Raw genomic sequence first — 72,089 nt, forward strand, 5'->3', positions numbered from 1 at the left:
CTGTAGAGAGAAGAGGACTGTAGGGATGAGAGGACTGTACAGAGGACTGTAGAGAGGAGAGGACTGTACAGGAAGGACTGTACAGAGAAGAGGACTGTAGAGAGAAGAGGACTGTACAGGGAGGACTGTAGAGAGCAGAAGACTGTAGAGAGCAAAGGACTGTAGAGAGGAGAGGGCTGTAGAGAGAAGAGGACTGTATATAGGACTGTAGAGATGAGAGAACTTTACATGGAGGACTGAAGAGGACTGTAGAGAGAAGCGGACTGTACAGGGGACTGTAGTGAGAAGAGGACTGTAGAGAGATGAGGACTGTAGGGAGGAGAGGACTGTAGAGGGAAGAGGACTGTAGAGAGGAGAGGACTGTACAGAGGACTGTAGAAAGGAGAGGACTGTACAGAGGACTAGTGTGGTGAGGAATTTACAGAGGAGAGGACTGTACAGAGGACAGTAGATAGAAGAGGACTGTAGAGAGAAGATGACTGTACAGGGATGACTAGGGAGAACATGACTGTAGAGAGATGAGGACTGTAGGGAGGAGAGGACTGTAGAGGGAAGAGGACTTTAGAGAGGAGAGGACTGTAGAGTGAAGAGGACTGTAGAAAGGAGAGGACTGTACAGAGGACTGTAGTGTGGTGAGGAATTTACAGAGGAGAGGACTGTACAGAGGACAGTAGATAGAAGAGGACTGTAGAGAGAAGATTACTGTACAGGGATAACTGTAGGGAGAACATGACTGTACAGGGAGGACTGTAGAGAGAAGAGGACTGTATAGGGAGGACTGTAGAGAGGAGAGGACTGTACAGGAAGGACTGTAGAGAGAAGAGGACTGTACAGGGAGGGCTGTAGAGAGGAGAAGACTGTAGAGAGGAGAAGATTGTAGAGAGCCAAGGACTGTACAGAGAACTGTAGAGAGCAGAGGACTGTAGAGAGGAGATGACTGCACAGAGTACTGTGGAGAGGAAAGGACTGTAGAGAGGAGAGGACTGTAGAGAGAAGAGGACTGTAGAGAGGAGAGAACTTTACAGGGAGGACTGAAGAGAGAAGAGGACTGTAGATAGGACTGTACAGGGGACTGTAGTTAGAAGAAGACTGTAGAGAGATGAGGACTGTAGGGAGGAGAGGACTGTACAGAGGACTGTAGAGGGAAGAGGACTGTAGAGAGGAGAGGACTGTAGAGAGAAGGGGATTGTACTGGGGACTGTAGAGAGAAGAGGACTGTACAAAGGACTGTAGAGAGAAGAGGACTGTACAGAGGACTGTAGAGAGAAGGGGATTGTATGGGGGACTGTAGAGACAGGAGGACTGTAAAGAGAAGAGGACTGTACAAAGAACTGTAGAAAGAATAGGAATGTAGAGAGGAGAGGACTGTAGAGAGAAGAGTACTGTACAGAGGACTGTAGAGAGAAGAGGACTGTACATAGGACTGTAGAGAGAATTGGATTGTACGGGGGACTGTAGAGAGAAGAGTACTGTACAGAGGGCTGTAGAGAGAAGAGGACTGTACAAAGGAATCTAGAAAGAAGAGTACTGTACACAGAGGACTGTACAGGGAGGACTGTAGAGAGGAGAGGACTGTACAGGGAGGACTGTAGAGAGGAGAAGACTGTAGAGAGCAAAGGACTGTACAGAGAACTGTAGAGAGCAGAAGACTGTAGAGAGGACTGTACAGAGGAGAGGGCTGTAGAGAGAAGAGGACTGTACATAGGACTGTAGAGAAGAGAGAACTTTAAAGGGAGGACTGAAGAGAGAATAAGACTGTACAGAGGACTGTAGAGAGAAGAGGACTGTAGATAGGACTGTACAGGGGACTGTAGTGAGAAGAGGACTAGAGAGATGAGGACTGTAGGGAGGAGAAGACTGTACAGAGGACTGTAGAGGGAAGAGGACTGTAGAGAGGAGAGGACTGTACAGAGGACTGTAGAGAGAAGAGGACTGTACAGAGGACTGTAGAGAGAATTGGATTGTACGGGGGACTGTAGAGAGAAGAGTACTGTACAGAGGGCTGTAGAGAGAAGAGGACTGTACAAAGGACTCTAGAAAGAAGAGTACTGTACAGAGAGGACTGTACAGGGAGGACTGTAGAGAGGAGAGGACTGTACAGGGAGGACTGTAGAGAGGAGAAGACTGTAGAGAGCAAATACAGAGAACTGTAGAGAGCAGAAGACTGTAGAGAGGACTGTAGAGAGGAGAGGGCTGTAGAGAGAAGAGGACTGTATATAGGACTGTAGAGAGGAGAGAACTTTACAGGGAGGACTGAAGAGAGAATAAGACTGTACAGAGGACTGTAGAGAGAAGAGGACTGTAGATAGGACTGTACAGGGGACTGTAGTGAGAAGAGGACTGTATAGAGATGAGGACTGTAGGGAGGAGAGGACTGTACAGGGGACTAGAGGGAAGAGGACTGTAGAGAGGAGAGGACTGTAGAGAGAAGAGGACTGTAGAAAGGAGAGGACTGTAGATAGAAGAGGACTGTAGAGAGAAGATGAATGTACAGGGAGGACTGTAGAGAGGAGAGGACGGTACAGAGGACTGTAGAGAGAAGGGGACTGTACGGAGGACTGTAGAGAGAAGAGAACTGTACAGAGGACTGTAAAGAGAAGAGGACTGTACAAAGGATTGTAGAAAGAAGAGGACTGTACAGAGAAGAGGACTGTACAGAGGACTGTACAAAGGAGAGTACTGTACAGAGGACTGTAGAGAGGAGAGGACTGTACAGGGAGGACTATAGAGAGGAGAGGACTGTACAGAGGACTGTAGAGAGAAGGGGACTGTACGGAGGACTAGAGAGAAGAAGACTGTACAGAGGACTGTAGAAAGAAGAGGACTGTACAGAGAAGAGGACTGTACAGAGGACTGTAGAGAGGAGAGTACTGTACAGAGGAATGTAGAGAGGAGAGGACTGTACAGGGAGGACTATAGAGAGTAGAGGATTGTACAGGGAGTACTGTAGAGAGGAGAGGACTGTATGGAGGAGAGGACTGTAGAGTGAAGAGGACTGTAGAGATGAGAGGACTGTACAGAGGAGAGGACTGTACAGGAAGGACTGTAGAGAGAAGAGGACTGTAGAGAGGAGAGGACTGTAGAGGAAAGGACTGTAGAGAGGAGAGGACTGTAGAGAGAAGAGGACTGTACATAGGACTGTAGAAAGGAGAGAACTTTACAGGGAGGACTGAAGAGAGAATAAGACTGTACAGAGGACTGTAGAGAGAAGAGGACTGTAGATAGGACTGTACAGGGGATGAGGACTGTATGGAGGAGATTACTACAGAGGACTGTAGAGGAAAGAGGACTGTAGAGAGGAGAGGACTGTATAGAGGACTGTAGAGAGAAGAGTACTGTAGAAAGGAGAGGACTGTACAGAGGACTGTAGAGAGGTGAGGAATTTACAGAGGAGAGGACTGTACAGAGGACAGTAGATAGAAGAGGACTGTAGAGAGAAGATGACTGTACAGGGAGGACTGTAGGGAGAACATAACTGTACAGGGAGCACTGTAGAGAGAAGAGGACTGTATAGGGAGGACTGTAGAGAGGAGAGGACTGTACAGAGGAGAGGACTGTAGAGAGAAGAGGACTGTACAGGGAGGACTGTACAGGGAGGACTGTAGAGAGGAGAGGACTGTAGAGAGGAGAAGACTGTAGAGAGCAAAGGACTGTACAGAGAACTGTAGAGAGAGGACTGTAAAGAGGAGAGGACTGTAGAGAGACGAGGACTGTAGATAGGACTGTACAGGGGACTGTAGAAAGAAGAGGACTGTACAGAGGACTGTAGGGAGAAGAGGACTGTACAGAGGTTTGTAGAGAGGAGAGGACTGTAGAAAGGAGAGGACTGTACAGAGGAGAGGACTATACAGAGGACGGTAGATAGAAGAGGACTGTAGAGAGAAGATGACTGTACAGTGAGGACTATAGGGAGAAGATGACTGTACAGGGAGGACTGTAGAGAGAAGAGGACTGTACAGGGAGGACTGTAGAGAGAAGAGGACTGTACAGAACACTGGAGAGGTCTGTACAGAGAGGACTGTAGAGAGGAGAGGACTGTAGAGAGGAGATGACTGTACAGGGAGAACTGTAGTGAGGAGAGGACTGTACAGAGTAGGACTGTTGAGAGAAGAGGACTGTACAGGGAGGACTGTAGAGAGGAGGACTGTACAGAGGACTGTAGAGAGAAGAGGACTGTACAGGGAGGACTGTAGAGGGAAGAGTACTGTACAGGGAGGACTAGAGAGAAGAGGACTGTACAGAGGACTGTAGAGAGAAGAGTACTGTACAGGGAGGACTGTAGAGAGAAGAGGAAAGTACAGAGGACTGTAGAGAGGAGATAACTGTAGAGAGAAGAGTACAGTATAGAGGACTGTAGAGAGAAGAGGACTGTAGAGAGGAGAGGACTGTAGAGAGAAGAGGACTGTAGAGGGAAGAGAGGACAGTACAGAGGAGAGGACTGTAGAGAGAAGAGGACTGTACAGAGGACTGTAGAGAGAAGAGTACTGTAGAGAGGAGAGGACTGTAGAGAGAAGAGTACTGTAAGAGGAGAGGACTGTAGAGAGGAGAGGACTGTAGAGAGAACTGTAGGGAGAAGAGGACTGTAGAGAGAAGAGGACTATACAGAGGACTGTAGAGAGGAGACGACTGTAGAGAGGACTGTAGAGAGAAGACTAGAGAGAAGAGGACTGTAGAGAGGAGAGAACTGTACAGAAAGGATTGTAGAGAGGAGAGGGCTGTACAGGGGAGAGCAGAAGAGCAGAGTTCTGTACAGAGGAGAGGACTGTACAGAGGACTGTAGAGAGAAGATTAGAGAGAAGTGGACAGTACAGAGGACTGTAGAGAGGAGAGGACTGTAGAGAGAAGAGGACTGTACAGAGGACTTTAGAAAGAAGAGGACTGTACAGAGGAGAGGACTGTAGAGAGAAGAGGACTATACAGGGAGGACTGTAGACAGAAGCGGACTGTACAGGGAGGACTGTATAGAGAAGAGTACTGTACCGAGGACTGTGGAGAGAAGAGGACTACAGAGCACTGTAGAGAGGAGAGGACTGTACAGGGGAGGACTGTAGTGAAGAAGACTGTACAGGGGAGACTGTAGGGAAGGACTGTAGACGGTAGAACTGTAAAACAGAAGATTGTAGAGGAGAGGACTGTATAGGAGGGAACAGTAGAGCGGTAGACTGTAAATCGGTATACTGTAGAGAATATGACTGTAAACGAGGGGTGGACTGAAGATAAGCGCCTTACTGGACACAGGAAGAATATTGTAGAGCCGAGAATGACATCCTTCATGCTCGATGGTCATATTATTATCATCGAGGAATTATCTGCTGATTACACTTCTGTGTCGATGCCCGCGGTTAATCAGTCTGCATCTGCTCCTAGGTCTGATAGAGTGACTCGATCTGCTACCACTCAGGCTGGTAGGCTGAGGAGTGGGAAAACCTATCACAGCCTGGCCAGACGGTTCTAGCTCCCGCCCCGGTCTATTTATACCTACATTTCCAGCTCTTCTTTTGCCTGTGATTCTGTCTGGTTTCCTGGCTCTGCTGTTCCAGCTATTACTATTGACCTCTGCTTCTATTTGACCCTGGATTTACTGACTACGCTCCTGCTCTGCGTTTGGTACCTCATACAATCTTGGTTTAACTCGGCTCGTTCACTACTCTTGTTGCTCACGGAGTTGCCGTGGGCAACTGCCCCATTGCCCTTAGCTTCTGTGTACACTTGTCTGCTTGTTTGTCATGCACTTATTGAGCGTAGGGACCGTCGCCCAGTTGTACGCAGTTGCCTAGGACGCGCCGTGCAAGCAGGCAGGGACTGAGTGGCGGGTAGATTAGGGCTCACCTGTCTGTCTCCCTACCCCGACATTACAGTAATATAATATTATCCCCAACATATTATTATAATTACTAATGTTATAATATCATAGCAAGATCATTATCATCTCTTCATAGCGGGATCACTATCATCTCCTCATAGCGGGATCATTATCATCTCCTCATAGCGGGATCATTATCATCTCCTCATAGCGGGGGTCATTATTATCTCCTCATAGCAGGATCACTATCATCTCCTCATAGCGGGATCATTATCATCTCCTCATAGCGGGATCATTATTATCTCCTCATAGCGGGATCATTATCATCTCCTCATAGCGGGATCATTATCATCTCATAGCGGGATCATTATTATCTCCTCATAGCCGGATCATTATTATCTCCTCATAGCGGGATCATTATCATCTCCTCATAGCGGGATCATTATCATCTCATAGCGGGATTATTATCATCTCCTCATAGCGGGATCATTATTATCTCCTCATAGCGGGATCATTATCTTCTCATAGCGGGATCATTATCATCTCCTCATATCGGGATCATTATCTTCTCCTCATAGCGGGATCATTATCTTCTCCTCATAGCGGGATCATTATCATCTCCTCATAGTGGGATCATTATCATCTCCTCATAGCGGGATCATTATCATCTCCTCATAGCGGGATCATTATTATCTCATAGCGGGATCATTATCATCTTATAGCGGGATCATTATCATCTCCTCATAGCGGAATCATTATCATCTCCTCATAGCAGATCATTATTATCTCCTCATAGCGGATCATTATTATCTCCTCATAGCGGGATCATTATCATCATCTCATAGCGGGATCATTATCATCTCCTCATAGCGGGATCATTATCATCTCCTCATAGCGGGATCATTATCATCTCCTCATAGCGGGATCATTATCATCTCCTCATAGCGGGATCGTTATCATCTCATGGCGGAATCATCATCTCCTCATAGCGGGATCATTATCATCTCCTCATAGTGGGATCATTATCATCTCCTCATAGCGGGATCATTATCATCTCCTCATACCGGGATCATTATTATCTTATAGCGGGATCATTATCATCTCATAGCGGGATCATTATCATCTCCTCATAGCGGAATCATTATCATCTCCTCATAGCGAGATCATTATCATCTCCTCATAGCGGGATCATTATCATCTCCTCATAGCGGATCATTATTATCTCCTCATAGCGGGATCATTATCATCATCTCATAGCGGGATCATTATCAACTCCTCATAGCGGGATCATTATCATCTCCTCATAGCGGGATCATTATCATCTCCTCATAGCGGGATCATTATCATCTCCTCATAGCGGGATCGTTATCATCTCATGGCGGAATCATCATCTCATAGCGGGATCATTATCATCTCATAGCGGGATCATTATCATCTTCTCATAGCGGGATCATTATCATCTCCTCATAGCAGGATCACTATCATCTCCTCATAGCGGGATCATTATCATCTCCTCATAGCGGGATCATTATCATCTCCTCATAGCGGGATCATTATTATCTCCTCATAGCAGGATCACTATCATCTCCTCATAGCGGGATCATTATCATCTCCTCATAGCGGGATCATTATCATCTCCTCATAGCGGGATCATTATCATCTCCTCATAGCGAGATCATTATCATCTCCTCATAGCGGGATCATTATCATCTCCTCATAGCGGATCATTATTATCTCCTCATAGCGGGATCATTATCATCATCTCATAGCGGGATCATTATCAACTCCTCATAGCGGGATCATTATCATCTCCTCATAGCGGGATCATTATCATCTCCTCATAGCGGGATCATTATCATCTCCTCATAGCGGGATCATTATTATCTCCTCATAGCAGGATCACTATCATCTCCTCATAGCGGGATCATTATCATCTCCTCATAGCGGGATCATTATCATCTCCTCATAGCGGGATCATTATCATCTCCTCATAGCGAGATCATTATCATCTCCTCATAGCGGGATCATTATCATCTCCTCATAGCGGATCATTATTATCTCCTCATAGCGGGATCATTATCATCATCTCATAGCGGGATCATTATCAACTCCTCATAGCGGGATCATTATCATCTCCTCATAGCGGGATCATTATCATCTCCTCGTAGCGGGATCATTATCATCTCCTCATAGCGGGATCGTTATCATCTCATGGCGGAATCATCATCTCCTCATAGCGGGATCATTATCATCTCATAGCGGGATCATTATCATCTTCTCATAGCGGGATCATTATCATCTCCTCATAGCAGGATCACTATCATCTCCTCATAGCGGGATCATTATCATCTCCTCATAGCGGGATCATTATCATCTCCTCATAGCGGGATCATTATTATCTCCTCATAGCAGGATCACTATCATCTCCTCATAGCGGGATCATTATCATCTCCTCATAGCGGGATCATTATCATCTCCTCATAGCGGGATCATTATCATCTCCTCATAGCGGGATCATTATCATCTCCTCATAGTGGGATCATTATCATCTCCTCTTAGTGGGATCATTATCATCTCCTCATAGCGGGATCATTATCATCTCCTCATAGCGGGATCATTATTATCTCCTCATAGCGGGATCATTATTATCTCCTCATAGCGGGATCATTATCTTCTCATAGCGGGATCATTATCATCTCCTCATATCGGGATCATTATCATCTCCTCATAGCGGGATCATTATCATCTCCTCATAGCGGGGGTCATTATTATCTCCTCATAGCAGGATCACTATCATCTCCTCATAGCGGGATCATTATCATCTCCTCATAGCGGGATCATTATTATCTCCTCATAGCGGGATCATTATCATCTCCTCATAGCGGGGGTCATTATTATCTCCTCATAGCAGGATCACTATCATCTCCTCATAGCGGGATCATTATCATCTCCTCATAGCGGGATCATTATCATCTCCTCATAGCGGGATCATTATTATCTCCTCATAGCGGGATCATTATCATCTCCTCATAGCGGGATCATTATCATCTCCTCATAGCGGGATCATTATTATCTTCTCATAGCGGGATCATTATTATCTCCTCATAGCGGGATCATTATCATCTCCTCATAGCGGGATCATTATCATCTCTTCATAGTTGGATCATTATCATCTCATAGCGGGATTATTATCATCTCATAGCGGGATCATTATCTTCTCATAGCGGGATCATTATTATCTCCTCATAGCGGGATCATTATCTTCTCATAGCGGGATCATTATCATCTCCTCATATCGGGATCATTATCTTCTCCTCATAGCGGGATCATTATCATCTCATAGTGGGATCATTATCATCTCATAGCGGGATCATTATCATCTCCTCATAGCGGGATCATTATTATCTCATAGCGGGATCATTATCATCTCATAGCGGGATCATTATCATCTCCTCATAGCGAGATCATTATCATCTCCTCATAGCGGGATCATTATCATCTCCTCATAGCGGATCATTATTATCTCCTCATAGCGGGATCATTATCATCATCTCATAGCGGGATCATTATCATCTCATAGCGGGATCATTATCATCTCCTCATAGCGGGATCATTAACATCTCCTCATAGCGGGATCATTATCATCTCCTCATAGCGGGATCGTTATCATCTTCTCATAGCGGGATCATTATCATCTCCTCATAGCAGGATCACTATCATCTCCTCATAGCGGGATCATTATCATCTCCTCATAGCGGGATCATTATCATCTCCTCATAGCGGGATCATTATCATCTCCTCATAGCAGGATCACTATCATCTCCTCATAGCGGGATCATTATCATCTCCTCATAGCGGGATCATTATCATCTCCTCATAGCGGGATCATTAGCATCTCCTCATAGCGGGATCATTATCATCTCCTCATAGCGGGATCATTATCATCTCCTCTTAGTGGGATCATTATCATCTCATAGCGGGATTATTATCATCTCCTCATAGCGGGATCATTATTATCTCCTCATAGCGGGATCATTATTATCTCCTCATAGCGGGATCATTATCTTCTCATAGCGGGATCATTATCATCTCCTCATATCGGGATCATTATCTTCTCCTCATAGCGGGATCATTATCATCTCCTCATAGCGGGATCATTATTATCTCCTTATAGTGGGATCATTATCATCTCATAGCGGGATCATTATCATCTCCTCAAATCGGGATCATTATTATCTCCTCATAGCGGGATCATTATCATCACATAGCGGGATCATTATCATCTCATAGTGGGATCATTATCATCTCATAGCGGGATCATTATCATCTCATAGCGGGATCATTATCATCTCATAGCGGGATCATTATCATCTCCTCATAGCGGGATCATTATTATCTCCTCATAGCGGGATCACTATCATCTCCTCATAGCGGGATCATTATCATCTCATAGCGGGATCATTATTATCTCCTCATAGCAGGATCATTATCATCTCCTCATAGCAGGATCATTATCATCTCCTCATAGCGGGATCATTATAATCTCCTCATAGCGGGATCATTATTATCTCCTCATAGCGGGATCATTATCTTCTCATAGCGGGATCATTATCATCTCCTCATATCGGGATCATTATCTTCTCCTCATAGCGGGATCATTATCATCTCCTCATAGTGGGATCATTATCATCTCCTCATAGCGGGATCATTATCATCTCCTCATAGCGGGATCATTATTATTTATCTCATAGCGGGATCATTATCATCTCATAGCGGGATCATTATCATCTCCTCATAGCGGAATCATTATCATCTCCTCATAGCGAGATCATTATCATCTCCTCATAGCGGGATCATTATCATCTCCTCATAGCGGATCATTATTATCTCCTCATAGCGGGATCATTATCATCATCTCATAGCGGGATCATTATCATCTCCTCATAGCGGGATCATTATCATCTCCTCATAGCGGGATCATTATCATCTCCTCATAGCGGGATCATTATCATCTCCTCATAGCGGGATCGTTATCATCTCATAGCGGAATCATCATCTCCTCATAGCGGGATCATTATCATCTCCTCATAGCGGGATCATTGTCATCTTCTCATAGCGGGATCATTATCATCTCCTCATAGCAGGATCACTATCATCTCCTCATAGCGGGATCATTATCATCTCCTCATAGCGGGATCATTATCATCTCCTCATAGCGGGATCATTATTATCTCCTCATAGCAGGATCACTATCATCTCCTCATAGCGGGATCATTATCTCCTCATAGCGGGATCATTATCATCTCCTCATAGCGGGATCATTATCTTCTCCTCATAGCGGGATCATTATCATCTCCTCATAGCGGGATCATTATCATCTCCTCTTAGTGGGATCATTATCATCTCATAGCGGGATCATTATCATCTCCTCATAGCGGGATCATTATCTTCTCCTCATAGCGGGATCATTATCATCTCCTCATAGTGGGATCATTATCATCTCCTCATAGCGGGATCATTATCATCTCCTCATAGCGGGATCATTATTATCTCCTTATAGTGGGATCATTATCATCTCATAGCGGGATCATTATCATCTCCTCATATCGGGATCATTATTATCTCCTCATAGCGGGATCATTATCATCTCATAGCGGGATCATTATCATCTCATAGTGTGATCATTATCATCTCATAGCGGGATCATTATCATCTCCTCATAGCGGGATCATTATCATCTCATAGCGGGATCATTATCATCTCCTCATAGCGGGATCATTATTATCTCCTCATAGCGGGATCACTATCATCTCCTCATAGCGGGATCTTTATCATCTCCTCATAGTGGGATCATTATTATCTCCTCATAGCAGTATCATTATCATCTCCTCATAGCAGGATCATTATCATCTCCTCATAGTGGGATCATTATCATCTCCTCATAGCGGGATCATTATCATCTCCTCATAGCGGGATCATTATCATCTCCTCATAGCGGGATCATTATCATCTCCTCATAGCGGGATCATTATCATCTCCTCATAGCGGGATCATTATCATCTCCTCATAGCGGGATCTTTATCATCTCCTCATAGCGGGATCATTATCATCTCCTCATAGCGGGATCATTATCATCTCCCCATAGCGGGATCTTTATCATCTCATAGCGGGATCATTATCATCTCCTCATAGCGGGATCATTATCATCTTCTCATAGCGGGATCATTATCATCTCCTCATAGCGGGATCATTATCTCATAGCGGGATCATTATCATCTCCTCATAGCGGGATCATTATCATCTCTTCATAGCGGGATCATTATCATCTCCTCATAGTGGGATCATTATTATCTCATAGCGGGATCATTATCATCTCCTCATAGCGGGATCATTATTATCTCATAGCGGGATCATTATTATCTCCTCATAGCGGGATCATTATCTTCTCATAGCGGGATCATTATCATCTCCTCATATCGGGATCATTATCTTTTCCTCATAGCGGGATCATTATCATCTCCTCATAGCGGGATCATTATCATCTCCTCATAGCGGGATCATTATCATCTCCTCATAGCGGGATCATTATCATCTCCTCATAGCGGGATCATTATCATCTCCTCATAGCGGGATCATTATCATCTCCTCATAGCCAGATCATTATCATCTCCTCATAGCGGTATCATTATCATCTCCTCATAGCGGGATCATTATCATCTCCTCATAGCGGGATCATTATCTTCCCCTTATAGCGGGATCATTATCATCTCCTCATAGCGGGGTCATTATCATCTCCTCATAGCGGGATCATTATCATCTCCTCATAGTGGGATCATTATCATCTCATAGCGGGATTATTATCATCTCCTCAAAGCGGGATCATTATTATCTCCTCATAGCGGGATCATTATTATCTCTTCATAGCGGGATCATTATCTTCTCATAGCGGGATCATTATCATCTCCTCATAGCGGGATCACTATCATCTCCTCATAGCGGAATCATTATCATCTCCTCATAGCGTGATCATTATCATCTACTCATAGCAGGATCATTATCATCTCCTCATAGCGGGATCATTAACATCTCCTCATAGCGGGATCATTATTATCTCCTCATAGCGGGATCATTATCTTCTCATAGCGGGATCATTATCATCTCCTCATATCGGGATCATTATCTTTTCCTCATAGCGGGATCATTATCATCTCCTCATAGCGGGATCATTATCATCTCCTCATAGCGGGATCATTATCATCTCCTCATAGCGGGATCATTATCATCTCCTCATAGCGGGATCATTATCATCTCCTCATAGCGGGATCATTATCATCTCCTCATAGCCAGATCATTATCATCTCCTCATAGCGGTATCATTATCATCTCCTCATAGCGGGATCATTATCATCTCCTCATAGCGGGATCATTATCTTCCCCTTATAGCGGGATCATTATCATCTCCTCATAGCGGGGTCATTATCATCTCCTCATAGCGGGATCATTATCATCTCCTCATAGTGGGATCATTATCATCTCATAGCGGGATTATTATCATCTCCTCAAAGCGGGATCATTATTATCTCCTCATAGCGGGATCATTATTATCTCTTCATAGCGGGATCATTATCTTCTCATAGCGGGATCATTATCATCTCCTCATAGCGGGATCACTATCATCTCCTCATAGCGGAATCATTATCATCTCCTCATAGCGTGATCATTATCATCTACTCATAGCAGGATCATTATCATCTCCACATAGCGGGATCATTAACATCTCCTCATAGCGGGATCATTATTATCTCCCCATAGCGGGATTATTATTATCTCCTCATAGCGGGATCATTATCATCTCCTCATAGCGGGATCATTATCATCTCCTCATAGCGGGATCATTATCATCTCCTCATAGCGGGATCATTATCATCTCCTCATAGCGGGATCATTATCATCTCCTCATAGCGGGATCATTATTATCTCCTCATAGCGGGATCATTATTATCTCCTCATAGCGGGATCATTATCATCTTCTCATAGCGGGATCATTATCATCTCCTCATAGCGGGATCATTATCATCTCATAGCGGGATCATTATCATCTCCTCATAGCGGGATCATTATCATCTCCTCATAGCGGGATCATTATCATCTCCTCATAGTGGGATCATTATCATCTCATAGCGGGATTATTATCATCTCCTCATAGCGGGATCATTATTATCTCCTCATAGCGGGATCATTATTATCTCCTCATAGCGGGATCATTATCTTCTCATAGCGGGATCATTATCATCTCCTCATATCGGGATCATTATCTTTTCCTCATAGCGGGATCATTATCATCTCCTCATAGCGGGATCATTATCATCTCATAGCGGGATCATTATCATCTCCTCATAGCGGGATCATTATCATCTCCTCATAGCGGGATCATTATCATCTCCTCATAGCGAGATCATTATCATCTCCTCATAGCGGTATCATTATCATCTCCTCATAGCAGGATCATTATCATCTCCTCATAGCGGGATCATTATCTTCTCCTCATAGCGGGATCATTATCATCTCCACATAGTGGGATCATTATCATCTCCTCATAGCGGGATGATTATCATCTCCTCATAGCGGGATCATTATTATCTCCTTATAGCGGGATCATTATCATCTCATAGCGGGATCATTATCATCTCCTCATAGCGGGATCATTATTATCTCCTCATAGCGGGATCACTATCATCTCATAGCGGGATCATTATCATCTCATAGCGGGATCATTATCATCTCCTCATAGCGGGATCATTATCATCTCCTCATAGCGGGATCATTATCATCTCCTCATAGTGGGATCATTATTATCTCCTCATAGCGGGATCATTATCATCTCATAGCGGGATCATTATCATCTCCTCATAGCGGGATCATTATCATCTATTCATAGCGGGATCATTATCATCTCCTCATAGCGGGATCATTATCATCTTATCATAGCGGGATCTTTATCATCTCCTCATAGCGGAATCATTATCATCTCATAGCGGGATCATTATCATCTCCTCATAGCGGGATCATTATTATCTCCTCATAGCGGGATCATTATCTTCTCATAGCGGGATCATTATCATCTCCTCATAGCGGGATCATTATCTTCTCCTCATAGCGGGATCATTATCATCTCATAGCGAGATCATTATCATCTCCTCATAGTGGGATCATTATCTTCTCATAGCGGGATTATTATCATCTCCTCAAAGCGGGATCATTATTATCTCCTCATAGCGGGATCATTATTATCTCTTCATAGCGGGATCATTATCTTCTCATAGCGGGATCATTATCATCTCCTCATATCGGGATCATTATCTTCTCCTCATAGCGGGATCATTATCATCTCCTCATAGCAGGATCATTATTATCTCCTTATAGCGGGATCATTATCATCTCATAGCGGGATCATTATCATCTCCTCATAGCGGGATGATTATCATCTCCTCATAGTGGGATCATTATCATCTACTCATAGCGGGATGATTATCATCTCCTCATAGCGGGATCATTATTATCTCTTTATAGCGGGATCATTATCATCTCATAGCGGGATCATTATTATCTCCTCATAGCGGGATCACTATCATCTCATAGCGGGATCATTATCATCTCATAGCGGGATCATTATCATCTCATAGCGGGATCATTATCATCTCCTCATAGCGGGATCATTATCATCTCCTCATAGCGGGATCATTATCATCTCCTCATAGTGGGATCATTATTATCTCCTCATAGCGGGATCATTATCATCTCATAGCGTGATCATTATCATCTCCTCATAGCGGGATCATTATCATCTCCTCATAGCGGGATCATTATCATCTCCTCATAGCGGGATCATTATCATCTCCTCATAGCGGGATCTTTATCATCTCCTCGTAGCGGAATCATTATCATCTCCTCATAGCGGGATCATTATCATCTCCTCATAGCGGGATCATTATTATCTCCTCATAGCGGGATCATTATCTTCTCATAGCGGGATCATTATCATCTCCTCATAGCGGGATGATTATCTTCTCCTCATAGCGGGATCATTATCATCTCATAGCGGGATCATTATCATCTCCTCATAGTGGGATCATTATCATCTCATAGCGGGATTATTATCATCTCCTCAAAGCGGGATCATTATTATCTCCTCATAGCGGGATCATTATCATCTCCTCATATCGGGATCATTATCTTCTCCTCATAGCGGGATCATTATCATCTCCTCATAGCAGGATCATTATTATCTCCTTATAGCGGGATCATTATCATCTCATAGCGGGATTCCTATCATCTCCTCATAGCGGGATCATTATTATCTCCTCATAACGGGATCATTATCATCTCATAGCGGGATCATTATCATCTCATAGCGGGATCATTATCATCTCATAACGGGATCATTATCATCTCCTCATAGCGGGATCATTATCATCTCCTCATAGTGGGATCATTATCATCTCCTCATAGTGGGATCATTATTATCTCCTCATAGCGGGATCATTATCATCTCATAGCGGGATCATTATCATCTCATCATAGCGGGATCATTATCATCTCCTCATAGCGGGATCATTATCATCTCCTCATAGCGGGATCATTATCATCTCCTCATAGCGGGATCTTTATCATCTCCTCATAGCGGAATCATTATCATCTCCTCATAGCGGGATCATTATCATCTCCTCATAGCGGGATCATTATTATCTCCTCATAGCGGGATCATTATCATCTCCTCATAGTGGGATCATTATTATCTCCTCATAGCGGGATCATTATCATCTCATAGCGGGATCATTATCATCTCCTCATAGCGGGATCATTATCATCTCCTCATAGCGGGATCATTATCATCTCCTCATAGTGGGATCATTATTATCTCCTCATAGCGGGATCATTATCATCTCATAGCGGGATCATTATCATCTCCTCATAGCGGGATCATTATCATATCCTCATAGCGGGATCATTATCATCTCCTCATAGCGGGATCATTATCATCTCCTCATAGCGGGATCATTATCATCTCCTCATAGCGGGATCTTTATCATCTCCTCATAGCGGAATCATTATCATCTCCTCATAGCGGGATCATTATCATCTCCTCATAGCGGGATCATTATCTTCTCCTCATAGCGGGATCATTATCATCTCCTCATAGCGGGATCATTATCATCTCCTCATAGTGGGATCATTATCATCTCATAGCGGGATTATTATCATCTCCTTAAAGCGGGATCATTATTATCTCCTCATAGCGGGATCATTATTATCTCTTCATAGCGGGATCATTATCTTCTCATAGCGGGATCATTATCATCTCCTCATATCGGGATCATTATCTTCTCCTCATAGCGGGATCATTATCATCTCCTCATAGTGGGATCATTATCATCTCCTCATAGCGGGATCATTATTATCTCCTTATAGCGGGATCATTATCATCTCATAGCGGGATCATTATCATCTCCTCATAGCGGGATCATTATTATCTCCTTATAGCGGGATCATTATAATCTCATAGCGGGATCATTATCATCTCATAGCGGGATCATTATCATCTCATAGCGGGATCATTATCATCTCCTCATAGCGGGATCATTATCATCTGCTCATAGCGGGATCATTATCATCTCCTCATAGTGGGATCATTATTATCTCCTCATAGCGGGATCATTATCATCTCATAGCGGGATCATTATCATCTCAACATAGCGGGATCATTATCATCTCCTCATAGCGGGATCATTATCATCTCCTCATAGCGGGATCATTATCATCTCCTCATAGCGGGATCATTATCATCTCCTCATAGCGGGATCATTATCATCTCCTCATAGCGGGATCATTATCATCTCCTTATAGCGGGATCATTATCATCTCCTCATAGCGGGATCTTTATCATCTCCTCATAGCGGAATCATTATCATCTCCTCATATCGGGATCATTATCATCTCGTCATAGCGGGATCATTATTATCTCCTCATAGCGGGATCATTATATTCTCATAGCGGGATCATTATCATCTTCTCATAGCGGGATCTTTATCATCTCCTCATAGCGGAATCATTATCATCTCCTCATAGCGGGATCATTATCATCTCATAGCGGGATCATTATTATCTCCTCATAGCGGGATCATTATCTTCTCATAGCGGGATCATTATCATCTCCTCATAGCGGGATCATTATCTTCTCCTCATAGCGGGATCATTATCATCTCATAGCGGGATCATTATCATCTCCTCATAGTGGGATCATTATCTTCTCATAGTGGGATTATTATCATCTCCTCAAAGCGGGATCATTATTATCTCCTCATAGCGGGATCATTATTATCTCTTCATAGCGGGATCATTATCTTCTCATAGCGGGATCATTATCATCTCCTCATATCGGGATCATTATCTTCTCCTCATAGCGGGATCATTATCATCTCCTCATAGCAGGATCATTATTATCTCCTTATAGCGGGATCATTATCATCTCATAGCGGGATCATTATCATCTCCTCATAGCGGGATGATTATCATCTCCTCATAGTGGGATCATTATCATCTCCTCATAGCGGGATGATTATCATCTCCTCATAGCGGGATCATTATTATCTCTTTATAGCGGGATCATTATCATCTCATAGCGGGATCATTATTATCTCCTCATAGCGGGATCACTATCATCTCATAGCGGGATCATTATCATCTCATAGCGGGATCATTATCATCTCATAGCGGGATCATTATCATCTCCTCATAGCGGGATCATTATCATCTCCTCATAGCGGGATCATTATCATCTCCTCATAGTGGGATCATTATTATCTCCTCATAGCGGGATCATTATCATCTCATAGCGTGATCATTATCATCTCCTCATAGCGGGATCATTATCATCTCCTCATAGCGGGATCATTATCATCTCCTCATAGCGGGATCATTATCATCTCCTCATAGCGGGATCTTTATCATCTCCTCATAGCGGAATCATTATCATCTCCTCATAGCGGGATCATTATCATCTCCTCATAGCGGGATCATTATTATCTCCTCATAGCGGGATCATTATCTTCTCATAGCGGGATCATTATCATCTCCTCATAGCGGGATCATTATCTTCTCCTCATAGCGGGATCATTATCATCTCATAGCGGGATCATTATCATCTCCTCATAGTGGGATCATTATCATCTCATAGCGGGATTATTATCATCTCCTCAAAGCGGGATCATTATTATCTCCTCATAGCGGGATCATTATCATCTCCTCATATCGGGATCATTATCTTCTCCTCATAGCGGGATCATTATCATCTCCTCATAGCAGGATCATTATTATCTCCTTATAGCGGGATCATTATCATCTCATAGCGGGATCATTATCATCTCCTCATAGCGGGATCATTATTATCTCCTCATAACGGGATCATTATCATCTCATAGCGGGATCATTATCATCTCATAGCGGGATCATTATCATCTCATAACGGGATCATTATCATCTCCTCATAGCGGGATCATTATCATCTCCTCATAGTGGGATCATTATCATCTCCTCATAGTGGGATCATTATTATCTCCTCATAGCGGGATCATTATCATCTCATAGCGGGATCATTATCATCTCATCATAGCGGGATCATTATCATCTCCTCATAGCGGGATCATTATCATCTCCTCATAGCGGGATCATTATCATCTCCTCATAGCGGGATCTTTATCATCTCCTCATAGCGGAATCATTATCATCTCCTCATAGCGGGATCATTATCATCTCCTCATAGCGGGATCATTATTATCTCCTCATAGCGGGATCATTATCATCTCCTCATAGTGGGATCATTATTATCTCCTCATAGCGGGATCATTATCATCTCATAGCGGGATCATTATCATCTCCTCATAGCGGGATCATTATCATCTCCTCATAGCGGGATCATTATCATCTCCTCATAGTGGGATCATTATTATCTCCTCATAGCGGGATCATTATCATCTCATAGCGGGATCATTATCATCTCCTCATAGCGGGATCATTATCATCTCCTCATAGCGGGATCATTATCATCTCCTCATAGCGGGATCATTATCATCTCCTCATAGCGGGATCATTATCATCTCCTCATAGCGGGATCTTTATCATCTCCTCATAGCGGAATCATTATCATCTCCTCATAGCGGGATCATTATCATCTCCTCATAGCGGGATCATTATCTTCTCCTCATAGCGGGATCATTATCATCTCCTCATAGCGGGATCATTATCATCTCCTCATAGTGGGATCATTATCATCTCATAGCGGGATTATTATCATCTCCTTAAAGCGGGATCATTATTATCTCCTCATAGCGGGATCATTATTATCTCTTCATAGCGGGATCATTATCTTCTCATAGCGGGATCATTATCATCTCCTCATATCGGGATCATTATCTTCTCCTCATAGCGGGATCATTATCATCTCCTCATAGTGGGATCATTATCATCTCCTCATAGCGGGATCATTATTATCTCCTTATAGCGGGATCATTATCATCTCATAGCGGGATCATTATCATCTCCTCATAGCGGGATCATTATTATCTCCTTATAGCGGGATCATTATAATCTCATAGCGGGATCATTATCATCTCATAGCGGGATCATTATCATCTCATAGCGGGATCATTATCATCTCCTCATAGCGGGATCATTATCATCTGCTCATAGCGGGATCATTATCATCTCCTCATAGTGGGATCATTATTATCTCCTCATAGCGGGATCATTATCATCTCATAGCGGGATCATTATCATCTCAACATAGCGGGATCATTATCATCTCCTCATAGCGGGATCATTATCATCTCCTCATAGCGGGATCATTATCATCTCCTCATAGCGGGATCATTATCATCTCCTCATAGCGGGATCATTATCATCTCCTCATAGCGGGATCATTATCATCTCCTTATAGCGGGATCATTATCATCTCCTCATAGCGGGATCTTTATCATCTCCTCATAGCGGAATCATTATCATCTCCTCATATCGGGATCATTATCATCTCGTCATAGCGGGATCATTATTATCTCCTCATAGCGGGATCATTATCTTCTCATAGCGGGATCATTATCATCTTCTCATAGCGGGATCTTTATCATCTCCTCATAGCGGAATCATTATCATCTCCTCATAGCGGGATCATTATCATCTCATAGCGGGATCATTATTATCTCCTCATAGCGGGATCATTATCTTCTCATAGCGGGATCATTATCATCTCCTCATAGCGGGATCATTATCTTCTCCTCATAGCGGGATCATTATCATCTCATAGCGGGATCATTATCATCTCCTCATAGTGGGATCATTATCATCTCATAGCGGGATTATTATCATCTCCTTAAAGTGGGATCATTATTATCTCCTCATAGCGGGATCATTATTATCTCTTCATAGCGGGATCATTATCTTCTCATAGCGGGATCATTATCATCTCCTCATATCGGGATCATTATCTTCTCCTCATAGCGGGATCATTATCATCTCCTCATAGCGGGATCATTATTATCTCTTCATAGCGGGATCATTATCATCTCATAGCGGGATCATTATCATCTCATAGCGGGATCATTATCATCTCCTCATAGCGGGATCATTATCATCTGCTCATAGCGGGATCATTATCATCTCCTCATAGTGGGATCATTATTATCTCCTCATAGCGGGATCATTATCATCTCATAGCGGGATCATTATCATCTCAACATAGCGGGATCATTATCATCTCCTCATAGCGGGATCATTATCATCTCCTCATAGCGGGATCATTATCATCTCCTCATAGCGGGATCATTATCATCTCCTCATAGCGGGATCATTATCATCTCCTCATAGCGGGATCATTATCATCTCCTTATAGCGGGATCATTATCATCTCCTCATAGCGGGATCTTTATCATCTCCTCATAGCGGAATCATTATCATCTCCTCATATTGGGATCATTATCATCTCGTCATAGCGGGATCATTATTATCTCCTCATAGCGGGATCATTATCTTCTCATAGCGGGATCATTATCATCTTCTCATAGCGGGATCTTTATCATCTCCTCATAGCGGAATCATTATCATCTCCTCATAGCGGGATCATTATCATCTCATAGCGGGATCATTATTATCTCCTCATAGCGGGATCATTATCTTCTCATAGCGGGATCATTATCATCTCCTCATAGCGGGATCATTATCTTCTCCTCATAGCGGGATCATTATCATCTCATAGCGGGATCATTATCATCTCCTCATAGTGGGATCATTATCATCTCATAGCGGGATTATTATCATCTCCTTAAAGTGGGATCATTATTATCTCCTCATAGCGGGATCATTATTATCTCTTCATAGCGGGATCATTATCTTCTCATAGCGGGATCATTATCATCTCCTCATATCGGGATCATTATCTTCTCCTCATAGCGGGATCATTATCATCTCCTCATAGTGGGATCATTATCATCTCCTCATAGCGGGATCATTATTATCTCCTTATAGCGGGATCATTATCATCTCATAGCGGGATCATTATCATCTCCTCATAGCGGGATCATTATTATCTCCTTATAGCGGGATCATTATAATCTCATAGCGGGATCATTATCATCTCATAGCGGGATCATTATCATCTCATAGCGGGATCATTATCATCTCCTCATAGCGGGATCATTATCATCTGCTCATAGCGGGATCATTATCATCTCCTCATAGTGGGATCATTATTATCTCCTCATAGCGGGATCATTATCATCTCATAGCGGGATCATTATCATCTCAACATAGCGGGATCATTATCATCTCCTCATAGCGGGATCATTATCATCTCCTCATAGCGGGATCATTATCATCTCCTCATAGCGGGATCATTATCATCTCCTCATAGCGGGATCATTATCATCTCCTCATAGCGGGATCATTATCATCTCCTTATAGCGGGATCATTATCATCTCCTCATAGCGGGATCTTTATCATCTCCTCATAGCGGAATCATTATCATCTCCTCATATCGGGATCATTATCATCTCGTCATAGCGGGATCATTATTATCTCCTCATAGCGGGATCATTATCATCTCATAGCGGGATCATTATCATCTCCTCATAGTGGGATCATTATCATCTCATAGCGGGATTATTATCATCTCCTCAAAGCGGGATCATTATTATCTCCTCATAGCGGGATCATTATTATCTCTTCATAGCGGGATCATTATCTTCTCATAGCGGGATCATTATCATCTCCTCATATCGGGATCATTATCTTCTCCTCATAGCGGGATCATTATCATCTCCTCATAGCAGGATCATTATTATCTCCTTATAGCGGGATCATTATCATCTCATAGCGGGATCATTATCATCTCCTCATAGCGGGATCATTATTATCTCCTCATAACGGGATCATTATCATCTCATAGCGGGATCATTATCATCTCATAGCGGGATCATTATCATCTCCTCATAGCGGGATCATTATCATCTCCTCATAGCGGGATCATTATCATCTCCTCATAGCGGGATCATTATCATCTCATAGCGGGATCTTTATCATCTCCTCATAGCGGAATCATTATCATCTCCTCATAGCGGGATCATTATCATCTCCTCATAGCGGGAATTTTATTATCTCCTCATAGTGGGATCATTATCATCTCCTCATAGTGGGATCATTATTATCTCCTCATAGCGGGATCATTATCATCTCATAGCGGGATCATTATCATCTCTTCTTAGCGGGATCATTATCATCTCCTCATAGCGGGATCATTATCATCTCCTCTTAGCGGGATCATTATCATCTCCTCATAGCGGGATCTTTATCATCTCCTCATAGCGGAATCATTATCATCTCCTCATATCGGGATCATTATCATCTCGTCATAGCGGGATCATTATTATCTCCTCATAGCGGGATCATTATCATCTCATAGCGGGATCATTATCATCTCTTCTTAGCGGGATCATTATCATCTCCTCATAGCGGGATCATTATCATCTCCTCATAGCGGGATCATTATCATCTCCTCATAGCGGGATCATTATTATCTCCTCATAGCGGGATCATTATATTCTCATAGCGGGATCATTATCATCTCCTCATAGCGGGATCATTATCTTCTCCTCATAGCGGGATCATTATCATCTCATAGCGGGATCATTATCATCTCCTCATAGTGGGATCATTATCATCTCATAGCGGGATTATTATCATCTCCTCAAAGCGGGATCATTATTATCTCCTCATAGCGGGATCATTATTATCTCTTCATAGCGGGATCATTATCTTCTCATAGCGGGATCATTATCATCTCCTCATATCGGGATCATTATCTTCTCCTCATAGCGGGATCATTATCATCTCCTCATAGTGGGATCATTATCATCTCCTCATAGCGGGATCATTATTATCTCCTTATAGCGGGATCATTATCATCTCATAGCGGGATCATTATCATCTCAACATAGCGGGATCATTATCATCTCCTCATAGCGGGATCATTATCATCTCCTCATAGCGGGATCATTATCATCTCCTCATAGCGGGATCATTATCATCTCCTCATAGCGGGATCATTATCATCTCCTCATAGCGGGATCATTATCATCTCCTTATAGCGGGATCATTATCATCTCCTCATAGCGGGATCTTTATCATCACCTCATAGCGGAATCATTATCATCTCCTCATATCGGGATCATTATCATCTCGTCATAGCGGGATCATTATTATCTCCTCATAGCGGGATCATTATCTTCTCATAGCGGGATCATTATCATCTTCTCATAGCGGGATCATTATCATCTCCTCATAGCGGAATCATTATCATCTCCTCATAGCGGGATCATTATCATCTCATAGCGGGATCATTATTATCTCCTCATAGCGGGATCATTATCTTCTCATAGCGGGATCATTATCATCTCCTCATAGCGGGATCATTATCTTCTCCTCATAGCGGGATCATTATCATCTCATAGCGGGATCATTATCATCTCCTCATAGTGGGATCATTATCATCTCATAGCGGGATTATTATCATCTCCTCAAAGCGGGATCATTATTATCTCCTCATAGCGGGATCATTATTATCTCTTCATAGCGGGATCATTATCTTCTCATAGCGGGATCATTATCATCTCCTCATATCGGGATCATTATCTTCTCCTCATAGCGGGATCATTATCATCTCCTCATAGCAGGATCATTATTATCTCCTTATAGCGGGATCATTATCATCTCATAGCGGGATCATTATCATCTCCTCATAGCGGGATCATTATTATCTCCTCATAACGGGATCATTATCATCTCATAGCGGGATCATTATCATCTCATAGCGGGATCATTATCATCTCCTCATAGCGGGATCATTATCATCTCCTCATAGCGGGATCATTATCATCTCCTCATAGCGGGATCATTATCATCTCATAGCGGGATCTTTATCATCTCCTCATAGCGGAATCATTATCATCTCCTCATAGCGGGATCATTATCATCTCCTCATAGCGGGAATTTTATTATCTCTTCATAGTGGGATCATTATCATCTCCTCATAGTGGGATCATTATTATCTCCTCATAGCGGGATCATTATCATCTCATAGCGGGATCATTATCATCTCTTCTTAGCGGGATCATTATCATCTCCTCATAGCGGGATCATTATCATCTCCTCTTAGCGGGATCATTATCATCTCCTCATAGCGGGATCTTTATCATCTCCTCATAGCGGAATCATTATCATCTCCTCATAGCGGGATCATTATCATCTCATAGCGGGATCATTATCATCTCAACATAGCGGGATCATTATCATCTCCTCATAGCGGGATCATTATCATCTCCTCATAGCGGGATCATTATCATCTCCTCATAGCGGGATCATTATCATCTCCTCATAGCGGGATCATTATCATCTCCTCATAGCGGGATCATTATCATCTCCTTATAGCGGGATCATTATCATCTCCTCATAGCGGGATCTTTATCATCTCCTCATAGCGGAATCATTATCATCTCCTCATATCGGGATCATTATCATCTCGTCATAGCGGGATCATTATTATCTCCTCATAGCGGGATCATTATCATCTCATAGCGGGATCATTATCATCTCCTCATAGTGGGATCATTATCATCTCATAGCGGGATTATTATCATCTCCTCAAAGCGGGATCATTATTATCTCCTCATAGCGGGATCATTATTATCTCTTCATAGCGGGATCATTATCTTCTCATAGCGGGATCATTATCATCTCCTCATATCGGGATCATTATCTTCTCCTCATAGCGGGATCATTATCATCTCCTCATAGCAGGATCATTATTATCTCCTTATAGCGGGATCATTATCATCTCATAGCGGGATCATTATCATCTCCTCATAGCGGGATCATTATTATCTCCTCATAACGGGATCATTATCATCTCATAGCGGGATCATTATCATCTCATAGCGGGATCATTATCATCTCCTCATAGCGGGATCATTATCATCTCCTCATAGCGGGATCATTATCATCTCCTCATAGCGGGATCATTATCATCTCATAGCGGGATCTTTATCATCTCCTCATAGCGGAATCATTATCATCTCCTCATAGCGGGATCATTATCATCTCCTCATAGCGGGAATTTTATTATCTCCTCATAGTGGGATCATTATCATCTCCTCATAGTGGGATCATTATTATCTCCTCATAGCGGGATCATTATCATCTCATAGCGGGATCATTATCATCTCTTCTTAGCGGGATCATTATCATCTCCTCATAGCGGGATCATTATCATCTCCTCTTAGCGGGATCATTATCATCTCCTCATAGCGGGATCTTTATCATCTCCTCATAGCGGAATCATTATCATCTCCTCATATCGGGATCATTATCATCTCGTCATAGCGGGATCATTATTATCTCCTCATAGCGGGATCATTATCATCTCATAGCGGGATCATTATCATCTCTTCTTAGCGGGATCATTATCATCTCCTCATAGCGGGATCATTATCATCTCCTCATAGCGGGATCATTATCATCTCCTCATAGCGGGATCATTATTATCTCCTCATAGCGGGATCATTATATTCTCATAGCGGGATCATTATCATCTCCTCATAGCGGGATCATTATCTTCTCCTCATAGCGGGATCATTATCATCTCATAGCGGGATCATTATCATCTCCTCATAGTGGGATCATTATCATCTCATAGCGGGATTATTATCATCTCCTCAAAGCGGGATCATTATTATCTCCTCATAGCGGGATCATTATTATCTCTTCATAGCGGGATCATTATCTTCTCATAGCGGGATCATTATCATCTCCTCATATCGGGATCATTATCTTCTCCTCATAGCGGGATCATTATCATCTCCTCATAGTGGGATCATTATCATCTCCTCATAGCGGGATCATTATTATCTCCTTATAGCGGGATCATTATCATCTCATAGCGGGATCATTATCATCTCAACATAGCGGGATCATTATCATCTCCTCATAGCGGGATCATTATCATCTCCTCATAGCGGGATCATTATCATCTCCTCATAGCGGGATCATTATCATCTCCTCATAGCGGGATCATTATCATCTCCTCATAGCGGGATCATTATCATCTCCTTATAGCGGGATCATTATCATCTCCTCATAGCGGGATCTTTATCATCACCTCATAGCGGAATCATTATCATCTCCTCATATCGGGATCATTATCATCTCGTCATAGCGGGATCATTATTATCTCCTCATAGCGGGATCATTATCTTCTCATAGCGGGATCATTATCATCTTCTCATAGCGGGATCATTATCATCTCCTCATAGCGGAATCATTATCATCTCCTCATAGCGGGATCATTATCATCTCATAGCGGGATCATTATTATCTCCTCATAGCGGGATCATTATCTTCTCATAGCGGGATCATTATCATCTCCTCATAGCGGGATCATTATCTTCTCCTCATAGCGGGATCATTATCATCTCATAGCGGGATCATTATCATCTCCTCATAGTGGGATCATTATCATCTCATAGCGGGATTATTATCATCTCCTCAAAGCGGGATCATTATTATCTCCTCATAGCGGGATCATTATTATCTCTTCATAGCGGGATCATTATCTTCTCATAGCGGGATCATTATCATCTCCTCATATCGGGATCATTATCTTCTCCTCATAGCGGGATCATTATCATCTCCTCATAGCAGGATCATTATTATCTCCTTATAGCGGGATCATTATCATCTCATAGCGGGATCATTATCATCTCCTCATAGCGGGATCATTATTATCTCCTCATAACGGGATCATTATCATCTCATAGCGGGATCATTATCATCTCATAGCGGGATCATTATCATCTCCTCATAGCGGGATCATTATCATCTCCTCATAGCGGGATCATTATCATCTCCTCATAGCGGGATCATTATCATCTCATAGCGGGATCTTTATCATCTCCTCATAGCGGAATCATTATCATCTCCTCATAGCGGGATCATTATCATCTCCTCATAGCGGGAATTTTATTATCTCTTCATAGTGGGATCATTATCATCTCCTCATAGTGGGATCATTATTATCTCCTCATAGCGGGATCATTATCATCTCATAGCGGGATCATTATCATCTCTTCTTAGCGGGATCATTATCATCTCCTCATAGCGGGATCATTATCATCTCCTCTTAGCGGGATCATTATCATCTCCTCATAGCGGGATCTTTATCATCTCCTCATAGCGGAATCATTATCATCTCCTCATATCGGGATCATTATCATCTCGTCATAGCGGGATCATTATTATCTCCTCATAGCGGGATCATTATCATCTCATAGCGGGATCATTATCATCTCTTCTTAGCGGGATCATTATCATCTCCTCATAGCGGGATCATTAACATCTCCTCATAGCGGGATCATTATCATCTCCTCATAGCGGGATCATTATTATCTCCTCATAGCGGGATCATTATATTCTCATAGCGGGATCATTATCATCTCCTCATAGCGGGATCATTATCTTCTCCTCAAAGCGGGATCATTATTATCTCCTCATAGCGGGATCATTATTATCTCTTCATAGCGGGATCATTATCTTCTCATAGCGGGATCATTATCATCTCATATCGGGATCATTATCTTCTCCTCATAGCGGGATCATTATCATCTCCTCATAGTGGGATCATTATCATCTCCTCATAGCGGGATCATTATTATCTCCTTATAGCGGGATCATTATCATCTCATAGCGGGATCATTATCTCCTCATAGCGGGATCATTATTATCTCCTTATAGCGGGATCATTATCATCTCATAGCGGGATCATTATGATCTCATAGCGGGATCATTATCATCTCATAGCGGGATCATTATCATCTCCTCATAGCGGGATCATTATCATCTCATAGCGGGATCATTATCATCTCCTCATAGTGGGATCATTATTATCTCATAGCGGGATCATTATCATCTCATAGCGGGATCATTATTATCTCCTCATAGCGGGATCATTATCATCTCATAGCGGGATCATTATCATCTCATAGCGGGATCATTATCATCTCCTCATAGCGGGATCATTATCATCTCCTCATAGCGGGATCATTATCATCTCCTCATAGCGTGATCATTATCATCTCTTCATAGCGGAATCATTATCATCTCCTCATAGCGGGATCATTATCATCTCCTCATAGCGGGATCATTATCATCTCCTCATAGCGGGATCATTATCATCTCCTCATAGCGGGATCATTATCATCTCCTTATAGCGGGATCATTATCATCTCCTCATATCGGGATCATTATCATCTCCTCATAGCGGGATCATTATCATCTCCTCATAGCGGGATCATTATCATCTCCTCATAGCGGGATCATTATCATCTCCTCATAGCGGGATCATTATCATCTCCTCATAGCAGGATCACTATCATCTCCTCATAGCGGGATCATTATCATCTCCTCATAGCCGGATCACTATCATCTCATAGCCGGATCACTATCATCTCCTCATAGCGGAATCATTATCATCTCCTCATAGCGGGATCATTATCATCTCCTCATAGCGTGATCATTATCATCTCCTCATAGCGGGATCATTATCATCTCCTCATAGCGGGATCATTATCATCTTCTCATAGCGGGATCTTTATCATCTCCTCATAGCGGAATCATTATCATCTCCTCATAGCGGGATCATTATCATCTCATAGCGGGATCATTATTATCTCCTCATAGCGGGATCATTATCTTCTCATAGCGGGATCATTATCATCTCCTCATAGCGGGATCATTATCTTCTCCTCATAGCGGGATCATTATCATCTCATAGCGGGATCATTATCATCTCCTCATAGTGGGATCATTATCATCTCATAGCGGAATTATTATCATCTCCTCAAAGCGGGATCATTATTATCTCCTCATAGCGGGATCATTATTATCTCTTCATAGCGGGATCATTATCTTCTCATAGCGGGATCATTATCATCTCCTCATATCGGGATCATTATCTTCTCCTCATAGCGGGATCATTATCATCTCCTCATAGCAGGATCATTATTATCTCCTTATAGCGGGATCATTATCATCTCATAGCGGGATCATTATCATCTTCTCATAGCGGGATCATTATTATCTCCTCATAACGGGATCATTATCATCTCATAGCGGGATCATTATCATCTCCTCATAGCGGGATCATTATCATCTCCTCATAGCGGGATCATTATCATCTCCTCATAGCGGGATCATTATCATCTCATAGCGGGATCTTTATCATCTCCTCATAGCGGAATCATTATCATCTCCTCATAGCGGGATCATTATCATCTCCTCATAGCGGGAATTTTATTATCTCCTCATAGTGGGATCATTATCATCTCCTCATAGTGGGATCATTATTATCTCCTCATAGCGGGATCATTATCATCTCATAGCGGGATCATTATCATCTCTTCTTAGCGGGATCATTATCATCTCCTCATAGCGGGATCATTATCATCTCCTCTTAGCGGGATCATTATCATCTCCTCATAGCGGGATCTTTATCATCTCCTCATAGCGGAATCATTATCATCTCCTCATATCGGGATCATTATCATCTCGTCATAGCGGGATCATTATTATCTCCTCATAGCGGGATCATTATCATCTCATAGCGGGATCATTATCATCTCTTCTTAGCGGGATCATTATCATCTCCTCATAGCGGGATCATTATCATCTCCTCATAGCGGGATCATTATCATCTCCTCATAGCGGGATCATTATTATCTCCTCATAGCGGGATCATTATATTCTCATAGCGGGATCATTATCATCTCCTCATAGCGGGATCATTATCTTCTCCTCATAGCGGGATCATTATCATCTCCTCATAGCGGGATCATTATCATCTCGTCATAGTGGGATCATTATCATCTCATAGCGGGATTATTATCATCTCCTCAAAGCGGGATCATTATTATCTCCTCATAGCGGGATCATTATTATCTCTTCATAGCGGGATCATTATCTTCTCATAGCGGGATCATTATCATCTCATATCGGGATCATTATCTTCTCCTCATAGCGGGATCATTATCATCTCCTCATAGTGGGATCATTATCATCTCCTCATAGCGGGATCATTATTATCTCCTTATAGCGGGATCATTATCATCTCATAGCGGGATCATTATCTCCTCATAGCGGGATCATTATTATCTCCTTATAGCGGGATCATTATCATCTCATAGCGGGATCATTATGATCTCATAGCGGGATCATTATCATCTCATAGCGGGATCATTATCATCTCCTCATAGCGGGATCATTATCATCTCATAGCGGGATCATTATCTCCTCATAGCGGGATCATTATTATCTCCTTATAGCGGGATCATTATCATCTCATAGCGGGATCATTATGATCTCATAGCGGGATCATTATCATCTCATAGTGGGATCACTATCATCTCCTCATAGCGGGATCATTATCATCTCCTCATAGTGGGATCATTATTATCTCATAGCGGGATCATTATCATCTCATAGCGGGATCATTATCATCTCCTCATAGCGGGATCATTATCATCTCCTCATAGCGGAATCATTATCATCTCCTCATAGCGGGATCATTATCATCTCCTCATAGAGTGATCATTATCATCTCTTCATAGCGGAATCATTATCATCTCCTCATAGCGGGATCATTATCATCTCCTCATAGCGGGAATTTTATTATCTCCTCATAGTGGGATCATTATCATCTCCTCATAGCGGGATCATTATCATCTCCTCATAGCGGGATCATTATCATCTCATAGCGGGATCATTATCATCTCTTCTTAGCGGGATCATTATCATCTCCTCATAGCGGGATCATTATCATCTCCTCTTAGCGGGATCATTATCATCTCCTCATAGCGGGATCTTTATCATCTCCTCATAGCGGAATCATTATCATCTCCTCATATCGGGATCATTATCATCTCGTCATAGCGGGATCATTATTTTCTCCTCATAGCGGGATCATTATCATCTCATAGCGGGATCATTATCATCTCTTCTTAGCGGGATCATTATCATCTCCTCATAGCGGGATCATTATCATCTCCTCATAGCGGGATCATTATCATCTCCTCATAGCGGGATCATTATTATCTCCTCATAGCGGGATCATTATATTCTCATAGCGGGATCATTATCATCTCCTCATAGCGGGATCATTATCTTCTCCTCATAGCGGGATCATTATCATCTCCTCATAGCGGGATCATTATCATCTCGTCATAGTGGGATCATTATCATCTCATAGCGGGATTATTATCATCTCCTCAAAGCGGGATCATTATTATCTCCTCATAGCGGGATCATTATTATCTCTTCATAGCGGGATCATTATCTTCTCATAGCGGGATCATTATCATCTCATATCGGGATCATTATCTTCTCCTCATAGCGGGATCATTATCATCTCCTCATAGTGGGATCATTATCATCTCCTCATAGCGGGATCATTATTATCTCCTTATAGCGGGATCATTATCATCTCATAGCGGGATCATTATCTCCTCATAGCGGGATCATTATTATCTCCTTATAGCGGGATCATTATCATCTCATAGCGGGATCATTATGATCTCATAGCGGGATCATTATCATCTCATAGCGGGATCATTATCATCTCCTCATAGCGGGATCATTATCATCTCATAGCGGGATCATTATCTCCTCATAGCGGGATCATTATTATCTCCTTATAGCGGGATCATTATCATCTCATAGCGGGATCATTATGATCTCATAGCGGGATCATTATCATCTCATAGTGGGATCACTATCATCTCCTCATAGCGGGATCATTATCATCTCCTCATAGTGGGATCATTATTATCTCATAGCGGGATCATTATCATCTCATAGCGGGATCATTATCATCTCCTCATAGCGGGATCATTATCATCTCCTCATAGCGGAATCATTATCATCTCCTCATAGCGGGATCATTATCATCTCCTCATAGCGTGATCATTATCATCTCTTCATAGCGGAATCATTATCATCTCCTCATAGCGGGATCATTATCATCTCATAGCGGGATCATTATCATCTCCTCATAGCGGGATCATTATCATCTCCTCATAGCGGGATCATTATCATCTCCTTATAGCGGGATCATTATCATCTCCTCATATCGGGATCATTATCATCTCCTCATAGCGGGATCATTATCATCTCCTCATAGCGGGATCATTATCATCTCCTCATAGCGGGATCATTATCATCTCCTCATAGCGGGATCATTATCATCTCCTCATAGCAGGATCACTATCATCTCCTCATAGCGGGATCATTATCATCTCCTCATAGCCGGATCACTATCATCTCATAGCCGGATCACTATCATCTCCTCATAGCGGAATCATTATCATCTCCTCATAGCGGGATCATTATCATCTCCTTATAGAGTGATCATTATCATCTCCTCATAGCGGGATCATTATCATCTCCTCATAGCGGGATCATTATCATCTCCTCATAGCGGGATCATTATCATCTCCTCATAGCGGGATCATTATCATCTCCTCATAGCGGGATCATTATCATCTCCTCATAGCAGGATCACTATCATCTCCTCATAGCGGGATCATTATCATCTCCTCATAGCCGGATCACTATCATCTCATAGCCGGATCACTATCATCTCCTCATAGCGGGATCATTATCATCTCCTCATAGCGGGATCATTATCATCTCCTCATAGCGGTATCACTATTATCTCATAGCGGGATTATTATCATCTTCTCATAGCGGGATAATTATCATCTCCCCATACTTTCATCTCCACCATAAAGTCCTTCATGGTCTTGTTGACTTTCTTTCTCACCCTTTTAATGGCAGCCGATAATGTTGCACCCTTCCAAATTTGCTTCTAGATAATCTCTGACCACATGATCTTTACTTCCAACCATCTTTTTTTCCATGATGTCATGTCCACCTTAATCTCATTGACTAGTTCCTAGGCTTCCCCACTAGTCAGGTCGTTTGATCGGACACACTTGGTTGCTTCCTTCATCAACTTATTCATCTGAAACCATCAGAGCTCACGGCTCCTGAATCACTTCACCTTGACCCCGCTGCCTGGCAGGCCCAGTTGTAATCCATACGGTCTTATCTTTGCTCTCTCTGCGACCCAGTACATGAAGTAGTGTCCCATCACCCATACAGTCTTGTCTTCTACAGGAGATACAACAAAACAATCGCCAACATAGCAACGGATGAATTAAAGTGTGGAAGGCATTGGACTTCCATCTCCCCAAGTGCTTAATACTTCCCTCATCTGATCCTCTCGCAGCAGTTTATGATGCCGCCCCAATGCAGAATTAATGTGACCCAATTTTATCCCCTTCTTACCCCACTGTAGCCCTTTTAATTATCTGACAAAACTGGTACCTGGATAGGGCACTACCATCCTTATGCCTAATAAAGGCTCCTACCCCAGCTCTTCAGTAACCCAAATATTCTTGTACCGCCCCCACAGGACAAATTGCTCCCCTTTCATTTGCATCATCACCCATGCTCCCTTCCCGTTGTGTTCAGTCTAAGGGTATGTTCACACGGAGTGTTGTCTGACGCTTTTCGGGTCGTATACTTCCCGAAAAACGACTGAAAAATCGGAAGCAGAACGTCTCCAAACATCTGCCCATTTATTTCAATGGGAAAAACGGCTGCGTAAAAAAAACGGCCGTGAAAAAGAAGTGCATGTCACTTCTTCAGCCGTTTTTGGAGCTATTTTTCATAGACTGTATAGAAAAACAGCTCCAAAAGCATCAGTTAAAAATGCAGCGCGACTTTGATTAAAAGACTTCTGAAAATCAGGAGCTGTTTTCCCTCGAAAACAGCTCCGTATTTTGAGACGTTTTTTTATTTTGTGTGTGCACATACCCTACGACTTTCTAATAAAACACTTCATGGACGCGCCATCCCATTTTCCAATCTGTAAGGCCCCATGCACACGCCAGCAAAAAACCTCCGTTTTTGCGGACCGCAATTGCGGTCCGCAAAAACGGAGCCATTCACTTTCATTGAACACTGACACCTTTCCGTAGCACTACGGAAGGGTGTCAGTGCCGTGGAAATGTTCCGGGAATTATGGAACATGTCCGTTCTTTCGCATTTTGCGGGCCGTGCTCCCATACTTTGTATGGGAGCACGGCCCGAAAATGCGGCTGTCAGTCAGCGGCCGGCCGTGCCCGCAATCGCGGGCCGTGATTGCGGGCACGGTCGTGTGCATGGGGCCTAACCCGTATTTGCCTCTCCTTGATGCTGGCACCAACTCTCCTAGCCTAAATGCGCCTGTGAATGCTGCCCTAAATTGTAGCACTTTGTTCTTGTCCCTACAGATACCCGCCAGAGCTGACACCAGTCTCTGCACTAGGCTTGCATCTATGGGCTCCCTCTTATTCCCTCTCCAAGGCTGAGTCCAGGGTAACGGTTTTAACTTTTGAGCACCCTTCCCTCCACATGTTACCTAGCTGTTTCCACAAGCATTGGACCAAACTCTAGCAGTCGTCGTTATTTCGTAAGTCCTCCCACTTCTTCCATTTTTTCATGTTTGTCTTCCATGTGCTTGGCGCCAATACTTTACCACCAGCTTTTCTAGAATTGGGTCAGTCCCTGACAAACATTATTAGGGCACATATATTCTGTTCACTCCGTATTTGGTACCAATTGAAAGCATGTCTCCCACTTCCCCCTTGACAAAGCATCCGCAATTGAGTCATAAACCCCCATGATACGTGTTCAGCCCTGATGTTGATACTCCACTCCATGCACTTTCCTACCAAATATCTTAATAGTGCCAACTCCGGGGGACAGCTACCGGATAGATTGTTCACCGCCATCACACTCATATTGGTGCCTCTGCTGCTCCTGGCCACCAGCGCTTTTGTTCTTCGTCCCATGGCCATGCTCCTGCTTGCTGCCATGTCCCATAGGGCGTGCGCTCCCTGATCGTCCCTTAAAGGGCCAGCATGTGCATTCACAATCCTCCCCAACCAGTCCCTGATTCTCTGGGCGTATTTAAGGCAGCTCCTCTGGTCACCTGGTGCATGAGAAACTTTGGTGCAACTTGTTTCCTGCTAAAGGTTCCTATTTGTACCCCGCTATCTGCTACCAGTCTGTATCCTGCTACCCGCTATCAGTCTGTATTCCGCTATCTGCTGCCAGTCGGCAACCTACTACCATTCCATATCCTGCTACCCGCTACCAGTCTGTATACCGCTACCAGTGTGTACCCCGCTACCTGCTGCCAGTATGTATCCTGCTACCTGATGCAAGCCTGGGGTCTTCAACCTGTTGGCAACCTGTGTCCTGCTACAAGCCTGAAGACCCACTACTTGTTACGCACTGCGACTTCAGATCTACACCCATCTGCCAGTGTCTGTATCCACGGTGTACTTCACTGTTGTCTGGTGGGCCAGCTGCTACTCACAGCATTACCTCCTCGGTAGTGACCTGTAGTCTCCCCGCAGCGAAGTCCAGATCCCCGTATGGGAGTTAAAGGGATAATACCAAGGAGGCTTCTTAGACAACGCCCCTAGAGGTGGTTCTAAGTCAAACCCGTTGAGTAGCACAGTGGGTCCAAAACCCGCTGGTCATTACAGGATTCAAAGAATTACCCACCTGTGCCTCAACTTTGCCTTCCATAGTTCCACTTCTACCACTATTAGGAACAGTTCCAGCAATGTCATATTCCTCAATTATCCCTTATCTGCCTAACTATTCTGTCATATCCCCGGGCAAAGTTCCCATCAAAAAGAATCCAAACCAAGCTGACCCTGATGTTGAGATTGTGAACAATCCCAACTTCTGGTGGAACATGTTTCCCTAATCAAATCCGCACTCCATCACAGTTTACCAGGAAGCTCTCCCATACCTCTTTTAGTAACCGTGTTACTCTATTGTTGTGTTGTCCCTCCTGTCGTACTCAACTGCAAACGCCTGGAAAATACTTTGCCCATCAGAATCACCATACACGCAAAATTCAGGGAACCTAACAGCGACCGCATCTTTCTCAATGTCACATTACCACTGCCTTTTACCTCCCTTACCTCCTCCAACAATTCCACCACCTTCTCAACCAGTAACCTGCATTGGCCCTCCAATAAGTCTATTTCAATCCCCAAATACAACAACCTTGTTACTGACACCACTGTCTTCTCTTTTGCCACTGGGACCCCAAACTCTCGAGCAACCGCATAAACTTTAGCAGCATTTCCTGCTAAATTTCTGACTCTGCCGGCCCGACCAGCAAAACATCATCTGGGTAGTGGGCAATTGTCTCCCTACCTGACACCCTCTGCAAACACCAATGCAAAAAGAGCTGAATGTTCAAAATATGTCCACGAAATAGCACAAGCCATCGGTAAACATTTATCCACAAAGAAATTCCCTTTGAAGTGACAATCAGTGTATTTGAAGCAATGGTAACAACCCAAAGGCGTATTCAATATCAACCTGGGACATCAATTCCCCCTTTCCACAACCTCTTAGGGCCAGTTCATACGTTGCGTAAACACTGTGGTTTTTCCGCAACAGAATTCGAGCCACTACCCTTAGGGACCCCCTTTCAGTACGGGACCGACTTACTCAGCTTGATGGAATCCCGAAGCCGCCTGGGGAGAATGATCTTCCGCTTCGGCCTCTTCCCGGCAGTCGATCCCTGGTCCGCTCCAGCGACGATCTCCGCATCCACGGTCATTTTCTCTTGGGACGATTCTGATGCAGATGGCTTCTCTTCTTCCTTGGTAAGGAACCCTAAATCACTTCCCCTCTCCTATTGATCGTTACCTAATACTTCCCATATGGTCTAGCGGTTAGGATTTTTTTTTTCATCCAGATGGCCCGGTTTGAGTCCCTGTATGGGAAGGTCATGTTTTAACCTTTTTTTTTTTATATATATATAGATTTGAGGGCATTACCAAAACATGGACGTATGGGGGTAGATGCAGGGTAAACATGCAGGTACAGCAGCAGTGCCCATGTGGTCACCAGTGGGAGGACGCCTGGAATTGTCCGTTTTGCGTAAATAGACATGGTTGGAATTGCAGAAATCTCTGAACACCGCCGTGTAACCTATGTCCTGCCTCTGTGAAGCCCCGGCTAGGGAAAGCCTATTGACTAGCAAAGTGGCCTGTGGTTACTGGAGGCTGTACAAGGGGAGACATAGGAGTAACAGGCTGTGATCTTCCTTCCTGCTCCTTCTTACAGCTCCCCCTCCCACTCCTCCCCTACACAGACACAGAACCAAGAAGTAAAACTTTTCATCCAGCGCCCGACTTCAAATGAGTGCTGCTCCCTGAATATTGCACCTACGGCTTTGATTCGTGTAGCATTTGAAAGCTAAGATTTTGGGCTTTAATATGATACGATGTAATGATAAGCTCTGGCCTTTATATTGCTGCAGCAAGCGTCTAAAGTCATTTTGTAATACATATATCCTAGGCAGTGAAAGGGTCAGGCTATGTACACCTTTGGAAGCATTTATTATTATTATTATTATTATTATTATTATTAATAAATGAATGTGTTTTCAAGCAACTTTCAAATTGACTTTTATTATAATTTTATAATTTACTTTTTACGATACAGCTGCTTTGTATCCTGTATACATAATGTAGAGCTGGCGCCCGCGGGTCTCACGCTCCCCAGCGGCCGCCGGCCTCCTTGTCCTCTGCGCTGGCATCTCCCTGCTCTGGGATGCTAGCGCACTCTGCTCTCTCCACCGCTCTGTGCCCGTAGGGTGCGTGCGCTCGCTCGTCCCCATCCTTAAAGGGCCAGTGCGCGCACCAGGAATATTGTTCCCAACCAATCGCAGCGCAACCTGGAATTTAAAAACAACTCTGCCCACTTCCTCATTGCCTGAGCAATGTTGTGTCTACCCTTGTGTTAGTCTGCAAAGGTTCCATAGTGTCTTCCTGAGTCCAGTGTCCGTGGCGACTTCAGTATCCGTGTCCGTGTCAAGTCCAGTGTCCGTGACGACTCCTGTATCCATGTCCCATATCTGGGACAAGTCCCATTATCCAGCACAAGCCAGCTATCCAGATACTCTCATCCTAGTGGCTGTTATTGACATTTGTTTGACCAGCTGCTACTCCATTATGGTGGAGTGGCCCAGTGGGTCCACATTCCCCACAGCTGTGACACATAGACCACGAATCCTGTGTATCCCGCATACATAGAAGCTGTATCGTTCTCTCTCAGCCGATTTCGTCAGTGATTGATATTAGGCGGCTCTTGTGTCTCAGGATCCGCTCTCAGCCGAGCTGTCAGCTTAGCTGAACTGACAGAATGTGCTGAGAGCGAACGACACAGCTTCTATGTATACAGGATATATTGCAGCTGTGTTATAAAAAGTAAAAACAAAATAATAAAAGTCAATTTGAAAGTTGCTTGAAAACACAAAACACATTCATTTTATAAAAAAATTAAAACTTACTTTGAAAGGTGTTCATGGCCTTTAAGTATAAAATTTGCCTCACCTTTAAGGGGTTAAATAAATCATATTAGTAGGTGACGTCATCTATTCCCTGGAGGTATCTGCCCTTAGTTTATTATTGATGGAGTTCTGTGGAGTAGAGATGGGAGAATCTGTAAGAACTTTCTTCGTTGATGTTTGGCCGATGGACATATCCTGTTATGGGAGCCGTATTTCTCCCGTATAAGACAATGGAGGGCGAAAATCTTTACACCTCTATAATAGGAAATCTATCCACAGGGAACTGATGATTCCCCCCCCCCCCCTCCCCTATGACTGTGATCATCAGACACTGGACGCTGCATTAGAAGTGGGAAAGGCCGTATACAGTTGTGTTATACCGCAGATACTGCTATGGTTGTGCAGGACTAGTTATATATATCATCGGCACAGGTACTGACTGTATATAAGAATATCCTCTGCTCCTCCTGATCCAGAAGTTGTTGAGGTAAATCTGAGAGCTCAAGTCAACACCGACATCCACAATTCCTTCCATCCCTGAGACTTTCCTTCTAGACTCACTAAACCCTGTGAAGAGAAGCTGCTGAGACCTCCACATCTGGGCGTTGGTGGTATAGTGGTGAGCATAGCTGCCTTCCAAGCAGTTGACCCGGGTTCGATTCCCGGCCAACGCAGGAGTTTTTTTTATGATTTTCATAAAATTATTCTCTAGACGGGATGTTAGATCTCTGGTGAAAACAGAAAGAACAGTTTCTACCGGACTTTTTCTTCAGCAGGCAGCAGATCCGGGTTATTTTCCTGACCCCCGACCATGTCCAGGACCCGAGTATATAGCGATGACAGACAACTGAGAGGAGTCCGGCCAATCACAGCTCAGCCGCCCATATAACACACACCTTCACAATTGTGTAATAAAAGAGCCCCATGGATGTGGAGATTATGTATTATGTAGAGGAGTGATATCATCAGACACCAGGAGAGGAAGGGGGGGAATCAGGAAACTGCCCCAGGCTGGACCTCTAGATGTCACAAGATTCAGCCGCCGGTGTCTTAGACATGGAATGAACATGTTATATGTGTAGGTCAAATGGCCGGGAGTCAGCGTGAGCACAAAAAGCTACAACAGAGTTTAGGGGGCCCCTCTAGAGATAGCTGCTGCGGGTCCCAGAGGTGGCTTGAGAAAGGCACTGAGGGTAATAAAGTACCACTGAATTTTTCACTTGAACTACGGAGTGCTGCCTATTTTATCTATCTATCTATCTATCTATCTATCTATCTATCTATCTATCTATCTATCTATCTATCTATCTATCTATCTATCTATCTATCTATCTATCTATCTATCTATCTATCTATCTATCTATCTATCTATCTCCAATGCAATTTGGCCTTGTGTATATATCAGAATGCAATCCGCGTCACACCCGCGTACATCCACAGCTCCACCCTTTACTCCGGTGTCTTCCAGCCTTCTTGATGACTTCTTTCCAATCAGCTTCTGGTTGCATCCCATGGATATCTTCATCGCAGCAGTCTTTATCTGGCTGTGGGGGGCGCTCTTGTACTTAGAACAGGTCTTATAGGCAGTCTTTATTCCCCAGGGTCTTTGTCCCTAATGTCTGTTGATATCCTGGGAGTGGGTCGGTTTATGACCCTATAGTTGTCCATTCCAAGCTCAGGTATGACCTTCATTGGTAGTACAGAAATGTTTGTTGACACCACAGGGGCTGTTTCCATGTCCCTTCTAAAACAATAGACGTCCCTTCGACGCACAGGCGTGCCCCTCATTATCATCATTGACAATAAAGTGCAGCAACCTCCAGCACCAAAGGGGTTCATTCTATGGTCTTTGTCAGGATAGACATCAGAGGACTGCAACATCATCCTGCTGATAATCAGATCCCATGTACATCAGGCAGCTTTCCATACCACTGATATTCCAGTAAATGAGTTGTATATTCCCACTCTATTATTTTGAATGTTGCCCATGTTGGTTGATGGAGAATCCGTGCCCACATCTCCCATATGGTCTAGCGGTTAGGATTCCTGGTTTTCACCCAGGCGGCCCGGGTTCGACTCCCGGTATGGGAAGGTTGTGATATTATTTTTCATTTTTATATGGATTTAACGACATTACCAAAACATGGGCAGATGGATGTAGATTCCTTAACCCCTTAAGACTTTTAAAAAGGCTGTCACCACATTATAAGTGACCTATCTTGTACATGATGTGATCGGCGCTGTAATGTAGATCACAGCAGTGTTTTTTTATTTAGAAAAACTATCATTTTTGACAGAGTTATGACCTATATTAGCTTTATGCTAATGAGTTTCTTAATGGACAACTGGGCGTGTTTTACTATATGACCAAGTGGGCGTTGTGGAGAGAAGTGTATGATGCTGACCAATCAGTGACCAATCAGTGTCCAATCAGCGTCATACACTTCTCCCCATGCATTTACACAGCACATAGTGATCTTACTAGATCACTATGTGCAGCCACATACACACACACACACACACACACACACACACACACAAACTAACGCTACTCAAGTGTCCTGACAGTGAATATACATTAGCTCCAGCCAGGACGGGATGTGTATTCAGAATCCTGATACTTCTGTAGCGTTTGTGGTTGATTTACAGCACAGTAGGCGTAGTTTCACGACATTACGCTGGGCTGTCATTTACAGCGAGACTACGCCTTCTCTGCTGTAAATCAACCACAAACGCAACAGAAGTATCAGGATTCTGAATACACATCCCGTCCTGGCTGGAGGTAATGTATATTCATTGTCAGGACACTTTAGTAGCGTTAGTTTGTGTGTATGTGGCTGCAGATAGTGATTGTAAAGGATTTACTAGACACAGCTTCTGTGTCGACGCCCGTGGTTAATCAGTCTGCATCTGCTCCTAGGTCTGATAGAGTGACTCGATCTTCTACCAGTCAGGCTGGGAGGCTGAGGAGTGGGAGAACCTATCACAGCCTGGCCAGACGGAGCTAGCTCTCGCCCTCTGACTATTTATACCTTCATTTCCTGCTCTTCCTCTGTCTGTGATTCTGTCTGGTTTCCTGGCTCTGCTGCTCCTGCTAGTACTATTGACCTCTGCTTCTATTTGACCCTGGCTTTACTTACTACTCTACTGCTCTGCGTTTGGTACCTCGTACACTCCTGGTTTGACTCGGCTCGTTCACTACTCTTGTTGCTCACGGTGTTGCTGTGGGCAACTGCCCCATTTCCCTTAGCTTCTGTGTACCCTCGTCTGTTTGTCTGTCGTGCACTTATTGAGCGTAGGGACCATCGCCCAGTTGTACGCCGTCGCCTAGGATGGGCCGTGCAAGTAGGCAGGGACTGAGTGGCGGGTAGGTTAGGGCTCACCTGTCTGTCTCCCTACCCTGACATTACATAATCACAGGCCCATATACCTTTTCTACCCTGGTTCCTACACTACTATGGACCCCCTTGAGGCCCTGGCTCAGCAAATGCAGGGTCTCTCCCTACAGGTCCAAGCCCTGGCTCAGAGGTGCAACCAGCGTGATGCTACCCAGGTAGTGCCCTCCACCTCACCTCTTGAACCCCACCTCAAGTTGCCTAGCCGGTTCTCAGGGGACCGGAAGAGCTTTTTCTCCTTTCAGGAGAGTTGTCGGCTCTATTTCCGTCTAAGGCCCCACTCCTCAGGTTCTGAGAGCCAGCGAGTGGGTATAATTATGTCCCGGCTCCAGGACGTCCCCCAAGAATGGGCCTTCTCCTTGGCTCCTGACGCCCCTGAACTTTCCTGTTTACCTTTTTTTTCTGCTCTCGGGCTCATCTATAACGAGACTGACAAGACTGCCTTTGCCGAGAGTCAGCTGGTGACCTTATGTCAGGGTAAGAGACCTGTTGAGGAGTACTGTTCTGACTTTAGGAAGTGGTGTGTAGCTTCTCGGTGGAATGACCCTGCTTTGAGGTGCCAGTTTAGATTGGGTCTGTCGAATGCCCTGAAAGACCTGTTAGTTAGCTATCCCTCTTCTGACTCTCTAGATCAGGTTATGACTTTAGCGGTACATCTGGACTTGAACATTTTTGTGCCTTCTCCTCTGGCTCCCAAATGATGGCTCCCGTGGTTCCGTTGCTTCGTTCTTCCACGAAAAACTCTGATGAATCAATGCAACTCGGGGCCTCCGTGTCTCCCCAACAACGTAGAGAGCTTCGCAGGAAGAATGGTCTCTGCTTCTACTGTGGGGATGACAAGCATCAAGTGAACGAGTGTCCTAGGCGTAAGAATACTCCAGCCGGAAAACATCCACGCCTAAGTGACCATCGGGGAGGTCGCTTGGGCGCACAGGTATTTCCCGTAAATATGAAACCTAATTAGATCTTGCTTCCCTTTCAGGTCTCTTTTGAGGGTAGGTCTGCCACCGGCAGTGCCTTCGTGGATTCAGGGTTTTCTGCTAATATTATGTCTGTGGAATTTGCTATGTCTCTAGCTATGCCATTGATTGTTTTGCCTAAACCTGTCCCGGTAGTGGGTATCGACTCCACTCCACTTGCTAATGGTTATTTTACACAGCATACCCCTGTTTTTGATCTCCTTGTTGGCTCCATGCATTTGGAGCAGTGCTCTGTACTCTTGATGCAGGGATTATCGTCTGATTTGGTTTTAGGCCTTCCCTGGTTGCAGATGCATAATCCCACGTTTAACTGGAATACTGGGTATCTTACCAAATGGGGTAATGAATGCTTGACGTCATGTTTTTCTGTTAATTTTATTTCTCTCCCTGAGGAGGTGAACACGCTACCTGAGTTTATTCAGGACTTCGCTGATGTTTTTTCTAAAAAGGCCTCCGAAGTGTTACCTCCTCATAGAGAATACGATTGTGCAATCGATTTGGTACCAGGAGCTAAGCTCCCTAAGGGTAGGATTTTTAATCTCTCTTGTCCCGAACGTGAGGCCATGAGAGAATATATCCAGGAAAGCCTGGCCAAGGGTTACATTCGCCCCTCTACTTCTCCGGTAGGTGCTGGCTTCTTCTTCGTAAGGAAGAAGGCTGGTGGTCTTAGGCCGTGCATCGATTACCGAAACTTGAATAAGGTCACTAGTATCCCCTTCCTTTGATTCCTGATCTCTTCAATCAGGTTCAGGGGGCCCAATGGTTCTCTAAGTTTGATCTTCGGGGGGCTTATAACCTTATCCGAATCAGAGAAGGGGATGGGTGGAAGACTGCGTTTAACGCGCCCGAAAATTATTTCGAATAACTCGTCATGCCCTTTGGGTTGTGTAATGCTCCCGCAGTCTTCCAGAATTTCATAAATGAGGTTTTAAGAGACTACCTGGGGGTATTTCTTGTAGAGTACCTTGATGATATACTTGTGTTTTCCAAGGACTGGTCCTCCCACATTGAGCATGTCAGGAAGTGCTGCAGGCCCTCCGGGAAAACAAACTTTTTCCTAAATCCGAAAAATGTGTGTTTGGGGTGCAGGAGATACCATTTTTGGGTCAAATCCTCACTCATAATGAATTCCGCATTGACCCTGCCAAGGTTCAGGCTGTGGCTGAATGGGTCCAACCTGCCTCCCTGAAGGCTTTACAGTGCTACCTGTGGTTTGCTAATTATTACAGGAGATTTATTGCTAACTTCTCGGTCATCGCTAAGGCTCTTACGGATCTTACTCGCAAAGGTGCTGATCTCCTCCACAGGCCTCCAGAGGCGGTCCAGGCTTTTGAAATCCTTAAGAAGTGCTTTATCTCTGCCCCAGTGCTGATTCAGCCTAACCAAATCGAGCCATTCATCGTGGAGGTTGATGCCTCCGAGGTGGGAGTGGGTGCTGTCTTGTCCCAGGGTACTAGGTCCCTCACCCATCTCTGTCCCTGTGCCTACTTCTCCAGGAAGTTCTCGCCCACTGAGAGTAACTATGACGTGGGCAACCGCGAACTCTTAGGCAATAAATGGGCATTTGAAGAGTGGCGCCACTTCCTGGAGGGGGCTAGGCACCAGGTAACTGTCCTTATCGACCACAAGAATCTGGTTTTCCTAGAATCTGCCCGGAGGCCAAACCAGAGACAAGCTCGATGGGCTTTGTTTTTCACTAGATTCAACTTTGTGGTCACCTATAGGGCTGGGTCTAAAAATATTAAAGCTGATGCACTGTCGTGTAGCTTCATGGCCAGCCCTCCTTTGGAGGAAGATCCTGCTTGTGTTTTGCCCCCAGGTATAATCATATCCTCTGTTGATTCTGACTTAGTCTCCGAAATTGCGGCTGATCAAGCTTCAGCTCCCGGGAACCTTCCTGAGAACAAGTTGTTTGTTCCCCTGCAATTCTGACTAAGGGTACTCAAGGAAAATCATGACTCCGCACTATCTGGCCACCCAGGCATACTGGGTACCAAGCACCTCATTGCTAGAGAGTATTGGTGGCCTGAGTTGCCTAAAGACGTTAAGGCCTACATCGCCGCTTGTGAAATTTGTGCTAGGTCCAAGACTTTCAGGTCCCGACAGCGGGCTTACTATGTTCTTTGCCCATTCCCCAGAGACCTTGGACCCATATCTCCATGGATTTTATCACCGATCTGCCCCATCTCAAGGCAAGTCAAACACATCCTGCGTCTCCATGAGGTTCCTGTCAATATTGTTTCTGGCAGAGGGGTACAATTTGTTTCATTGTTTTGGAGGGCTTTCTGTAAAAAGTTGGAGATCTGTCCTTTTCCTCAGCCTTCCATCCTGAAACTAATGGCCAAACTGAGAGGACTAATCAGTCTCTAGAACAATATTTAAGGTGTTTTATCTCTGACTGTCAATATGATTGGGTCTCCTTCATAGCCCCCAGAAGAAGCTGATTTTACATCAGCGAAACGTACGTCGGGACTATACCGACTCCAGAAATAGGGAAAGCAATGTGAGTGAGAGCAATAGTGTAGAATTTTTACTTACCTGTAGATTGCCTTGGCTGTAGCGAACGTGAGTCAGGAACGGTGTGGACATCGCGTCGCGTGAGCGGCAAGTGCTGATGACCTCATAGTCATCCAGTCTCCACACCGAGCCGCTGGTTGCCAATGACCCAGGACGCACTTGTGGCTTCGCTCCCGTTGCTGGGAGAACTATTTCGGCACAGTTTCGCAGTGAGAATTCACTGCTGACACTCAGTCACAACAGGTTTGTGCTGTAGTCCGGTTCACTGTCCGGGAAATAACCTGGGCATTGTACAGCGTGGTTGTGAGATATTGCTATAGCGTCTCATCTGCTTCCAGGCCCGAGTAACGATCTCAGTCCCTGGATGTGAGTTTACAACCACAGGGTATAAGTTCGTCGTCATATTTATATGACCCATTCAGGAAGGTTAAGCCAGGCAACCTGATGTGAGCTTTGTCAATAATAAAAAGAAATAAATAAAAAAACTAAATTACAAATACAAAAACACACTATTTATATCCTATTGAGTACTCCCTCTTTAGTCCTGGTGATACAGACACAACCTGTCACACAGAAGGGTGTCTACAATCACTGGGAATCAAGAATACAAAACTTGTAAAAATTACTCATGTAGAAATAATATGAGTAGAATAAAAATAAATAAAAATTATAAAATAATAAATTTTAAGGAAATAAATGCTATTTAAGGTATTTTTCCAGAGCAATTTAAAGGGGACATTTCATTGGAATTTCTATCCCTACCATATTGTCGGTATCAATACTAATATTTGAAGGTGACCGAAATACAAACATAATAACAGTCTTGCCCCCTTCCTCTCTTCTCCCCTACCCAATATTTAGGTCTCCTTCATTCCCCTCGCCGAATTTTCCCTTAATAACCGGATCAGTAACTCGTCAGGGGTCTCCCCCTTTTTCTCTAATTTTGGGTTTAATCCACGGTTCTCCTCCGTTTCACCTGGTGGTTCCAACAATCCCGAGGTAGATGTAGTTCATCGGGAACTGTGCATAGTCTGGGCCCAGGTTCAGAAGAACCTAGAGGCGTCCCAGAGCATACAAAAGACTCATGCAGATAGAAGACGTTCTGCTAATCCCTTGTTTGTGGTCGGGGATCTGGTGTGGCTATCTTCAAAAAATTTGCGTCTTAAAGTTCCGTCCAAAAAATTTGCTCCCCGATATATAGGGCCGTACAAGGTCATTGAGGTCCTTAACCCTGTCTCCTTCCGGCTGGAGTTACCCCCATCTTTTCAAATACACGACGTTTTTCATGCCTCCCTCCTGAAACGCTGCTCCCCGTCCTTGGCTACCTCGAGGAAACCTCCGGTCCCTGTTCTCACCCCTGAAGGGGTAGAATTCGAGGTGGCCAAGATTGTGGATAGCAGGATGGTCCAAGGCTCCCTCCAGTACCTGATCCATTGGAGAGGATACGGGCCTGAGGAGAGGACTTGGGTACCCGCCCGGGATGTTCACGCTGGGGTATTGCTCAGGAGGTTCCATCTTCGGTTCCCCAATAAGCCAGGTCCACCTGGGAAGGGTCCGGTGGCCCCTCATAGAAGGGGGGGGGTACTGTAAAGGATTTACCAGACACAGCTGCTGTGTCGACGCCCATGATTAATCAGTCTGCACCTGCTCCTAGGTCTGATAGAGTGACTCGATCTGCTACCACTCAGGCTGGTAGGCTGAGGAGTGGGAGAACCTATCACATCCTGGCCAGACGGTTCTAGCTCCCGCCCTTGGTCTATTTATACCTTCATTTCCTGCTTTTCCTTTGCCTGTGATTCTGTCTGGTTTCCTGGCTCTGCTGCTCCTGCTAGTACTATTGACCTCTGCTTCAAATTGACCCTGGCTTTACTGACTACTCTCCTGCTCTGCGTTTGGTACCTCGTACACTCCTGGTTTAACTCGGCTTGTTCACTACTCTTGTTGCTCACGGTGTTGCCGTAGGCAACTGCCCCATTCCCCTTAGCTTCTGTGTACCCTCGTCTGTTTGTCTGTCGTGCGCTTATTGAGCGTAGTAGGCAGGGACTGAGTGGCGGGTAGATTAGGGCTCACCTCTCTGTCTCCCTACCCCGACATTACAGTGATCTAGCAGGATCACTATGTGCTGTGTAAATGAATGGAGAGAAGTGTATGATGCTGATTGGTCACTGATTGGTCAGCGTCATACACTCCTCTGTACAACGTCCACTCGGTCAAAAAGTAAAACACGCCCAGTTGTCCATTAAAAAAGTCATTAGCATAAATTTAAAATAGGTTATAACTCCGTCAAAAATGATTGTTTTTCTAAATAAAAAAACACTGCTGTGATCTACATTACAGCGCTGATCACATCATGTACAATATAGGCCACTTATAATGCGGTGACAGAGCCTCTTTAACTACATCAGGGTAAACATGCAGGTACCTCCGGGTAAACATGCCGGTACATCAGGGTAAACTAGCAGGTACATCGGGGTAAACATGCAGCTACATCTGGGTAAACAGGGAGGTACATCAGGGTAAACAAGCAGGTACATCAGGGTGAACTTGAATGTACATCAGGGTAAACCTGCAGGTACATCAGGGTAAACATGCAGGAACGTCAGAGTAAACAGGCAGGTACATCAGGGTAAACAAGCAGGAACATCAGGGTAAACAAGCAGGTACATCAGGGTAAACAAGCAGGTACATCAGGGTAAACAGGCTGGTGCATCAGGGTAGACATGCAGGTACCTCAGGGTAAACAGGCTGGTACATCATTTTAAACAAGCAGGTACGTAATGGTAAACAGGCATGTGCATAATGGTGGGCACACTGCTCCCATGTGGGCTATCATTTAGGATGCCTGATTTTCACCCAGATGGCCCCACTTCGACTCCCGGTATGGGAAGGTTGTTATTTTATTTTTCATTTTTATATGGATCTGACGTAGATACATCAGGGTAAACATGCAGGTACATCAGGGTAAACAAGCAGGTACATCAGGGTAAACATGCAGGTAGATCAGGGTAAACAAGCAGGTACATCAGGGTAAACAGGCAGGTACATCAGGGTAAACAGGCAGGTACGTCAGGGTAAACAGGCAGGTACGTCAGGGTAAACAGGCAGGTACGTCATTGTAAAAAAGGCAAGTACATCAGGGTAAACAAGCAGGTACGTCAGGGTAAAAAGGCAGGTACATCAGGGTAAACAGGCAGGTACGTCATTGTAAAAAGGCAAGTACATCAGGGTAAACAGGCAGGTACATCAGGGTAAACAAGCAGGTACATCAGGGTAAACAGGCAGGTACGTCAGGGTAAACAAGCAGGTACATCAGGGTAAACATGCAGGTACATCAGGGTAAACAGGCAGGTACGTCAGAATAAACAGGCAGGTACATCAGGGTAAACAGGCAGGTACATCAGGGTAAACAAGCAGGTACATCAGGGTAAACATGCAGGTACATCAGGATAAATAGGCAAGTAAGTCAGGGTAAACAGGCAGGTACATCAGGGTAAACAAGCAAGTACATCAGGGTAAAAATGCAGGTACATCAGGATAAATAGGCAAATAAGTCAGGGTAAACTTAGAGGTACATCAGGGTAAACATGCAGGTACATCAGAGAAAAAAGGCAGGTACGTCAGGGTAAACAAGCAGGTACATCAGGGTAAACAGGCAGGTACATCAGGGTAAACAGGCAGGTACATCAGGGTAAACATGCAGGTACAGAGATTTGTTGAAGGGAATGAGGGGATGGGAGGAAACTTCCAGCTCACCAGCTCCACGTTCCTGTGTCCAGATCTCACCCGGATCTCCGCGACGGCAAACGGCAGACAACACGAGAGAAAGAAAGATAGGATCCAGCGATGGATAGTGATGTGGGGAAACTCGGTTTCCGCTTTATTGAACATGAACAATAAAAAGTGAACACAGGAAAAATTGCAAGGTGGTTGAAATGGCAAATGAAAGGAAGCCTACGCGTTTCGAGCAGGTACATCAGGGTAAATAGGCAGGTACGTCAGGGTAAACAAGCAGGTACATCAGGGTATACAGGCAGGTACATTAGGGTAAATAGGCAGGTACATCAGGATAAATAGGCAGGTACGTCAGGTTAAACAAGCAGGTATGTCAGGATAAACAGGCAGGTACATCAGGGTAAACAGGCAGGTACATCAGGGTAAACAAGCAGGTACATCAGGGTATACAGGCAGGTACATCAGGGTAAATAGGCAGGTACGTCAGGGTAAACAAGCAGGTACATCAGGGTATACAGGCAGGTACATCAGGGTAAACAGGCAGGTACATCAGGGTATACAGGCAGGTACATCAGGGTATACAGGCAGGTACGTCAGGGTAAACAGGCAGGTACATCAGGGTAAACAGGCAGGTACATCAGGGTAAACAGGCAGGTACGTCAGGGTATACAGGCAGGTACATCAGGTTATACAGGCAGGTACGTCAGGGTAAACAGGCAGGTACATCAGGGTATACAGGCAGGTACATCAGGGTATACAGGCAGGTACGTCAGGGTAAACAGGCAGGTACATCAGGGTATACAGGCAGGTACATCAGGGTATACAGGCAGGTACGTCAGGGTAAACAGGCAGGTACATCAGGGTAAACAGGCAGGTACATCAGGGTAAACAGGCAGGTACGTCAGGGTAAACAGGCAGGTACATCAGGGTAAACAGGCAGGTACATCAGGGTAAACAGGCAGGTACGTCAGGGTAAACAGGCAGGTACATCAGGGTAAATAGGCAGGTACATCAGGGTATACAGGCAGGCACATCAGGGTAAGGATTGTTTTTCTTTTCAGTAATAGAATTCCCGGGTTGGCAGCAGGTCTTGACAATCCGGTCTGGTCTGGAATTTGTCTTAATATATAGAGAAATACAAAAAAGGGGCAAGACCCGCGCCTGATAATGTAGTAGTTTATACAATTAGCAGATACAGAATCAGTAAATTGGTGCTTTCTATGTCGAGGTTATAGAGAGCATGGATAACTCGGCTAAGCGCGTCTATGCTATCCACCTAGCGCATTCCTTCTACATCCCGCTACTTCTATTTGGTGTCGATGCAGAGAAGGCTTTCGACAGGGTCGACTGGTCTTTTATCACAGTGGCCCTCTGGAGATTTAATTTCCCATCAGCCTTCATACAAGTCATCCTCCCTCTGTATACCACACGCCAGACTTTAAGTTAATGGCCCTTTGTCCCCAGTTTTCGAAATCTCTAATGGCACACGTACGGGTTACTCTCTGTCACCCACCCTTTTTATTCTAGTCATAGAGACCCTATTGCAGGCTGTCAGACAAGACCAGGAGATCAGGGGAATACAGCTGCATTATATCCTGCTTAAGACTTCGGCCTTTGCGGATGATCTTCTATTTTTTGTTGCCAATACTGAGACAGGCCTCCCATGCCTAACAAACCACCTGGCACATTTTGGTAGAACTTTAAGGTTAACCTAACCAAATCGGAGGTACTAAATATCACTTTGCCATCAGCAGTGACTAGAAAGTTAAAACGGACTTCACAATATCTGAGGTCTCAGGAAGCAGTTCCATACTTACTGTAGGTATGAGCATCCCTGCAAAATTGAGACATTTACCGCCTCAACTATATACCTCTTCTTGCGGAAATCTACAGAGTTTTGAAGTCCTATGTTCTTCCCTTGATCTTCTGGATTGGGGCGGAGGAACCTCCTTAAATCTTATATCATCCCCAAGATACTTATTGTTCTGCAAATGCCCCCTATTCACCTCCCATCCTCCTTTTTTAAATCTATGTGCAGTGTTCTCTCTAGATTCTTATGGACTTAGAGAAGACCCAGACTGGCACACAAACTAGTTATCCAGAAAAAGACCTGTGGTGCTCTGGGTCTACCTGACGTTCAAGCGTATTATAAAGCTGTCCAGCTCATCACATGGCACAAATTAACTAGTAAAAAGCGTGTGATGGCTTCATTAGCACAGACTACACATGGTCCATCCTACCGAGCATGATATCTGGTACCCAGTCCCTTAGATTTTTAGAGCATCCAACTTTGACCCCCTTTTGAAGGGAGCTTATGAGGCCTGGAGAGCATTACAGGCTACTCTAGCGCCCTGCCCTTCTCCAATTTACCACGTAGTGTCTTGCCTGAGTCAACTAATAGTTCTGGATCCTCAATCTCTGCCCTGTGGCGCACATTTAATGATATGACCATATGAGATTTGCTAGTTTCTCACTCAGTCCCAGAAGAACAGTCCTTAAGAAAATGGGTTCCCTCCTTATACCCTACTTTTCTACATTATCAACATTTCAATCAAATGTGTTCCCATCTTCTAGGTTCACACAATCTAAGTAGACCACTCACATCCAAATCCAGGGTTCCTAGAAAGATTTCGAATTTGCATTACAACTTCCTTGCTGTCCCTCCGACCTCCAAGCCAACCTACTTATTAGCATGGGAAAAATAACTGAATTTCACACTGTCTGACTTTACAACTCAATTCATATTGACTCACGCTCATGGTTTCTCTACCTGTGTCCACCTTCAAGAAAACCATTATAAATTGCTGACTAGGTGGTACAGGACCCCTGATTTTCTACATGCCTGCAATATCTCTTGGATCCACTTTGTGTAGGAGATGTAAGGGAGACACAGGTACGGATATGGTGGCCTTATTACCCCCTTCTGGCAGCAAGTCATGTAAATGATCCAACCCAGATTTAGAATTGGCCATCGAGATGCTTGTCTTGACTAGGCAAAGTAAAGTGTAGCGCCCATGGCCGCAGAGCGTTGGGATTACTCTCCCCCTGGCGGCCGCAGTCAGCGGTTTCCCAGGAGACGCCAGCGCTCACTTCCGCTCCGGTCCGTTGTGTCCCGTAGGGTGCGCACGCACATGGGAATCATCATTATCAATTAGCCCATGATTCCACCTGACTATAAGAAGGACCCCTCCCCTTTGCCCATTGCCTGAGCGTTGTTAGTATTCCCATGTCAGTCTTGCAAATGGTCCCTTAGTGTTATCCTGTTCCCAGTGTTTCCTGTGCCCTGCTCCCTCTATCCTGTATCCCGTGCTGTGTCCTTGTTTCTGAGCCTGTTAGTGTTGGAGTCGAGTCCTACTGCACCTGCTGTCATCTGCCTCGTCCAGTGTCATGTACGACATCCAGTGTTATCCGCCACGTCTGGCGCAACCTGCTGCACCCACCTCCATCCATGCTAAAGCCTGCGTTACTGTCTGTACTATTCAGGTACCCTAGAGCGGGACTTTGTATTGATTGGGTGTTCTGTTGCTTGGCCAGCTGCCTTCCCGCTACGGCGGTGCGGCCTAGTGGGTCCACATACCCACAGACCGTGACATAAAGTTTATACCCCGGCTAAATCCAATATGATCACACATCTGATTGCTGCTGCTAAAACTTTAATTCCACTAAACTGGATGCAAACGTCACCCCCACCTTACAGCACTGGATCTAAGGTTAATCAGATTAGTAGGTTTGAGGAACTGGTCAGTTGGACAAATAGAACGCATGACAAGTATGTACAGAAGCCACTATGGTCCCGAGGCTTAAATATTTTGCTGACCTAAAGTCCCCCCCCATAATCTCCTCCATCTTCATTAATATACACGGCCCTAGCGGTCGTAGGACAGCTCCCTTTTTAAGTGACATGGGTTGGAGTTAGAGGGACAGCAGCAGTCTAGGACAAGGGGTGAGCGATATGCCTCTCCTCTCCTCTGAGTTGTACTTACCCCCTCCCCTCCTTTCTCCCCATCTCTTCCCCTTTTTCTTTTCTGTACCTTCCCTCCCCTCGCCCTCTTTAACCCTCATTTTATCTTTTGTATTTTCTTTATTGTTTGATTATTGTATGAACGGAATTGTTTCTGGAGTTCTTCATTACAGGAGATGTTGTGTTATTGCTTTTTCACCCATGTCTCTGATTATGTGATGTATATTGTATCTATATCAGCAGATATGTTTTTGTTTTTGCTTTTTTTTTATTCCTTTGTATCTTTTTTTCTAAATAAAAATGCAATCATTTACTGCTTCATAAGAAACAAGAACGTCCCTCAGCCAAACACGAGCATCTGGACTACCAAAGAAACGAATTTGTCCAAACAGACCAGCGTTATATCCATAGACCACCTGTGACTGGGATTGCTCCCACTGACCAAACAGACTTATTGGGGGATATTTCTTAATGCCATTATGCCACTTTTGTATCACAATTATGGAGCAATTCATGTTTTCTGCTACTCCTGATTCAGAATTTGTTGAGGTAAATCTGGGAGGTCAGAGCAACAAGTGACTACCACAATTCCTTCTTGGCCTGAGACTTTTTTCTAGTTGTTCTGCCACCTGTGAAGAGAAGCTGCTGAGATGTCCATGTCCGGGCGTTGGTGGTATAGTGGTGAGCATAGCTGCCTTCCAAGCAGTTGACCCGGGTTCGATTCCCGGCCAACGCAGGGAATGTTTTATGCTTTGGACTAAATTGTTCTCAGGACGGGATGTTAGATGTCTGGAGAAAATAGAAATAATTTCTACCTGATTTTTTTCTTCAGAAGGCAGCAAATATCGGTTAAAATCCTGACTGCGACCATATCCAGGACCAGAGTATATAGCGATGACAGACAACAGAGAGGAGTCCGGCCAATCACAGCTCAGCCGCCCGTATAACACACATACAGCTTCACAATTGTGTAATAAAAGGATGTAGAGATTATGTATTATGTAGAGGAGTGATGTCATCAGACGCCGGGAGAGGAGTGATGTCATCAGACGCCGGGAGAGGAGTGATGTCATCAGACGCCGGGAGAGGAGTGATGTCATCAGACGCCGGGAGAGGAGTGATGTAATCAGACACCAGGAGAGAAAGGGAGGGAATCAGGAAACTGCCCCAGGCTGGACCTCTAGATGTCAGAAGATTCAGCTGCCGGTGTCTGGGATAAACATGTCTGGGGAAGCCCAGGATGCCCCGCAGTTTATAAGTTCCCCCCAAGATGCCGCTGCAGTTTATAAGTTCCCCCCAAGATGCTGCTGCTGTTTATAAGTCCCCCCAAGATGCTGCTGCTGTTTATAAGTCCCCACAAGATGCCGCTGCTGTTTATAAGTCCCCACAAGATGCCGCTGCTGTTTATAAGTTCCCCACAAGATGCCGCTGTTGTTTATAAGTTCCCCCCAAGATGCTGCTGCTGTTTATAAGTTCCCCACAAGATGCCGCTGCTGTTTATAAGTTCCCCACAAGATGCCGCTGTTGTTTATAAGTCCCCCCCAAGATGCTGCTGCTGTTTATAAGTCCCCCCAAGATGCCGCTGCTGTTTATAAGTCCCCCCAAGATGCTGCTGCTGTTTATAAGTCCCCACAAGATGCCGCTGTTGTTTATAAGTTCCCCCCAAGATGCCGCTGCAGTTTATAAGTTCCCCACAAGATGCCGCTGTTGTTTATAAGTTCCCCCCAAGATGCCGCTGCAGTTTATAAGTTCCCCCCAAGATGCCGCTGTTGTTTATAAGTTCCCCCCAAGATGCCGCTGCAGTTTATAAGTTCCCCACAAGATGCCGCTGTTGTTTATAAGTTCCCCACAAGATGCCGCTGTTGTTTATAAGTTCCCCACAAGATGCCGCTGCAGTTTATAAGTTCCCCACAAGATGCCGCTGTTGTTTATAAGTTCCCCCCAAGATGCCGCTGCAGTTTATAAGTTCCCCACAAGATGCCGCTGTTGTTTATAAGTTCCCCACAAGATGCCGCTGTTGTTTATAAGTTCCCCACAAGATGCCGCTGCTGTTTATAAGTTCCCCCCAAGATGCCGCTGCTGTTTATAAGTTCCCCCCAAGATGCCGCTGCAGTTTATAAGTTCCCCCCAAGATGCTGCTGCTGTTTATAAGTTCCCCCCAAGATGCCTCTGCAGTTTATAAGTTCCCCCCAAGATGCCGCTGTTGTTCTGTGTTCTTTTTAGGGGTCTGGGGTCTGATTTAGGAATTTTATCTGCGGTCTGAATTAATTAAGGGGTCTGGTCTGGGTCCTAGTTTATTGGAACCATTTTGGGGGTGCTTAAGACTTTTTAATTACTTTTTATGCCATTTTCCAAGTAGGTGATCTAATAAAACATCGCAATTCTATCATTTTTTTTCCCTTACGACGTTCACTGAGCGAAAATAAAAAATAAAGTTTTATCGTAATAGTTCAGACTTTCATGAATGCAGAGACAACAATTCTGTATTTTTTCATTTAGTTTACGTTACTTTAGAAGAAAAATAGGAAAATGGTTTCTGTTTGACTTTTTCTATTCTATTTTTTTCATATATTAGTAAAAAAAAAATCAGCTCATTTTTAAATGTTATTTCGGCCCAAAAGGGGACTTGAAAATGCGATCCTCAACCTTTTGGGTGCTTTTGTTTTTACGGCGTTCACCGTGCGGTAAATATGGCATCTTAACTTTATTCTGCGTGTCAATATGATTACAGCGATACCAAATTTATATTGTTTTTTATGTTTTACTACTTTTACAAGGTCTGAATGTTAAAAATAAAATTTGAGTTTTGTCGCCACATTCTGAGAGCCAGAACCTTATCATTTTTCCGTCGATTTTGCAAGATGGGGGCTTATTTCTTGCGGGGCGAGCTGTAGTTTCTATTGGTACCATAGAGATGAGGCTAGTCGACGTCAGTCACTGTCCATGGTGCTGAAAGAGTTAACTGATCGGCAGTAACTCTTTCAGCACCCTCGACAGTGAATTCCGATCACCATAGCGAGCAATCTGTTTAAAAAAAAAGAGGTTCGTACTTACCGAGAACTTCCCGGCCATTATCTTGGTGACGCGTCCTTGGTGACGCGCCTCTCTTGACATCTGGCCCCACCTCCCTGGATGACGCGGCAGTCCATGTGACCGCTGCAGCCTGTGCTTGGCTTGTGATTGGCTGCAGCTGTCACTTGGACTGAATTGTCATCCCGGGAGGTCAGACTGGAGGAAGAAGCCGGGAGTTATCGGTAAGTCAGAACTTTTTTTTTTATTACACGTTCACGTATATTGGCATCGGAAGTCACTGTCCAGGGTGCTGAACCAGTTTAACTCTTTCAGCACCCTGCACAGTGACTGTCTCCTGCCGGGTTCGGTCAAAACGAGTTCGGCCGAACCCGGTAAAGTTCGGTTCGCTCATGTCTAAGACACTCCGTTCAGATGTTTGTAAACAGAAAGCACGTGGTGCTTTTCTGTTTACATTCAGTTTGACAGCTCTTGCGCGAATCACGCAGTTCGCACGGAAGTGCTTCCGTGCGACCTTCGTGGTTTTCACGCACCCATTGACTTCAATGGGTGCGTGATGCGCGAAAAACGCACGATTATAGAACATGTCGTGAGTTTTACGCAACGCACTCGCGCTGCGCAAAATTCACGCATCGTCTGCACTGCCCCATAGAGTAATATAGGTGCGCACGACACGCGTGAAAAGCACGCGCGTCGCACGCGCGTATATTACGCTTGTGTAAATGAGGCCTTAGGGCTATGACTTATTTAAGGGTCTGGGGTCTGATCTCTTGTCTAAATTGATTTAGGGGTCTGATTAATCTTGGGGTCTGAAATATTTTTCGGGTCTGGTCTGATTTAGGGGTCTGGCATCTGACTTAATTTAAAGGTCGGGGTCTGAATTCATTTTTAACCCTTTACCGCCTTTTTTCATTTTGATTTTTTCCTCTCTGCAGTCCAAGAGCCAAAGCTTTTCTATCCTTTCATCGATATAGCCGTAAGAGGGCTCGTCCTTTGGGGACAGAGTTGTCGTTTTCAATGGCACCTCTTAACGTACTGTAGTGGGAAACTGTAAAACAATTATTTGTGCGTTGGAATGGGAAAAAAACAGCAATTCCTCTATTTTTTTTTTGTGTTGACATTTTTTTGGGGGATATGACCAAAAAATAGCATTTATAGATGCGGACATAACAATTCTGTAATTTTTTTCATTTTTTTTTTAACAATACTTTAGGGGAGAAATTATTTATTTTTTACTTTTTTTTCAATATTAGTAAAAACTTTTCAGCTCATTTTTAAAAAATGTTTAGACTAAGGCCTGATTCACACGAGTGATTGAGACCACGGCTGTCACACGGACCTATATAATTCAATGGGGCCGTTCACACAGCCGTTGTTTCAATGGACCGTGTGAAGGGTCCATTGAAAAATAGAACATGTCCCATTTTGTTCCGATTTCACGGATCCCTCCATAGACTCAAGTCTATGGGGATCTGTGAAAACGGAACCCACACGGGGGCACCTAGGACGGGAAAAACGTCATGTTTATCACGTCCAAGTTTCCTCAAGCTCGTGTGAATCTAGCCTTAGGCCCAATTCAGTTATTTTCTTCAATGTGCTATCCGTTTTTTTAACAGACAGCACACTGACACATTCATATTCACACTTCCGTCTTTTTAACGGAACTGTGTGGCCGTTCTGACAAAAATAGAACAGGTCCTACTCCTGTCCATTTTTGACTGAACAGTCATGGCCATTTCATTCATTTGGTCCGTTGTAACAACGGACTGCACATGGAAGCCATGACGCAGGGGGAACCCCTATTTTTTCTAATTAATTAGATGCTGCCGTTGCAATTAACCACAACATCTTAGTGGTTAAAGAGGGTCTGTCACCAGATTATAAGGGCCCTGTCTCCTACATAATATGATCGGCGCTGGAATGTAGAGAACAGCAGTGGTTTTTATTTTGAAAAACGATCATTTTTGAGCAAGTTATGAGCAATTTTAGATTCAGTTTCTTAATGCCCAACTGGGCGTGTTTTTATTTTTGACCAAGTGGGCGTTGTTCAGAGGAGTGTATGAGGCCGACCAATCAGTGACCAATCAGTGACCAATCAGCCTCATACACTTCTCATTGTTCCAGCCCAGCATGATCCACAGCACAGTGAGATTGTGCAGTGAAAGAAGCTGGGCTGGAACAATGAGAAGTGTATGACACTGATTGGTCACTGATTGGTCGGCCTCATACACTTCTTTACAACACCCACTTGGTAAAAAGTAAAAACACGCCCAGTTGGGCATTAAAGGGAATGTGTTGCCAGCAAAACATGTATTTTTTTTTTTTAATTAAACATTTAGTGTGTAGGTGATTAAACATTGTTCACATTTTTTTTATTTTTTTCACGAGTCAGGAAATATTATAAATTAGATTCTAATTTATAATATTTCCCAGTGCTGGTCACTAGATGGAGCTATTCCCAAAATTGCAGCATTGCATGTGGTAAAGCAACCACATTGCTTTTTGCTGCAAAATTTGGAAAAAAGCACTCGCTCTAGTGAGCTCTGAGAATCCCCCCCTCCTTTATCCTGGCTAGTGCCGGGATAAACGAGGGGTTTGAACGGTCTAACCTCCTACACTGTGTGTCGCCATTTTTTGAGCTAACACACAGTGTAGTAGGTTTACATACAGTAGTAAACACACACAAACACGAACATACATAGAAATCTCTTACCTGCTCCTGCCGCCGCGGCTCCCTCCGGCCCGTCCGCTCCGTCTGCTGCCGCTGGTCCAAGTGCACAAGTCCGGAAGCCGCGACCGGAAGTAGTAATCTTACTGTCCGGCCGCGACTTCCGGTCCACAGGAAAATGGTGTCGGACGGCGCACATTTCAAATTGGACTGTGTGGGAGCGGCGCATGCGCCGTTCACACACAGACGGCGTACACAGAAGTGGATGGGACGGGACCCGTTCGCAGTCCCTATGGGACTGTGGCTGCCGTATTCCATGTCTGTATGTGTCGTTAATCGACACATACAGAAATTGAAAAAAAAATGGCAGCCCCCATAGGGAAGAAAAAGTGTAAATATAAGAAAAAGTAACACACAAACACACAAATTAATCCAAATGTTTTTAATAAAACACTAACATCTTTAACATATTAAAAAAAAATTGTGATGACACTGTTCCTTTAAGAAACGAAATCTAAAATTGCTCATAACTTGCTCAAAAATGATCGTTTTTCAAAATAAAACCCACTGCTGTTATCTACATTCCAGCGCCGATCAGATTATGTAGGAGATAGGGCACTTATAATCTGGTGACAGAGCCTCTTTAAATGGCCAGAATCTGAGATAACTCCAGTTCCAGCCATTACAATAAGAACACTACTTACTTCCCAGCATGCTCTCATCAATTATCAGGTCATACTGGAAATTTTTGCAGAACTTGTGCTTTATTTTACTGAAACAAGGCCGGCAAGTGTGATCTCACCCCAACTTTCACATGGAGGTGGTGATTGCTGGGGGATGGGGGCCTAGTCAAAAGTTTAGTGTAGGGTCCAGCACAGTCTAGTTTTGTACCTGGTCCTAAGTATATCAAAACAGAAGCAGTTCATTTTTAACCAGCTCACCAACCAAGTAGATGTGCGGAGGGTGCAGGACTGCACCAAATTGTAGCAGAAAAGGCAAGAAGGTTCAAGCATCAATATCTTGAAGAAAATGCGGCTTTTATTGAGGTTACATAAAATCAGGGACAACACATAGAACATGTGTTGTCCTTGATTTTATAGAACCTCAATAAAAGCCGCATTTTGTTCAAGATATTGATACTGGAACCTTCTTGCCTTTTTTGGTCCTAAGTATATGTTATAGTCATTGAATGGGTTCACTCTCTTTCTGCTGGACTTTCGGTCAGATATTTGGCCATGTACGGTCAACTTTTGGGTAACTCCAGATGCGGCTGTTAAATTCCACTCTCTTTTTTTACTACAGATTTGTCTTACAATTCAACAATAAAGAGAGACTAGAAATTGTCAGCCTTCGATCCTATGCATAGTTGCCAACTGTACCGAATTTATAGAGACAATTCCGGCAAATGATTGTCCCGGCTGGAAGACCCTTACATACTAGTGTTGTCGCTAGCACCTGACATTAACCCTGGGTCCCCGGGCGGCTGCCATATTCAATTGTATCTGGGTCTTCAGGAGGAAGATACAATTGAATACTGAGCAAGAAAGTATACGCTCCCTGCTCTCCCATTCCCTAGTCTACAGTCTATGTTAGGCCTACAGCCTTTGAGGCACCGTGACGAGATTCTTGCGTAGGCCAGCGTAATTCAGTGACGTCATGGCACCGGCCTATGCAAAGATCCCGTATCGGCACCACATAGGCTCCGCGGCTGTGGAGCACTGTTCTTCGCGGGGCTAGGGCGATGATGAACGCTACTTTGGCCTCTTCAGAGGGGAAGAGATGAGCTTCTGGCCTAAAATGAACCGTGCATTGGTTGATGAACCCTCTACAGGCTCTGGTATCACCGTCATAGCGAGGAGGAAGAGGTAGTGAAACTGTGGATCCGGAACAAACAGGGAGAGCAATGGATCATGGAACAGCAACAGTCGCAGGAGGAACAACCGGAGGTGGAACAGTGAGTTGATCGAGACGGGCCATGATGGAATTTAATACCCTGAAGGAGTTGATCCTGACGTGTCTGTAGGTCATGCATCTCTGTCTGTATTCTTTGAACTGCGGTCTTGGGCTGGCCAGCGGGTTCCATGACCAGAGCGTACTATCATGATCACGGGGTATGTGGACCAAGTAGGCTGCTCCGCTATAGAGGGAGAGGCAGCTGGCCAAGTCACAGTCTATGCAAGAGTCTATACAAGTTCATAGCACAAGGTTACATGAAATAGTCCAGATGGTGGCAGGGGCTCTGGCACGGATGGTAGTAGGTGCAGCAGGTTGCGCCAGACTTGGCGGTAGACAGCAGGTGCAGTAGGTTGTGCCAGACTTGGCGGATGACCACGGGTGCAGTAGGTTGCGCCAGATGTGGCGGATGACAACGGGTGTTGCTGGACTCCAATCACTAAACAGACTCAGAAACAATAACACAGCACATGATACAGGAAACAGAGAGCAGGGCACAGTCACTGTATGGAGGTATTATTCAGTCACTGTATGGTGGTATTATTCAGTCACTATATGGAGGTATTATTCAGTCAGTGTATGATGGTAGTATTCAGTCATTGTATGGTGGTATTATTCAGTCACTGTATGGTGGTATTATTCAGTCCCTGTATGGTGATATTATTCAGACACTGTATGGAGATATTATTCAGTCAGTGTATGGTGGTTTATTCAGTCACTGTATGGAGATATTATTCAGTCAGTGTATGGTGGTATTATTCAGACACTGTATGGAGATATTATTCAGTCAGTGTATGGTGGTATTATTCAGTCACTGTATGGTGGTATTATTCAGTCACTGTATGAAGGTATTATTCAGTCACTGTATGGTGGTATTATTCAGTAAGTGTATGGAGGTATTATTTAGTCACTGTATGGTGGTATTATTCAGTCACTGTATGGAGGTATTATTCAGTAAGTGTATGGAGGTATTATTTAGTCACTGTATGGGGGTATTATTCAGTCACTGTATGGAGGTATTATTCAGTCAGTGTATGGTAATATTATTCAGTCACTGTATGGAGGTACTATTCAGTCACTGTATGGTGGTATTATTCAGTCAGTGTATGGTGGTATTATTCAGTAAGTGTATGGAGGTATTATTTAGTCACTGTATGGTGGTATTATTCAGTCACTGTATGGAGGTATTATTCAGTAAGTGTATGGAGGTATTATTCAGTCACTATATAGTGGTATTATTCAGTCACTGTATGGTGGTATTATTCAGTCAGTGTATGGTGGTATTATTCAGTAAGTGTATGGAGGTATTATTTAGTCAGTGTATGGTGGTATTATTCAGACACTGTATGGAGATATTATTCAGTCAGTGTATGGAGGTATTATTTAGTCACTGTATGGGGGTATTATTCAGTCACTGTATGGAGGTATTATTCAGTCAGTGTATGGTGGTATTATTCAGTCACTGTATGGAGGTACTATTCAGTCACTGTATGGTGGTATTATTCAGTCAGTGTACGGAGGAATTATTTAGTCTGTGTATTGTAATATTATTCAGTCACTGTATGATGGTATTATTAAGTCAGTTTAAGTCAGTATATGGAGGTATTATTCATTCGGCCAAATTGTCGCCACCAATGCCTCATTGTTCCATACCAACTCTGCTGCCAGGGTGCAGAAGGAGATAGCATACTCACCTACTGTGGAACCCCCTTGCTTGAGGGTTAGCAGAGTGGTTGTGGCAGAAGATTTTCGGCTCCTCAAACATGGCACGGAAAGACTGCAGGAACAAGGCTAGGTCCGAGGATTCAGGTCCCTGTTGTTCCAAGATGGGATTCCCCCATGTGAGCGCCTTGCCAGCGAGGAGGAAGATTATAAACTCTACTTTGGTCTCCTCAGAGGGGAGGAGATGAGCTCTTAACTCTGAACAGATCGCCTTTCGTGTATTACCTAAAGCTATTAACCCTATTCTGCTGGGTCTGCCATGGCTTTGCCTACACGCTCCAGTTCTCGACTGGAGTTCCTGAGAAGTTCTCCAATGGGGCCCAAGATGCCATAGCCATTGCCTGTCACAGGTTCGCCCTGTTTTTCCCCCACCGCCTCAGTCATTCTCCGATCTACCATCTCATTACACTAGTTAAGTGGATGTTTTAAGTAAAAGGGAAGCAGAGACTCTTCTTCCTCATCGCATCCACGACTGCTCAGTGGACTCCCTGACACTTCACCACCTCGATGGCGCATTTACCCTCTTTCCCTGAAAGAGACCCAAGCTATGTCTGCCTATGTTAAAGAGAATCTCGAAAGAGGGTTCATTTGAAAGTCTTCCTCCCCGGCCGGAGCCGGATTATTCTTCGTGAAAAAGAAGGATGGAACTCTTCGGCGATATATCGACTACCGGGGCCTGAACCAAATTACTGCCGCTCATCTCAGAATTTTTGGACAGAATCCATGGGGTCAAGGTATTCACAAAACTGGACCTATGCGGAGCATATAACTTGATCCGTATCCGCAGAGGAGACTAATGAAAAATCGCATTTAACACCCGAGACGATCATTACGAATACCTTGTGATGCTTTTTGGCCTGTGTAACACTCCAGCTGTGTTCCAGGAATTTGTAAATTACATTTTCCGTGATCTGCTGTATGTCTGTGTAGTGGTCTATCTGGATGACATCCTGATTTACTCACCGGATTTAATGACGCATCGGAGGCACGTTCGCCAAGTTCTGTCGCGGTTAAGGGAGAACTGCCTATACGCTAAAATTGTGATGTGTGGGTTCGAGAGAAGCTCTCTGCCCTTCCTGGGCTACATCGTGTCCCACCATGGCCTCAAGATGGACCCAGATGGACCCTTCGTTAAAAAGAGAGATGGATCGGGGCGCGGCAAGCAGCGAGACCGGACGGACGCACTCACAGGGAGCTCCTGAACAGCGAGCCTCATACCGGGTAATCCGGACCTCTTCCACTGCAAACCCGGGGCCCCCATCGGTGTCACGGTCCTCCTCGCCCCTCGCTGATCACTTTGACGCCGGTCTCAGCCGCCTCGGCCGACTTCCGGTTTTGCGGCCTGCTGGCAGGACCGAAGCCGCGGCCTCGATTTGTACAGCAGGCGCGGCCCGGAGCGGTGCGGGCCTGACAAGTGACCGGAGACCTACTTCCTGGTCCCCGCCTCCGGCCCTCAGCCGCATAAGAGCACGTCCCAGAGGATCTGAGACCTGGGAACTCCACTGAGACGACTGGGGCCGCCAGTTTAGTCTCCTCTCAGCCTGGACGTCTCTAGGGGTCGGTGAGTAGCCTCAGGGAGGCAACTGATTGTGCACACTCCAGCTGCAACATACACAGCACCAGCCTCACCCCCAACCTCACCTTACCTCACGCAAGCCCCATCCTCACCTTTCATAACTCCAGCTACACCAGCCTCCGCCTGGACATTGAAGTCTGCTAATTGAATTTAAAAAAAAAAAAAAAAAGCAAAGCAGGTTTCCTCCAATTAAAGGGCCCTCAACCCAATTTTTTTTCAGGTGCTGGTCCATCGATCAGTACCGACTGTACCTGCCAGAACTCGCTTAGACCTGGCCCCCTCTGTAGAGCCAGAGGGGTATCAAGGGACAGCTCAACTTCTCCGGTGTCAAGCTAAGATTACCGCAGCGATACCAATTGCTTCTTCTACACGCACTTCAAGACCACCGACGAATATGTAATATACTTACAACAGTGGCGAGCTTAAATAGAGAAAATTCTTCCGCTACGATATCTTCTTAGTTAATATGGTGAAAATCGGTCCGAAACAAACAGCTACGGTTTCGGGCCCACATCCGCAACCTCCACAAGCAGAGATGGACAAATTTGTAAAAAAACAAGGGGGGAAGTCGAGTCACTCCAAGTCAATCTCACCCTTAAAAGCTACGAAAAAACGGGGAGAACCCGAGCTGGAGCAAATGAGTGAAGACGACCAAAATATAGAGGATAAGGAACTTCCAGTCTCAAGATCCTTTATGAAGCGAATTTTAGCTAAAGCACTTGAACCACTTGCCAACGATCTTTCTGAAATCAAACAAGAGCTCTTACAAGTGGGTAATAGAATCGATGCACTGGAAAAGACGCAAACGACCTTGCTTTCCTCCTCTTCTGATCTCACAACCTGTCTACAGTCACAAGAAGGACACATTAATAAAATGTATTCCATACTAGAAGACCACGAAAACAGGGATAGGAGAAACAACCTGCGCATCAAGGGACTGCCTGAGTCAATTGCCAACGAAGATATTCTTACCACTCTGACCGAGACGTTCCGGAAATTCCTAGACCCTGAAGATTACCCAAACCTTGTTATTGAGAGGGCTCACAGGTCACTCCGACCAAAGCCATCCCCCTCAGATCCCCCGAGGGATATTATTTGCAGAATATTGGATTACAGAATTAAAGATCGCATCATACAGAAAAGCCGTCTCTCAACAAACATACTCTATGGAGAGGCCCAAATTGCTATTTTCCAGGACTTAGCTTCCACCACTTTATACAAACGTAGGCTCCTGAAACCCTTTACGTCTACATTGAGACAGAGGCAGATCCCATTTCGTTGGCTCTTCCCGTTTGGTCTCTCCTTCTCTGTTAATGGAAAGAGATTCACAGCTAGATCCTCGTCAGACATCAGAAATATCTGCTCTGAACTTGACATATCTCTGGAGGCTTATCCCGACCTAGAAATGGTGCATGACGCGGCTCGTCTTCAACATATCCCTCAACTACCTCAATGGGAAACAGTTCAGGCACCCAAAGGTCAAAGGGCAAGACGGCGATCCCACAAAGCTCCAAGGTCCCCTTCATTGTCGGACCCTTCTTGAATATAAAGTATTTATTGTCTTATGCTCCAATCAACGGATTACACCCAGATGTATCCTTTCAAAGGACTGTACCGAGTGTGAACGGAGACTAGTTTTTTTATGTAGTTATTTTGCATAGCTAGTCTTAATTGAATCTGAGATTTAGCCAAATCTGTGTTTTTCTTTTGTTTTTTTGCATTTATTACCGGTTTTCTGGAATACATATATGTGATACTATATAGAGACGTCTACTCGATGCAACTCATACCTGCTTTGCTTACGCAATATTGATGTCGACTAAGTTACATTTTGTTTCTTCTATTAAGGTTTATTTATGTAGGGGGATTTATATCCACAGTCAGAAGATTACTCACCTCATATACAAGATATATCTATTTCGACCAATCCGAGAGCCTCAAAAAGCCCTAGGTACACTCAGTTCATTCTGTTCACCAAAGTGCATATACCTGATTAAATACCACCATTCTGTTAACATTCACCTAACATTTTCTCTATTGCTCTTCTACGTCAAATGACGATTGTTCACTTGCATCATCTGTTCATGGTGACACGATTCACCGATGATGCATTTACAGTACTGTTACAAGATACCCTAGTTATAGCTATGTTACTTATTCCCCTGTCCCATTTTCTAGGACACATCCCCGAGAGAGACCCCGCTCTTTACGGATCCAATTTGCAACGTCACTATGACTGACTCACATACAACATGGTCAATAGTTTCTTATAACGTCAGAGGCCTAAACTCTCCGGTCAAACGATCACAAATCCTTCAATATCTTAAAAACACAAAAGCAGACATTATATTGTTTCAGGAAACCCATCTACGGGCCGGAAAATTGCCATCTTTTCATAAATCATATTACAATACATGGTTTCACTCGCATTCCCCGTTCAAAAATTCATGTGGAGTTGCAATAGCCCTTGCTAAACATGTACCCTTTGTCTTTCAAGATTCACTCTCTGACAGTGAAGGCAGATATATATTCATAAAGGGTCTCTTAGCGGGATCCTTAGTTACGTTGGGTAATCTATATGTAACTAATATCAATCAGGCGTCAAGGATCCCATCTGCACTTGACACAGTTAGGCCCTTTATGGAAGGTATATGTCTGGTGGGGGGAGACTTAAACGTGCCTCTGGAGCCGGACCTCGATTCTTCTACAAAGAAATCCTCGCTTTCACGCAGAGCCCTTTCGCGAATTAAAAAATCACTGCAATCCTTCCCCTTAATCGATACCTGGCGATATATGCACCCAAATGCGATTGATTATACGCACTTCTCATCTCCGCACAATTCGTATCAGAGACTAGACTACCTCTTTCTTCCTCTTTCGTTATTGCCTAACATTGTGGAAGTACGAATTCTGACCGCTATACACTCCGATCACTCTCCCCTACTGCTCCGAGCCTCGCTAACACACAGACCGGCTGGACAAAAGGCATGGTCCCTGAACGAAAGTTTACTCAACTCAGAAACAAATAAGAAACGTGTTGCCTCGGCTATACTATCTTATTTCCAAATCAATACTATAGAGCAATGTCCTATGCCGGTGATCTGGGAGGCCCATAAGGCAGTGATTAGAGGTGAATTCATTTCTATTGGCTCGTATCAAAATAGCAGTAGAAGACGGAAACTTTCGGCGTTATATGAGGAAATCTCTCAGCTGGAGAGGCAACACAAAAATGTACAAACACTAGATGTCCTCGCCTCGCTCACGGTCAAAAGACAGGCCCTAAAAGATTTACTCAATAAGCAATCTGCCAAATTCTATTCTAATTGGAAAAATCAAATATTCATACATGGAGATAAAGTCTCCAAACTCATGATTTCGTTGATAAAGAAGAGGAAATCCAGGTCTTATATTCACTCCCTGAAATTGCCTAATGGTTTGAAAACTAGAGACATTGATCTGATTTCAGAGGCTTTTGTAAATTATTACTCCTCCCTCTATCAAATTCGATCTCAAGAGACTGATGGAGAGCCGAGCAATAGGAAACAAACCATTAACTCATTTCTTGCGTCCCTAACTTTGCCCCAACTTTCCCCTACACAACAAGCCACTCTGCAGAAATCGGTCACGGAGTCTGAGCTCCAGTCTATCCTGTCGAAGTGTCAAAGTCCAGGACCAGACGGACTTCCCATACATTACTATAAAGTATTTCAGAAAGAACTATTACCTCATCTCCTTGGTTTGTGTAACTCTATACTACAAGGTTCTAGCTTTCCTAGACAGACTCTAGAAGCGCATATTACCCTGATTCACAAAGACGGTAAGGACCCTGACTTATGTAGTAACTACAGACCTATCTCACTTTTAAATACTGACCTAAAAATATTCGCAAAACTCTTAGCCAATCGATTAAGTCCGTTACTACCGGACTTGATTGCTCCGGAACAAGTGGGATTCGTTTCGGGCAGGGAAGGGAAAGATAACTCTCTACGACTATTGCATTTACTACAGTTAGCTAAGGAGAAGAACAGATCTATGACATTCCTGAGCACTGATGCAGAGAAGGCCTTCGACAGGGTAGACTGGACCTTTATGGAAGAAACCTTAGACCGATTTGGAATTCCTAAAATTTTCACCCAAGCTATACTACAAATGTATACCACCCCAACAGCTAAACTCCGTATTAACGGAACCCTCTCATCTAGCTTTCAAATCCTAAATGGAACTAGACAAGGCTGCCCGCTATCACCACTTCTGTTTGTTCTTGTGATGGAGTCATTAATCCAAACTATCAGACAACACCCAGATATAAAAGGTATCACAACTCAATCAACACATCACAAGACAGCAGTATTTGCAGACAATTTACTCATAATCATGTCTGACCCGATTTCAGAAATACCGGCAGTCCTCGAAATTTTTTCTACATTTAGTGCTCTGTCCAATTTCAATATCAACGCAGAAAAATCCGAAGCCTTAGGGATCAATGTTTCTAACTCTACGACACGATTACTAGAATCCCGATATCCAATTAAGTGGCCTCCAAAATGCATTACGTACTTGGGAGTCAAATTGTGTAAACATTGGCCTGACCACTTCGCCTTAAACTATCTCCCTCTCTTGGCCGGCACTAAAGTCATTATAGAATCCTGGTTAGCTCCCTTTATTTCCTGGATGGGCAGGAAAAACTTGATTAAAGGGTTAATCCTCCCCAAATTTAACTACCTATTCCAAATGTTACCTATTCACATTCCACAATCTTACTTCACGAAACTTCGCTCAATGATATTTCAATATATTTGGAATGGCAGGCACCCCAAAATTAGTGCAGAGACGCTTTCACTGCCTAAATCCCTGGGAGGAATTGGGGCTCCTGATTTTAAGAACTATTACCACACGGCTTCGATATCCAGGACTGTAGACTGGTTTCGGAAACCGGAGAATAAATTATGGGTCTCAATTGAGGAACTCCTAGCCCCTGTTCCTCTCAAAGCATTGCTACTTGCACACCCAGACAGCATAACAAACCTTTCATTTAAAAATGCTCTGACCAAGTTAACAATAAAATCACTCTCTCTCTTTAGGGACCTGCTGGTTCCCACACCATCCCCACTGACACGTATCTCAGACTTGGTGGATTTATACCAAGAGGGTTTGGGAGGTCACACTAGTAACCCTTCGGTCAGATTGACTGATACTCTAGACTCCGTACTAGATGATGGGACGATCATATCCTTACAGACTTGGACTGAAAATCCAAACCTTCCGAATCTCCATTTAATGCACTATATGTCCCTAAAACAAGCAATCCTACCATACCTCACAGCAGGTTCCTTGGAAAGACCCTTGACTATCTTTGAATCCTTCCTCGGACAAGTAAAAAACCCACGGAAATGTGTTTCTCAGATTTATAAATTGTTAATTAATAGGAACGTCCCTTTCAAAAGATCATATATCGCACTCTGGGAAAAGGATCTCTCCATTACCTTAAATAACAAAGATACAAATATCCTTTACAGGAATTCCCATGGTCCATTCCAGTGTATTAAAACACAAGAAAACTCTTATAAGATAGTGTCACGATGGTATACCACACCGGATAAAACACATCTCTGGTACCCTTCCATCCCAGACACATGTTGGAGATGTTTGGGGGAAACCGGATCTTACATCCATATCTGGTGGTCATGCGCTAAGATCCAACGTTATTGGATACCTGTATTAGATCTTATAGCAAGAATCTGTGACATCTCAATCCAAATACCCCCAGCTACCATCTTTCTTAACCTTCCATTGACAAAAATAAGTAAATCCACAAACACTCTCGTTAAACACCTCTTATCGGGGGCCAAACTTCTCATCCCCCCAAACTGGAGATCGATGCAAGTCCCCACGCTCTCTCAATGGATAACCAAGGTAGAGCAAATTTACTATATAGAAGAATTAGCAGCACTCTCTAACCGCTCATATACTAAATTTATAGAGATCTGGAAACCCTGGACAATATTCCGCTCCTCAGATCAGTTCTTGGACGTAGCCTTGAATACACAATAGCCAGATCCGATGGGTCACCTTGTTGGATTTGTAAGTTGTATAACTGTAACCGATATTTCTTTTTTTAGAAAAAATGATCTTGTAAATCTCTCTCAACCCCTTCCCCTACCCCACCCTCCTTCTCCCTCTCGTTCATTTTTACCCTTATCCTCCCCCCACTTGGCCCCTTTACAACCGAGTACTATTATTATACTTTTATAATGTATTGTTCCAAATTTGTATCTTAACCTCAATGTTACGGCATAGCTGCATATGCAATGTTACACTGTATAAATTGACACTTATCATTTGCTCGATTGTACCTTCATATGCTGTTAAATCAACCTTTTGCTATTCAGTTGTTTGATTCACTTTTGTTTAAAACAATAAAAAGAAAATTGAAAAGAAAAGAAAATATTAAAATAATAATTAAAATGAAAAAAAAAAAAAAGAGAGATGGATCTCTCCGACCCTGCATTGACTACCGTGGTCTCAATCAGATCATGGTCAAGAACAAATACCCGTTGCCACTCATTTCCGAGTTGTTTGATCGCATACGAGGAGCCCAAATTTTTTCCAAGCTAGATCTGCGGGGGGGCCTATAATCTAATCCGGATTCGCCGGGGTGACGAATGGAAGACGG

The 72,089-nt window shown here is 44.1% G+C and overlaps 3 non-coding genes across 3 annotated transcripts; all 3 read left to right on the forward strand.

Moving 5' to 3' along the window:
- The first annotated feature begins 40,484 nt into the window (after positions 1-40,484).
- Positions 40,485-40,556, forward strand: TRNAG-UCC (transfer RNA glycine (anticodon UCC)). Its single transcript has one exon. It is a non-coding gene; the product is annotated as a tRNA-Gly (tRNA).
- Positions 40,557-41,901: 1,345 nt separating this feature from the next.
- On the forward strand, positions 41,902-41,973 carry TRNAE-UUC (transfer RNA glutamic acid (anticodon UUC)). Its single transcript has one exon. It is a non-coding gene; the product is annotated as a tRNA-Glu (tRNA).
- A 13,158-nt stretch (positions 41,974-55,131) lies between these two features.
- Positions 55,132-55,203, forward strand: TRNAG-UCC (transfer RNA glycine (anticodon UCC)). The gene has a single exon. It is a non-coding gene; the product is annotated as a tRNA-Gly (tRNA).
- Positions 55,204-72,089: the final 16,886 nt, after the last annotated feature.

The sequence above is a fragment of the Rhinoderma darwinii genome, chromosome 4 (assembly GCF_050947455.1).
Source record: "Rhinoderma darwinii isolate aRhiDar2 chromosome 4, aRhiDar2.hap1, whole genome shotgun sequence".
Taxonomy (NCBI): Eukaryota; Metazoa; Chordata; class Amphibia; order Anura; family Rhinodermatidae; genus Rhinoderma; species Rhinoderma darwinii.